We start from the raw sequence: 72,089 nt of genomic DNA on the forward strand, positions 1-72,089 counted from the left end.
TAGTACCGCATTCAATTTGGCCAAATGATATTCAATATTGTTCTACAGTTTTCAAATGGAGGATTCAAATCTACCTAGTCGCATTTTCTCTTTTTGATCGATGGGATTTTGGAATCCCATGTATATAGATGAAGAAATTTTGATGTGGGTGATCAACTGAAGATAGAGCTTGCATATTTCAAGGGAAACATGAAGATTGATCTTTGCCTAGAATATTAGCAACATATGTGCTTCAACATCTGGAACCAAACCAACTTAAGCTAAATCTATTTCGAGTGAAAAACCTTCCAAGTATGTTATGCTCTATATCTTCCATCTCCAAGCTCAAATAGATTTTGGCCGCCAACAAATTCAGATTGCACGAGAGGTTATTGCATTCTATAGAGCTCAAGTGGCTGAGTATGAGTTGATGTTGAAAGTTGGTGTTCATTCATTTGCTGAACAAAATAGGAGAGTAAAAGTAGAAGCTCCTGCTAATGCAAAAATGGATGAGTCTGATGTTGATCTGATGATCATGATCAAGATACTGTTGGAGATGCTCCGTAGTTTGTTTTATTTTTCTATTTATATGTTTTTAGTTTTGTTTGATTAGTTGTCATGTTCTGTTATGATATTTCTGAGTGTTCTGGTATGCGTGTTACAAAACCTATTTGAAAACATTGCATTAACGGGAGATAACTATCTAACTCATGGAGAGTTATTATACAGGCGGAGATAATGCATAAGATAATACTATTTTTGGAGGTCTTGTCCATAAAAACAAAAATGAAGAGATTTAAAGGAATATTATTACTTAGTTAATTTTTCCTAGTTGATAATATTGTGAAATTAACATATGACAGTCCTCCCAGCGAAGTTCTTCAACAGGGTGAAAACAAACCAACTCAAACTCAGTTGAATTTTATTTAGTGCTTTCAATATGTAATGCTTGTTACCTTTTTTTCTTTTCAGAGTTCATTACGGGTTACAACTGCTTTAGTGTTGGTGTCATGGTATGTAATGAATCCTTCAATTATTGTTCTTCTGATTTTCCTACATTTCTTGCCAAGTATTCATTGGCGTGGACATCCTTAGGTGTGCAATTTCTCTTTTTCACTCCAGCTCCTCAAATTAGAGTCGGTAGTACTTGATGAAACACATTACTTGTATTCCTATGTATACAACTAACAGTAGATTTCTATCTATATGCCAAGTTTTGGATGATGGATTTGCATAGACAGGGGATTTAAAAGGGAATTTAAACGCACCAACAAATGATATAAAAGTAGTGAATTTGAACGATAAAAGTTTAAAATTTTGAATTTTATTCTTGTTGCCAAAAATACACCATAGATTTGGACGAAAGATTTTAAATCTGAATATGTAAATTCCATCAATCTAAATGCATACATATGAACTCTTTTTACACTACAAATCAAGGCTAATTAAACGAAAGCATGAGAGAAGACAGGTGTGAGGAAGGGAAATCATATTATCTAAGTCAAATTTAACATTAAACCGATAAATATCAAACGTGTCTACTAACATACATCTGAAAAAAAAAATTATTTTGGTAAACACAGTTGGTAAAAACACACCAAAAGACAAACTTGGTTGACAAATTAAACTGACCAAAAAACTATGTTTCTTGAAAACATCATCGGATGCTATTCCTAACAATTTATCAAAGAAGCGTTTTAATTTTACAGAACTCACCCGATTCATAAAAGCTCTACAGCCACAAAGACACCGCCTCTGCTTCTCCCCTTTCCTGCTGAGATTGACGAGATTAAACGGACCATAAGGGATGTCGAATTCAATTGGAAAGACAGATAACGAGTTTGTGCGTGAATCTAACACCTAAACACCGAATCACCCGGAAATCGGCAGCTGAATTCCAAATCCCACATGTTGGAGATATGTGTTAAGGAACTTAATTAGATTCGCGCACAAACTCGAAATGCGCCTTTCCCCCGCATCTCCCATCTTCCGTTCACCGCTAACGAAAACAGCAGGATAAAATGGCAAGATATGTCCATGTCCGCAAGCTATTGCCCAAACTTCGCCGAACCCTATCTATTATGAATAAGAAAAGATTCGTGGACATGGTATAATAATAAAATGTCTGTTTGCCATCATAAGGTAATTGTAGCTCACATCTAAGTACAAATTTTTTGTAGTTTAGTCACAATTGTGGTATACTTTTACATAATACAAAACAAATTATATAAATACTTAATGTGTGGCAAAAATAATTAAGTATTTATATATACTAATAAATACATGAATGGTGAAGCTAAGGATGTAAATAATCCAATCAAGTCAAACAGTCTTAGACTTGAGCTAGGTTCGTTTGAGATTGATATCGGCTCGAGCCCGATTCGAGCTTTTACCATCATGCTCGAGTTCGAATTATCTTTAAATTACTAAGCTCGCAAAAAGCTCGTGCTCAATTCGTTAAAACCTCGTTTATCATATTAATCACGAACATATTTGCAAGCTCGCGAGTCGAATATCTTTAGGCTTGAGCTTGGTTTGATAAAATTATCGAGTTTGAGCTTGGCTTGATATGATTTAACAAACGAACTGAAACGAGCTTTTTATCGAGCCGAGCTCCGAGTAGCTTATGAACGGTTTGGTCGTTTACATCCCTAGATGAACGCCAGCCTAGAAAATACTGAAGCACGTAGAGATGTAGGATTAGGGGTGGGCACGGGTCGGGTTTTTCGGGTCTCGGGTAGTTCGGGTCGGGTACCCGGTTTTGTGTCTAACAAATAATATATGACGAGAAAATAGACTTATAAAAATAATATTGTTTCGTAAATGTGTACAAAAGTTACACAACAAATATTTATCTCAAAATTTAGAATGAGTATTATAATTAACAAATCTTTAAATCGAACATAAACTATTGAAATCCAACTTTGATCTTCACAAAAAAAAAAAAAATCAGAATCAACATCTTGTTTGACTTTCAAATTATCATCTGGAATGTTTCATCACCTACATAAAAATGTAAATTTATTAACAAAAAAAATAAACATCATAAAAAACAATAAAGTGTACCAACAATTCATGTTTTTCATCAATGCAGGAAACAAAATCCATAATATAAATAATAATAAGTTTCACATGCATAAACTTTCAACCTTTAATTGATTACATTTTTTTTCACCTTTACCATTGAATTAGTTATGACAATCAAACATCAATAATAGATGTATCAACACCCAATTTTGTCAACTCTGCAAAATAAACAAAGAAAATAAAATGTTAGTACTTCGAAATGTTGAAAGAAACTCGAGAAGAGTTCATCAAATGTTGAAAGAAACTTAAACGAGTAGTCAGAACGTGCAAGGGACGAAAATCGAAGACAAAAAAATAAAATAAATAAATTTTACGTATCCGACGCGCACCCGCGCGCGGGTGAGCGCGCTTGCCTTCTGCCAGTGGCAGGCACGCACCCGCGCGCATGTCTGCAAGCGGGTGCGAGCTCTCCCAAGCGCGAGCGGGCGCCCCTGCAGGTCTTCGTGTCCCTTCGAATTTTTCATGTATTTTTTCATTTCTTTGGCATTGTTTGATGATTGTGGTCAGTTACAAGGGACAAGGGACACCCCTATGAATGAAAGATCATGTCTTTTAACATGAAAAACATTAAATGATTGATTATTAAAAATCAAATACACATTACATCATATCATCTTTCGCATCTTCTTCCTTCTTCAACAATAGAAAGTTTCTTCATTTCTTTGTGATAGAACTTGAATATTTGAGTGTTCATTATTCAAGTGTTATAGTTGTATCTTGGGAGAAGATTGCCACAACCTCTAGCACATTGTGAGGGGCAAATTCTAATTGATGAATATACTTTGGTAATATTCATAATTTATAAATTTTTAATTTTTTTTAAAATATTTGATAAGGTAAAACTGGTCCAATTGATAAACTTTTGAATTTTCTATAATCTCACTATCTCAGTTTGATAACCGTTCTAAGTAGAAGTCTCGCGAGGTGCTTTGGGTTTGGCCTTTGGAATGGATTTTGGAATTCTGAAACGTAGAATTATAAGCTTGGCCTTTGGACTTTGGTCTTTCCAATTTATTAAAATGGACCGGTCATTAGAAGCCCATATGTTTTTTATTTTAAAAAAATCGGGTACCCGATCGGGTAATTCGGGTACCAACTCTATACCCGAACCCGATCTGACTAAAAAATATTGGGGTTCGGGTGACTATTTACCCTATTTTACCCGAAAATTGCACCCGATCGGGTTCGGGTCAGGTAGAACCCGAAAAACCCGACCCGATTGCCCACCCCTATGTAGGATAGACTCTTTTCGATTGCCTTTCAGCCCTTCAACTGATAAAATATGCTAAATGGTAGCCTCAAATTTAAGAAGTCTACCACAATCCACGTTGCACCCTTTTTATGCATCAGTTAACATGTATTATAATCTGTTTCATGTTTAACATTAACAAATAAATTGATCACATCTACAATTTATTCAATGATAAATTTTCGATAAAAAAAAAAAAAAAAAAAAAGTAGGATGAGAGATTGAAGAATATTCCGTTCTTATCACAACTTAACTTTTAGAAGCCACTGCCATCATCTGAAACAAAATATGCCGCTGAAAAATGGCCACAAATGATATTCCTCCGCCACTGTTGTGCCAGCTATGAAAAACATTTTTCGTGGAACAAAAACATATAACTTCTGATCCCATATTTAACCTTCTCTTTGAAAAGTTTTTTTTTTTACAAAAATATTAAGATTCCATCTTTTCTTATAAAAATAATTTTTTTTTCAAAGAAGAAGTCAATAAAATAATTTTTTCTAAGTTATAACTGGTGTATCGAAATTCAAAACATACACAAGACTTCTTCATATGGAGGAGCCATAAATATTTTGTTGGCAAAGTAACAACCAATAGTAACAATCCTATCCACATCACATTGTTGTGTCGATAAATTCTAGGTGCTGCTACACCAATTTAACCTCGTGTTGGAGTACCGTTTTTTTCGACTCAAAATGTAGCAGAAGTTTTAAACTTTTGTTTTGACGTTCAAAACCTTCTTGGGAGTCGTATGATTTAAAATCATTCATAAGACATTTAGATTTGATTTACCTTTACGTATTTAACGCTGACTCCAATTATACCCGTGTTAGCGATTCTTATAAATCCCTAAGAACTTTATTCAATCTTCTAATCGAACCAAGATCGGATATTTTGTTCTTCTTCTAGATTTCACTAGAAAACTAGGAAATATTTGTCGAGATCATCGCTGAAATTTTCAAAAATCGGAGGCGATGTGGTGGCTTGACAGTGGCGCATAGTTGTGGAAGGGAGGAGCTCGGCCGAAATTATTTAAGTGAAAGGAAGAGAGAGTCTTCTTGTGTTGTTAAATTTTGTGTGGACAAAAATTATGAATAAAAGACTTGTGTATGTTATCCACTTTTAATAGCATGTATTTAATAAACATGATGTTTACATTCAATCAGGATTTTCCTTGAATTAAGATTCTATATTTTAATTATTTAAAAATTTCTTATATGGTATTTTCCATTTTTAAAATACTATGCATAATCAACTCTTGATAATACATGATATATATATATATATATATATACAACTAATTTATTATTTAATTAATATTCTAAATTCTTTAAATAAATAATTTTGAACTTATTATAAGTGAGGCTCGTTATTATAATCATTATTAATTATCAAACAATAATGATTAAATTTAAATATGCAACGGAAAAATAGTTTAAAATACTTAAAAAGTGACCTCAGAGCCAGAAAATTTTGGTATGACCATCCCATAAAAAGAACATACCAAAAATTTAAAATATCTGCAAAAGAAAAATGACTCAAGAACGACGATGTTGTTTCATAAACAATCACACATAAGTGCCAACGGAACAAATCAACAATACACATGCAGCATTTCAAATAAAGCCGGCAAGGCTCACGATAACATAAATTAAGTCCAAACTAACCATAACAACTCCAAATAATCATACAAATACACATGACATCTCTCCGGTAATTAGACTCTAACATAAAACTGACCAAACTCTATTGTAATAAAAATGGACTAACAGAGAAACTTCAACTCTGACAACCCATTAATCATATCTCAATCACGAGCTCCACTATCAGACCTTCCGTCTGGTGCTGCAAAACTATTCGGGTTACCTACCATGATGCCCAACAACAACCACAACAACCCCTAGTATAAAATACTGAGGTTAGAATTTTGATATGAAGCAGTTAAACAACGATAGCAATAATTATAAATCATGCCTAAAAATATAATAAAATGAAATATGGAATGAATGAACAACAATAAAAATAGGAGAATATGAACCAATAAATGGTATGATAACAACATGAAAAATGCTCGAGTGACAACACACTTGGGAGATACATCACCATGTAGCTAAACCACCCTGCCAAGAATGCGAGGTATGTCGTGTTGTGTCCAATAAACACCCATAACTCAGCCTCCATACAGCCAATAACGATACAACTGGAAGGCAAAATAACAAAAAAAAAACATATGATGTCAAGATTTCAAGAACATATCACACAGAAAATGCATCAAGAAATAGACAATCATAATTTCGGTATCAGCGATAACTCAACTCAAAAGTCATCAGCTAATTCCGAAATAACCATCTAATGTGCCAGAATACAATACTGATGTGAATCCTTTAGATTGAGATATTTCTCAATGTCACCATTAATAATTTTGTCTTCACATTCATCTGTCATATATCATAGTCATACCGTGCTATTATGGCTAGCAGTATCCTAATGAACTTTAGCATCATGATTGGAGAAAAGGTTTTTTCATGGTCAATACATTGCCTTTGAATATATTTTTTTTGTTATTATTCTAGCCTTGAAGGTCATTAACTTCCCAACTGCACCAAGCTTCTTTTTGTAAATCCATTTGCAACCTATAGAAATAATTTCCTCAGGTGGATCTACTAAAGACCATACTTGATTCGAATACATGGAGTCAATCTCAGTCTGCATGTCTTCGAATCATTTGGATGAATCGACATCTGATGATACTTCATTGAAGTTTCTTGGATCACATCTAGGAATGAGCTCATCTTGGCTTCTTCAAAAAGCATGTTTATTTTCTTAGGTGGCCTTAAAACCCTTTCAAATCTCTTAGGAGCTTTTGTCTCTTCAACTTGCTATTGGGATATGGGTTCTACTATTTTAGGATCGGTGTTTGTAAGGTCCAAAATGCGATAATGTAATCCAATTGCATGCAAATCTAGGGAAAATGGAAAATGAATAATTAAATGGGTTTAATTGCATAAATTAGATATAGTGTACATGTTTACATGTTTGAAATGTACTTTTCTACATGAATGCGTAAAAAATGTGTTTTAAAAATTATTCAAGACGCGATCGAGGAACGAAGACCGGAGACCATATGAGAAAAATATTTTTATTAAATAATTATTTTTAATTGCTTAATTGGTGGCGTATTTTAATTGAATTTTTGAAAATAAGGTGTTTTTACACGCAGAGTCGTATTTTAAACCGATAATAAATTTTCGATGAAAATAGAGACTTTTTGAGAACTAGGCTAATATTTCACAAACTTTCATTAACAAAATATTTTAAATATTATATAATGGGCCTATTATACTAAGTTAATGGGCATAAGCTTGCACTATGTGTTTTAATTAAAATAATAGCCCTAAAACCCTACCCACACACACATCAAATACACGCCCCTCACCCTAGAATTGCTAGGACTCTTCATCAGCACACACCACATGAAATTTTTGAAGGAAATTCACTCAAGTTTTGAAGAAAAACACAGCAAGATTTCATACCCCATCTCTACGCCAACGTCCCTCGCATCGCAAATTGATTTTCGTGCGTAATGTACGCAAAAGCAAGCCTTAATCTTCTTTCAAATATCTTTCACACCATATTATGTGTGTTTAATTATCCTTACATGAAAAATATGATGCACTTCTTGTATTTCATTTTTATGGCTATATATACACAAAACTAGTGTTTTCTATTTTTTAAAACTCTTGCTAATGATGCAAAAAGGGGCTTCCTTGGTAGGGTTTCTTGAAGGGACGTTTTTCCAACATTTTAAGGGTACATAGATGCTTAGATAAGGGCTGCACCAATAGGGACGAAGACTTGAACAAAAATTGGATTATATGTGAGTTATGGGTTTGGCTAGGGTTTCCTTAGAGAGGCACGACCTTAGATGCTGTTAAGGCATGACCAACAGACCTAAGGGGGTGGTATGATGGTTCTATGGTGCTGCACTGTGGCTGGTGCTAAGGCAAGGGGCTGGGACGCAAGCATGAAGTCGTGCATGGCTTCTTTGTCACGGCTTGAGGGCTACGACTTCTAGGCATGATAAGTTCCATCCAACATCTTGTTATGGGTTTGGTTTGAGTCCTAGGGGGGCTGGTTAGGGGCTGGATACAACGGTTAGGGTCGAAGGGAACCATGGTCCATGGGACTAGGGTTTCCGAATTATGTGGTATAAAATTCAGTAGGTGCCCTAGGATTGTTCAAGGGTTTTAGTTGGCTTGAATTTGGTTGTATATGGTATAGTTAGGTGTTATTAAGCTGTGATTCAAGTTTGGTAAAGTTCTGTTAAGTTCCAAGTGAATTCGGGTTAAAACCGGGATGTACGTCTAAGCTTTAAATACGAATTAGGAATTTAGTCAAGGAGCTTAATTTTACATCTAAGAAATATTTATGAGTGTATTTTAAGGTGTCATGTTAAGTTTGGATGGATTTGGGTCGTCGTTTTAAGGTATAAGGATAAATTGAGAAAGTTAGGTTTTCAAGGGCCAAACGATCATTTTACACCTGAAAAATGTTAGACGTCCTGACAGTAAATAAATGTTAAAATGTTTATTTTAAATGTTTATGAAATTTTATGATGAAACGTTAATGCTAAAAGATATGTTGCATGATTGGTTTAAAAGAAAAATGATTTTTATATGCATGAAATTTTTATAAGTGATGGAAATATGAATTGTTGAAGGAGGTGAATTGATTGTGACTAATACGATGATACGATTATATGTAAGGCCAAAGCTTAGTTGATGGGTGAGAGTGTCGCTATGTCCCCGCCGTCCCGGTGCCGTGGTTATACGTAGATGGATCTATCGATCTACAGCTAATACGAAAGTCGCAATTGAGTATCTGAATTCAATAAAAAGGGAAACATATACGTATATGATGAAAGAAAAAAGTATATGATGAAAGAAAAATTTTTAAAGTTTACGTTCATGAAATGATATTTTCTTAAAAGTATTTTCATTGTTGAATGTGAATGTATATATATTACTTGGTATCATGATTAAGGTTTGATGAGTCAATAGACTTAGTAGGTGTGATCGATACAAGTGAGCATGATTTTGATGGAGGACTCGATGGTTGATCTAGCTGGACTGAAGGTGCACACAACGCGAGGACCGTCGCTAGTTTTCCGCAAAAATTAAGTTTATGATTTAAGTTACTTTAATGATTTTATGACGTTTATGACTTTTATGCTTTTGAGAAATTAGGATATTTATGTTTTTTTTTTTGAAAAATATTTAATTTAGATTTGGTTGACGATTTACGATTTCATGTTTTGAATGATTTTTTTTAAATTTTCAAATAATTAGTTGGTGAGTTTATTTAAATGATGTCAAATATATATATGCCACTGCCAATTCCGGAAAGCTCAGCCGTCAAGCCTCAAATCTGTAATATAATTGATTTACATGATTTTTATGATGGTACCTGCACGTTTACATGGTTTATACGTTTACGCTACATGTTTAAAAGCTTTCTAAAATTAAATGATATATATGCTTAAAGTTGCTCAAAAAGGGATTATTATTTCTGCATGATTAGAAACTTAGATTTAAATTCATGTTGGTTATGTTGAGAAGTTTGAAAACGTTCAGATATAATGCCTCCTAGATGCGCACCTAGTACCGATGAGCAAGCTGACAGTAATAAAGATTGTCAAGGGAATGCACCCCCACCTCCTAATGGGGATGTTGCTGCCCGTGTTCTAGAGGGCATGACACATTTCTTTGAGTAGCAGACTAAGCATGCTCCAAGGAAACAACACGAAATGTATGATCAGTTCCAGAGGCTGGGGGGTCCGAAGGAATTTTCTGACACCACCGACCCATTTGCTGCTGAGGGTTGAATTCAATCTCTTCAGGTGCATTTCCGTTATCTGAATATGGGAGATGATGACCGAGTTAGGTGTGCTATATATATGCTACTAAACGACACTTATCTTTGGTGGGCAGGAGCTGAGCATGGAGTAGATTTAGCTACCCTCACTTGGGTGCAATTCAAGAACATTTTCTACGAGAAGTATTTTACTGCTGACGTCCTTAGGCTTAGATTGAAAGGGTGAATGATTAAGTTAATGAATTTTCGTGATTTTCCACATACAAAGGGCACCCGGACCCCGACACGGAGTCCGCGTCCTTTTTCCTTCAAAATAAGAAATTCCAGTACCTACCCGAACCCCTACACGGGGTCCGTGTACCCCTTATTAAAAAAAAGTTTTTTTTTTATTTTTTTTGGATTTGCTTCGGGGTTCTATATCATGGTTTAGCACCATGGTTAAAATTTATTTATGTAAAAAAATAGGATTTGTTTTGGGGTTTTATGTCATAGTTTAGTACGATGATTAAACGAGGTCAAGTCCGGAGCGAACTAGAATGTCAGAAGTTTGAGGATACCAGCTCGAAGCTTTTCACGAACAAGATGACAATCCAATTCATTATGTTTTGTACGCTCATGAAAAATCGGATTGGATGCGATGTGAATAGCAGCTTGGCTATCACAATACAGAGTAGCTGGTCTATTGATGCAAATTCCCAAGTCCTGGAGAAGGGAAATAATCCAGATAGCTTCACACGTAGCATTTGCAATGGAACGGTACTCTGCTTCGGCAGAGGAGCGGGAAACAACATGTTGTTTCTTAGCCTTCCAGGAAAACATTGAAGATCCAAGAAAAACTTTGTTTGGTGGGTGGTGGACTAGGAGTATTTAGATGATCTTGAGAAATAAGAGCTTTATGAGTAGGCAACATTTGGTCCGAAAAAAAAACTTGAATCATTGGAAAAAGGTGAATCATCTTTACAGGGAAATATATGCTCATAAAAAACAACATCCCTAGATATATAAATGTTGTTAGTATCAAGATCTAAGAGTTTATATCCTTCGTAACCATTGGGGATAACCAAGAAACACAGACCGAATCGCCCGAGGAAAAAACTTATTTGTACGATGAGTGAGGAGGGTTGACCTATAGCATAAACACCCAAAGACCTTTAAGTGAGAATAAGAAGGAGCTTTGTGATAAAGACACTCAAATTGGGTCCTGTGAGAAAGAATAGGGGAAGGGGTCCAATTGATCAAATAAATGGCTGTGAGAATGCAATCTCCCCAATATAATAAAGAGACATGAGACTGAAAATAAAGTGCTCTTGCGACGTTCAAGATGTGTTGATGTTTGCGTTCAACCACTGAATTTTGTTCGGGTAGTTGAACACATGAATGGAAATGGACAATGCCTTTGGTCTGAAAAAATGTGGAGAAGTTTAACTCCGGGGCATTATCTGAACGTACCGCTTTAATAGGCTTATTGAATTGAGTATGAATAAGTTCATAGAAAGTGGGAAAAGCTGTAACAGCTTCAGACTTAGTTTTTAAAAGGTAAATCCAAGTAAAAACGACTATGATCATCAACAATAGTTAAGAAATCGAAAACCTTCTACACTAACAGGAGAAAAAGGTCCCCAAACATCTATGTGAACCAAATCAAAAGGATTATCATAAATGGAACCAGTAGATGTAAAAGGCAATAGCTTTTGCTTGGACATATGGCAAATAGAACAGTGTGATACATCATTGACTATGGGATGAAAATGTAATTCATGACCTACAACAGATAGTTATGTAAGAGATGGATGTCCCATTCTAGAACGCCAAAGGTCAGTTTTATTGGAAGAAACTTTACAAATTGTTGGTGTGGATATAGCTGTTGAATCAGTGAGGACATATAGATTGCCAATAATGCGTCTACCCATCCCAATCACTCTCTTGGTTGCTGGGTCTTTTATAGAACAAGAATCAGAAACAAAGGAGACTAAGAAAGAAGTTTGGGCAGTAAGTGAACTGATAGACAAAAGATTAAGGTGAAATTGAGGGACTAGCAAGACATCTTGAAAGACAAGAACAGAGGACAAACAAACCACACCAATGTGGGTGGCCTGGACTGAGGCACCGTTTGGTAATCTAACTGATATAGTACAAGGTTTACAGGATTTAAATGAAGACTAATGCGCAACAAATATGATGAGTAGCCCCTGTGTCTAGGATCCACTCTGAACCCACGGTATGAAAGTGTGGAGAAGAAGGAAGTGTACCATGGAAGCATGACACAGAAGGTTCTTCTTGCTGCTGAGCCTGAGCAGAGACAGAGCCAAGGCAAAGTTGTGCAGTAAGGAAAGTAAGGAGTTGCTGGCATTGGTACGGAATTAAGCTATCACCCAACTGAGATGTAGATTGGCTATATGTATCAGCACATGGAACATTAACACCATCGTGAGGAGCATTGACAGCATTAACGTAACCACGTGATTGTTGTTGCTGAAACCTTGGATGACCTGGAGGAAATCCATGAAGCTTGTAACACTTATCCACGGTATGACCTGTGTAATGACAATGAGAACAAATGAGTTTATCATTCCTACTTTGTTTGCCAAATTTACCGCCCTTCGGATTAAAAGAACTTGAACTCTTTGTCGCAGTTGCATTTGAAGAGTGAACTACTGTGATTTGAAACAGATTCTGATGTATAGAGCGTTGACGTTCTTCTTGTATAACCAGGGAGAACACTTTGGAAATTACAGATAGTGGCTCCATCATAAGAATCTGTGCACGGATTTGAGTATATGAATCATTGAGTCCCATCAGAAATTGAAGTACACACTTCTGATTTTGGAAATTCACCAGCTGTCTCATGGATCCACAATGACAAGGGGCTACAGGTTGAAAATCTCTTAGCTCATCCCAAAGAGTACGCAGACGAGTGTAGTAAGCACTAATAGTCATTGAACCTTGATGAAGATCCGTGAGTAGCCTTTTAATTTGGAAAAAACGAGGAGCGTTGCTCTGAAGAAATCGATCTTTGAGATCAATCCACATTTCCGATGCTGTAGGAATATACATCAGACTATCCGCAATTTCGCGTGAAACCGAATTGAGTATCCAAGAGATGACCATACTATTGCAGTGTAGCCACGCACCATACAACAAATCATCAGGTGGTGGTTGTGCGATTGTTCGATCAACAAAACCTAGCTTGTTCTTCACGGTTAACGCCATAATCATAGCTCGATTCCAGGTATTAAAATTGTTACCATTGAGTTGTTGAGACACCAAAACCAGACCTGGATGATCACCATTCTGAAGATAGAAGGGACTACCGGAGTCTTCAACATGATTTCGAGACACCGCAGTAGAAGATCGAGCTGCTTGATTATTGGCTTGATTCCCCTTCGCCATGGAAGAGGACGCTAGAAAGCAGAAAGATTAATCGCACAAATTCTAGTGCTCTGATACCATATTGCAAGTGAAGAGTGATCAAAATGATCGCAAATACCAACTGCTTCATTCAACAAATAAGTCCCCATTATATACCGTACAAGAGACCCATCTATTCTAGAGTGTGTTGGTATTATTTATGTGCCACGTGTGTTAACATCAAATTAAAATCAATATTTTTTAAAAAAATATTGATTTTAATTTGATCTCAATATTCAATCCAAGTTAATTCAATTTCGATATTGAATTAGATTATATTTCTAATCTGATAAATTCGAAACCGATCTAATCCAATATCATATATGATTTATTTGGTTCAATCATTCGATTATTCGGAACCGATCCGATAACATACTTAAAAACAATAAAAAAAAACATATATTCTAAAATTTTCTCATCAGAATCATTGCGTATCAAGATTATTAAATCAGAAATTTATAGAGTAAGTTTTTTATAAGACGGTCTCACGGATCTTTATTCGTGAGACGAATCAATCTTGTCCATATTTACAATAAAAATTAATATAATTGACATAAAAAGTAATACTTTTTCATGGACGATCCATATAGAATATTTGTTTCACAAAATTGACCTATGAGACAGCCACATGAGTTTTTGTGAAATTTATATTGTGATCTTGTTTCTTGGGAGTTTTCCTTTTTCATCCTTGTTTTTTTATGCACCAAAATAGCTTTTAGACCAACGTATTTCAAATTCTTTACATAGTATTTGAATTGATGGATTTCAAATATATTTTTGTAATTTAAAAAAAAAAGATCATAAATTTCAAATTTATCCGATATTAGAAACAAACATTTGAAATGCACTTAATTTGTGAAAATAATATATAAATAAATAAAATATGATTTTATGATTTCATATATTATTTCATTGTTAATGATAAAAATATAATCAAAATTTATAAATTTTTAAATTCATCCATCAAATAAAACGTAAGATATTTCTAAATTAGTGGATTTCAAATTTTTTACTGTACAAAAATCAAATCTATTTCGATTATCGAACCACCGACTCTAGTAACTCGATAAAATGAGAAACCACAAAAAAGCCAAAACTTCAATCATCGGACCCAAAATAATAATACTAATAATCATAATTAAAAGTAACCATTTTTCGTAGGAAAATCAATTTATAAAAAAAAAAGGAAAGGGGGAGTTGGGGTTCAGTACCCATTTGACCAAAAACTTTCATTCAACTCCCTCCTATCTATCAATTACCTAAATTACCCCTCAATCCTTATATTTAAATAATTTGATTTTCTTTTTAAATAATGGCCCATCATGCTTCCGTAAAATAAAATTAAATATTTTACCTCTTTGACCTGAAGTACCACCGGGTTATATCCACCGTATTTTACAGACTGCTCCTCACAGCCCAACCACGCGATCGCAACCGATGGTTACCGACGCAGATTCCTTCAGCAATACTCGGCACAACTCTAATTCGTTTCCTACCTTAGAGTGTATAATAAAATATAAAATTTTGAAAATAATACATGAGAGGGGCTGAGAGCAAAGATCTCTTTTATTCAAACACAAACATTTATTTATTACATAGTAACCTCCAGTAGAGGAGGAGAAACTTGTTTAGCTACTCACAGTAGCTGAACTCCCTACACACATCAACTTGAAAGAAAATATTACAACCTTATATGAAAGAAATGAGGAAAATGTTCGATGATCTCCACTTCCTTCTTCCTGCCTTATTTATAGAAGGCTCCATCGGATTTGAACTTCGGATTTCAAATCTTCATAAGCCTTTACAGCTTGCATTGGGGACCATTTGGTGGTTGAGGGGTCCCTGTCTAGATTATCAATCTTGACATCAATTTCTCATCCTCTTTTATCTCTTTCAGATACCATTGACGATGAGTTTCCAATATATCGGCAGTAATTTCATCTCCTTTATATTCTCGGAAATGATTTACTAACCATTTAAGAGCTTCTGCCTCTTTTCTCTTGTATGTTAATCTTCTCTTCAAAACTTTCAAATATACCCTATACATTTTTAAGTTTTGATTCTGGTTTGTTAACTGGTTTCCATTATGTCCTTATTTATAGATAAATTTTCGGGACCAGTTATTTTACTTTTTATTCATTGGATTCCTTTTGTGGTATCCAATGTGTCATCCACCATCTATTATTGGTGGTCCATTTGTCCTTTACCACTAATTAGTGGTTGTCTTGTTTCTACCACTCATATGGTAGTGGTCCTGCTTTTGTAATGGAGGGTCACATGTCCCTTTTAATTTTGTCGAGGAATCTTAGGCTTTTTGTTTCCTCGAGGAAAATGTGAATGTGGTCCTTCCCCACTTGTCCTTGCTTCGGAAAAATGTTTCCGATCAGATCTCGGTTTGAAACCTTTACCGAACTCTGGTTCTTTCTGAATTTGGCATTCAGGGCAGATGTTCTCCGACCATCTTCCTATGTGTGCCATATTACAGAACTTTCGGCGAGTCTCTTTGCTTGCCGGTAGCTTGCTGTTCCACAAGAGATTTCTTTTCTTTTCAAATAGATCTTCTGCGAAACTTGTTGTTTTTCCTGTCATTGTATTCCACAGGAATGATCCGTTCACTGAATGATTGTAAAATTTGAACGGAAACTTGACTTTGTCCATCTCAGTAAGACAGACCCATAAACCCCAAGCTCTTCTGGTAGAAATGTCATCTTCAGAAATTGAAGACACCAGGGGTGTTTCTTCTGTCGGAGGGTCCTTGATAAATTTCTGGACATTTGAATCTGGCCTCCTTAGCTTGATGAAATGAAAGGCTTCATGTGTGCCTTTTCCTGCTGGTTCTGGTGCTGCACTGAAAAATACAATTCCAGAATATCTCCTCTGGACAAATAATCATTATTTGCCCAAGTTTCATGAACCGCTTCCTGGATCCATTTTGGTAAACATGAAATCTCCGGAAAGCTGGGTGATGTAGTATAAACTGAGGCAAGAGCCCCGAATTCATACCATGTCTTGACCTCCTTGGGATATGAATTTTGTTTCATCCATACCCTTGGATATTTTCCTGATACATCAACCCTATTGGTAGCTGGGTTAATGCCAATTCTTGTTTTTAATTTCTCCCAGTTCTGTTGGTAAACCTGAAATGGAGAAATTATACTTTCATTAGTACCAACCTTAGCTTTGCCTTTGTCAATACGAGGCCTAAGGTTGATCTCTTCCTCTTCAATCCCCGAGGTGAAGGGTTGACTTGAGGACTCAAGATAAGGATCAGGAGTCTCAATTTTTGTTTTGGCCGACTCATCTGGTGATGATCCCGACTTAACACTTGTGCAAGGGGTATTTGAATCCCCCGCTACAGGTATAGAGTCCTGTACTCGAAAACTCTCCATTTGGGAAACCAATGGCTTCTCAATGCCTTGGAGGATAGGCCGTTGTGTTACAGACCATAACTGAGTGTATGCCTGTAAGCATCCTGTAATGCGATCAGAGACAACTCTCTTATCTGCTTGTTGTAGTCTTCCCGCAACTTCTGCGTTTAAGACCAACCTGTTGAACTCGTTTTGAAGCATTTCAAGGTGTTCCCTCAAATGCCTCTGCATCTTGATAATAGCATCTATGTCAATGCTGTCCATCTCTTGTTAAAAAATCTGCAAGAATATTTTCATGAGATTTAATTATCACAATATCAAAAATATAATTCTGACATAGTGCTTGCCAGCGTAATAATCTAGCCTTCTCAGGTTTAGACGCAATTTTATTCCTTAAAAAAGCTTTAACTTGTGTGTTATCAACTTTCAAAGTAAATTTCTTTGCAAGTAGAAATAATGGCCATTTTTCAAAAGCCCTCTTTACTGCATAAAATTCCCTTTCGTTGATATGCCATCTTATGGCTTCTGCATCTGAGAATAACCCACTACAATATCTGCATGGTTGTTCTCCATCTGGAGTGAGCTTAGTAAGAACTGCTGCCCACCAATGATCACTGGCATCAGTATATAATACCAGATCATCTTCATCTTGAGGAATAGACATTTTTGGAAGATTTTTGCAAACCTCCTTTAAATGGATAAGTCCTTTTGTGTGTTCGTCTGTCCATATAAATCTAGCATCTTTCTTCAACAATGGACTGAACACCTTCCTGTGTTTTGCTAGGTTTTTGATAAACATCCCAGCAAAATTAACAACTCCTAAAAAACTTTGAAGTTGCTTCTTGTCTTTGAGATTCTCTGGAAAATTCTGCACCTTTTCTACTATGTGTTCTTGCAGAATTATTCCTGACTCATCGATTTCAATTCCGAGGAATTCAATCTTTCTTGTAGCAATGACTGCTTTCTTTTCAGATAAAACCAGTCCTTCTTTCTTGCAAACCTTAGAGAAAATCTCCAAATGTTTAACATGTTCATTCATATCTTTAGATGCTATTAAAACATCGTCGATGTAAACAAACATAAACTTAAAATAATCTTTGAAAAGATTATCCATCTTTCTTTGAAATATCTGTGGTGAATTAGCCAATCCCATTGGTAATACCTCCCAGATATAATGTCCTTGTGGTGTGGAGAAAGCTGTGAATTTCTTGCTTTCTTCCTGCATCCGAATCTGATAGAATTCGGACTTGCAATCAAACTTAGAGAATATCTTGGCGTTGCGTATGCAACTAATCAAGTGTTCTCTACTAGGTATAAAATACCCATCAAACTCCAGAATTTTATTGATTTCTTGATAATTAATAACTAATCTGGGTTTTCCTCGTTTAATCTCACCATGGTTTCTTACCAGAAAACCTGGACTGCTATATGGTGACATACCTGCTTTGATCAAACCAAGGTTCAAATGTTCCTTGATTATAATCTGCATATCCCTTTGATCAATTATGTTCATTGGGATAGGTTTACAACGGACAAATTCATACTCTTTGCCTTCCTTGATCTTAAGGCAAGCCCTGAGTTGATTTCTGTCCCACCATGCCAAGGGATCTTCATTGTAATTCTCTTTGATCCTCTTCTTGACATCTTCCAATGATACCTTTGATTCAAACTCTACTTCATTTGTTTGTAGAGTTATCTTAAGGCATTCTATATCATCTGATTGGAGTTTTTTATCGGCTCTCAACTGGAGCATTGTTTCTCCAAACCGTCTAGAATCCTTCATTTTTGGGTTCAGAAGTTGTCTTGTCCTGAATCACCACGCTTGCTGCGAAACTGGATCGGCAATTTTCTGTAAAATGCCTCCCGAAGTCTCTGGACTATGATTTTGTGAGCACATGGTGTTGTGAACACTAATCTTCTAGTCTCATTTTCTTGTGTATAGGACTTGAACATTTGTAGGAAATTATTTCCTAACAATATGTCAGCTCCTGTATCATGAAAATAAATTGGTGGGGTCTTTACCTTGTACCAAGGTGTTTGACCAGCACCGCCAATCATGATTTCAGTCATCTTAATCCCTTCACATAAGATTAAGATTCTTCTGGAAAAATCTCTTCCAGCAATCTTGGGTAATTCTTCTTCCAAATTATTTGGAAAAACTCCTTGTTTTGCTGTACAGATTCCAGCACCTGAATCAATATAAGCAGCAAAGTATTCTGCCTTATATTGTTCATATAACATTCCTATCGGAATGTATATGGAGAATGGACTTGTGGTCATTGGATTTTCCACATTTTATCCTCTGCCATAAACTCCATTCCAAACTCTAGACGTTTCCAAGGTTTGTGTTCCTCGAGAAACTCTAATCCAAGAATCAGTCTATCTGATTCTTTTCCTGGAATCCCTTGGATATGGACTTCCAATTCTCCGATATTAATCAGTCTTTGGTAAGTTCCTATCGTAGGTTGTTCCAAATAGTATATTGAATTACAAGGAAATTGATTCCTTTGTTTTGTAATATCAAATACTATTTCTATCTCCTTCCAACCTTCTGGGCATCTGAGCTTTCCTATTGTAAGAAAACTTTTCAGCTCCTGTTGGGTTTCTATGACAGGCTTTTTATCCCATCTATAACTTGTAATTCTATCTCCTTGAAAAGATAGTCTTCTTGATTCCAATCTAAAACTTTGATTCCTCTGTAGAATCGGTTTGTCTTGGATTTGGATATCTGTTTCCTGTATTAAAGGAAACTCGACTCTTTCTGGATAAATTGCCTGTGCAACTTTTCCGAATATCTCAGGGATTTCAATAAACTCATTTCTAATAAACAATTCAGAATGATGTGTATTAGATAGAGCATATGATATTTGATAAGTAATAGAGTAGGGTCTATTACCTTCTTTCATCAACCTTTTTTCCTTGAAGTTCTGATGCAATGTCAAGGCTCGGCTGAAATCCCGATCTGCCAGGTTGTAGGCTATCCTTGGATAGATTACTCCTACAATCTTTCCTGCACAGAGGTTTCCTGAGATGGTTCCCAGTACTGAATCTTGTAGATTCCCCATTCTTTTATCACATATAGCAATATCGATTGGTGAATCTATCCCTTCTTTGAAAGTAGCCTTTATCATAATTTGGATTGCCCCGATATGAATCCAGGACATGGTCCTTGCTACTTCTATCTTGAGTTTTTGTAATTCCTCCTTGATTTCTTCGGAAAGAATTAACTGCATCTCCATTCTATTTCCTGTAAGTTCCATCGGGATTGCCATTTCCCTTCGAGAAACTTTATAGATTAGATGATGCTTTCTATTTCTTAGGCCAAGACTTCTTAAGAACTTTTCTACCTGTCCTGCAGAGAAACCTTGATATCTCTGTAGACTTGGATTTTCTCTCATGATTCTTTGAACCATGTTATGAGATATAGTTGTCTGGCTGAAAAACCCAGACAAATCTTCATGTGTTTCGTGTCGAAACACCTCGTCTTCAGTCTGATTCCGATTCTGTTCCATCGGATTCTTCCTGACTTAAGACTTCCTCTTCTTCAAATATACTTTCATCTGAGGCAATGTCCTCAAATCTGTATACTTGAATAAGATTTTGGTAATAAACTGCTTCTTCAATATCTGGAGTAGGATCGAAGCGTTTAATACCTCTTCTTTCATTTTCTGGACAATTAGTCGAGATATGACCTCTTGCTCCACATGTCCAGCAATTACAGTCTTTGAAACTTTCATTAGCCCGAGTATGAGCTCTTATGAAAGTTTTCTTTGTAGGTGTTCTTCCCGTGCTTCGAGATGTACTCGATGCTTGGGATGATATCCTACTCCTCGATGGTCCGCTTCTTTGTCCAGATTTATAAGATCTGGCTTTCTGTCTAGACCATACAGTTCTTGGTTTCCAAGAATTTCTCCCACTTCGTTCATAAGGATGAGTCCTAAAACTTTTCCTCTTATGCTTCTGTGTTTTATTTCCAATAATTGTTGGAAGATCATTTTCCTTACAACACAAAGGAGTTCTTTTGTTGATACCCCTTAAGCGTTTGTAATTCTTTTGTAATGCTGCCATGTGACACCATTCTGCCAATTTTCCTTTGAGGAAAGAGGCTCTTCTTGCCAATGTATCTGGATTACCAGGTACGTACTCCCTTATGAGCATTTCTCTCCAAGGACTTGGCATTTTTGCGAAGAAAAGCTGCATAGCTATATCTTCTTCAACTCCTGAATTCCATCTATATTTGGTGAATAACATAATGTATTCATCTACCAAACATATATCATGTAATTCAAGACTATACAGAGCTTGAGTATATTTTTTCTTTTTCTCTGTATCTTGACTATTGAAATAGTCTACCCCTATAAAGTGTGCTTTGAATAGGGTAGCCATATTTCCAGCGATCTCACTAAGAGATTCCCCAACTAGGACTGACTCTTTCATGTCTGATGAAGTCATATCCCAAGCAATTTTCACTGATCCCATAAGACTCATTTCCAAAAGTTTAATGAATCCTTCTTTGTTGAGATCAAGTGTTCCTGCTGCAATCCTCATAGCAGATGTCCAATCGTCTATGAGATCTTCTCTGTTTTTGAAGTCCAATACATCAAGGTTAAGCATAACCCCGTAAGGATGTATAGGATCTAAAATAGTCTTTCCATAGGGTGTTTGGTGCAAAGGTATTTGAGTTCTCCTTGCCCTTGTTCCCGCTGGGTGTGATCCTCCACCAATATGGAAATCAGTCTGAGATTCTCTCATATTTACATCATGAGATCCCATACTTTCCCTTGGTGGTTCCTGAGAAGATGACCAGGTTATTGCAGGTGGTGTTTCACCTACTGCTGTGTTCATCTTTAGATCTACTACTTTGAGATTTGCGAAAGATTCCGCAAGCTCTTGTAGATCCTCTAAACCAATCCTTTCTAAAGTTGTCATCAGATGAATTTTTTTTCTGAGACAGACTTTATTAGATTGATCATCTTTTCTTCTTCAGTTAAAGGTTTTGACACCACTCTGGCCTTCCCTTGTTGATGTAACAAAGGTTCGGTACCAAATGAGGGTGGTAACCATCCTCCTGAAGTTCGTCTACTAGAACTTGGTTGTTGTTCTAGTTTCTGAATTCTTGTTTGAATATCCTTTAGGGTCACAAGAATTTCTTCTTGTTTTTCTAGGATTTTCTCAACTCGTTGTGGTACATAATATAGCAAGGTGCCATAAGTTTGTACCGTTTTCTGGATCTCTCTAAGATCTGACGAGAGCTTAGAGGAATCGGGTACTATTTCCAGAAACTTATTGTTCTGAATCATAACTTTACCTGATATTTTACCTGAGGGTGCTGATGCTTCCCTTCCGGCTTCTGAGATCTAACAATAGTTAGATACACTTGTTTATATTCCAAAATTTTGGAATATTCCTTGTAAATTATTATCCTTGAACTGAAGTTCGGATTCATAATTTTTTCGAAATTCTCCTCCTCTAACATTTAGTTACTATTATAATAATAAATATTGTGTTTGAAATAAATCAGCCATGCTCTGATACCATTTTCGAAGCGCGAGGATCATTTTAAATAAAATAGGGAATAAGGGTAATATGGGTATTAGGATAAGCCTTTTCTCTCTCCAGGGAGTTGAGACTAAAATGGGTTTGATTGGGGACTGTCCTCCAATTCTCCCAAAGAATAATCGGCAGAGCAGACAACTGACGTAAAAAGATTATTGGAACTCGTAGAAGAAGGAACACGGCAGAATCACAACCGGGGAGACCGATTGCGTCATTGCGAGAAGCAGGCCAATTTCAGGAAGAATGGAAATCAAAAAAGAAATAAACAAAAATGAGAAATGGTGCATACGATTTGAGTAAAATTCTGTTTCTTAGGATATTACCCAACCACGTATGTAAATGTGATATTTAATAATACACTAGCTACTCAGCACACGCGGTGCGTGTGTGTACAATTTTTTTTTATAATTATTTATGGACTAAAATGAAATTTGACAAATTATCGAGGTACTAAAGTGCTATTTGAATAATTGTAATAAAAAAAATAAAAACAAAAATGTTTTTTGATTAAAAAAAAACAAAAATGTAATTTTGATATCAAATAGGGGCAAAATAGGGAAACCAAAAAACAGACCAAAGACACCAAAAACAGTTATTCTAATATGCTTAAACTTAATAAATAGTAAAAGATGTCCGATCCACTAGCAAACCAATGGACATCGTATATATTGATAAATGTTTATCACGTAGACTCTAATTTCTAGCTTTTTTTTCTTAACATACTTACCATCATTTATTAACTTTTCTCAAATCACGAGTTACTACTTTATGCAAAAAACAGAGGGAGACTTCCAGAAAATCAAATTTCCAGCTACATCCGAAATAATAGGGATTAAACTAGGGAACCTAAAAAATACTAACCAAATTAGATATTAACCTGATAAAAGAACCATGTGGGGTTCAAATATTACAAGAGTATTATGTCGGAGTATTGTTTTCTCCTAATCAGGAACAACGAAGTTTAAAAATTTTAGTTGCGACGTTCAAAACGTTTTTTGGATTCTTATGATTTATAATATTCATAAAGTGTTTTAATTTATTTATATTTACATATTTAATATCTGCTCTGACTATTCTAGTGTTTAAGCGGATATAGCACTTCTTATGATTCCCTACGAACGGATCTTCCTCTTTTGATCGTCTAATCAGGTCCACGATCAGAAACTGAATTCTTGTTTAGATCGCACTAGAGATATTAAACAATTTTGGTTCGAGACTGGATCACCAGAGTTTTAAATATCCTGCGGTGATGTGGCCGTGGAAGTGACCGTGAAATTTTTCTTGTGAAAAATTGGCTAAGGGAGGAGAGAGAAAAAAACTGGTATGAAAATTTTTTGTGTGAAATTGTCTTGTTTCATATAACCCTTAATAAAATATTTATAGAATTTGATTCTTGACCACATCAAAAATCCTTTTCCTATGAGGATTCATAATCCCATTAAGATGTCTATTTTCATTAATTAATTAAAATTCTCATGTATCATGCAAAATCAAAATTTGATAATATTTGATTTATACACACACATCTACGCATACATATATATGTATAGAAATATATGTAAAATTAATAATTATTATTTAATTTAAATTAATTAATCAATACTAGACAATTTTAAAATTGAAATGTCTCTTACTTTTAACTTTAAAATTTAAATATATACTAGGAAATTTTTTTAAAAACATTTTCTTCTAACTTCAAAACGATCCAACATAAAAACTAATTTTTAAAAATCTTAAATACATATCAATCCATAAATCGTCAACCATAAAATGGTACGTCAATTTTAAAATAATGCAAAAACTAAACTTCAAAATAAAGCATAAAATTTTTAATAAAATAATATTCAAAATATTTACTTTAAATCTTAAATCTTAAGCTAATGTGGAAAATAAAAATCTAACGAGAGTGTACTATCGGACCCGATCCACTCAAGCGTCAGTGCCTCCCTCAAAATCATCATCGGCTGCAACCATTCAAACTTAGTGAGTCTAATGACTCAACACGTTCTAAACATACATAACAAATAATACATATATTGGCACATACAACTTTAAAATAAGTCTTGTAATAAATAAGATGACGTAAAAGCTCGTAATCATATCTAAATCATAAATCATTAAATCATAAAACTTTTCATCATCGTATATCATTTTGAGTGAAATTTGATCCTTGAAAGTGAATATCATATATCATATCATCAGATCAGTCTAGCTATACCAATTAGTACCTGGTGGCGAGCGTCAACAACTCTTGTCACTAGGCCATGGCCAAATTTGAAAATACGATCGCCGAACTTTTTCTGGGGGCCTTTTCCAGTAAATGGGATCCCTCGAGGGCTTTTTCCCTCACGATATATCCAATCATATCTTTGGTGTCACATTCGATTCGCATCACTCTAAATATTTTTCCTTTAATTATATTATAAAATATTGTGTCATTCAAAAATAACATTTTTCGAGAAAAATCATACGACATTTGTATATATCATAAAAATATTATATTTTCATCATAAACATTTTAAAATATCATTTAGCCTGTATCATGATTCTTCAAGACACTGCAAGACCTTTCGAACTACCCGAGACGTAAAATGACCATTTTAACCCTGGATCTCGAACTTCCAATTTCGACTTTTTCTTAATTTTATTAACTCGAGCCTATCTCATAGCATCATATAAACTTAAATTTGACTTCAAATATTTTCTAAATGTAAACCCGAGCCTTTCGATTTATCGATTTAATAGCTAAACTGTTAAGCGTTTGAAACCCGGATTAATTCCAAACTTAATATTATCTTCCCAAACTTTAAACATAAGCTTTCATCCCTAAAATACGCCCATGAACCACGATTCGACCCCCCATAAACCACAGTTCGACCTATTGCCCCTAGCCTAAGCAATAACTGAAGCTCTTTCTTCCCAAAACTGATCGCCTCACCCAAACTGTTAGAACTTTTCAAGTTCACAATCTTGATTTTGATGTTAACAAAACTTGTTATCTTGTTACTAATAATTTACCTTAGTGCGCAAACAGTTAAGACTGAAATAATCAGTTTACGAAGTTGTTATCAGAGATGCCAATTGATTGAACCAACTGATTACGGAAAACTTAATCAGTCAAACTGGTTTATCAACAAGCAGTTCAGTTGACTGTCCAACTTATAAGTGATTCACCAGGAAGACCTCAGAAGCCTGGCCAGCCGATGCTATGTCCAACTGTCAAAGAGCCCAACTGACCAGTTCAACTGACGAGTCAACTGATTTCACTAGACCAACTGAAGATCAGTCAAGATGACCAGTTCGCAGCATCAGTCAGAATCTTCAAGTTGCAGATCAAGACAAGCTTATTCAAAGTGGATTCCAGCTGTGCGTGAGGGTACAAAGCCAGTGTCCAGTCAAATGATAATAATGGACGTTGCATCAGAGCATTAAAGACAAAATTCTTCAGAAGGCAGTCGAAAAGTCGAGACACAAAGTCCAAGAAACCGATTCAAATTGCAACGGATACAATAAATGAGTCTCACTGTACGATCAGTTTTCCCGCCTATAAAGAGAAGATCAGTGAAAACTCAACAGATAATGAGAAGAAGCTGAAGAAAAAGAACGATAAACAAAACTAAAAGCTTCTTCAAGAGAGAAAAGAAAGGGCACGCATATTGCATATCAGCTTTCAGAAGCAATCAGCCCAGAGGGATACCAAAGATATATCAGCTTAGAATAGAAGCCATTTTCCCTCAGTGTGTGAGAACATCCTTATTCAGTTCTCACACACAAACTCTCTCAACCACTCATATACCATCTTGCACAAAGACGTTAAACTTGTGTATGTAGTCTTTGACACATAGACGTTAAAAAAGTGTTGGCTGGAAGGTGCTGCCTTCAGTCGTATCTAGGAGTTCAGTTTAGGCAGTAGTGTAAGTCGTAGCTGAGTAGGTCTGTACAAAGAATTGTATAAATCAAAGTCTTCTAGTGGATTCTACCCGAGGCGGTAGAAATGGTGAGGTAGGATCAATTGAAATCTTCGAACATCCATAAATATATCTTGTGTATTTAACTGATTAACTGTTGTTTTTAAACTGTTTGATTAGTTGGAGTATTCATCAGTTCAGTTGTCATCATAACTGAACTGATGAATGCAAAAACCAATCTACCCTTTTTCGGTTATTCAGTTTACATAAAGTAAAATGTTTTCTAATATAACAGTTTGCTTCACGAAATATTACTTCGAGTTTCTTCCGCTTAGTTTTTAACCAAACTCGATTTAATTCATTAATGTTAATATTCTTATAACACGAGCTATTGCAGCTCATTGGAGAATATAGTGTTCGAAATTCCTTCGAAAGCATAAGCACACTCGATCCTTCAATTGGTATCAGAGCAGGTTGTTGATCAGAATTCTTCTGCTCCTCCACTACTTCAACAAGAAATATGAAGATGTTTCAGAAATGGTAACACTTGAAACAGACACAACTGATAGAACTCTGGTCTTATTTCAACAAGTAAACAGGGAAGAGATACCGGAATCCTCTGGAGCCATGTCTCCCGGTATATCAAATACTGAAGCCCTGTTGGATGAAATCCAGAATGTTCAGCACAATCTAGTCAGTATGATGAATGCCATTTGTGACATCCAGTCTACCCAACCTGCGCACACCTTAAAGCTTAACTCGTCAAATGAATTTAATACGGGACATCTTCAGCAAATTCAAAAGGATGTGATTTCACTATACTTCCAGATGGAAGAACTTCGAAAAGACAGAGTGTCGACTGAAGCTCACTTTTAAACACAAGCCTTAGTTGGAAGACGCTTTGATTTTTTGCAAACGACAGTTGCAAAAAAGATAGATTTGCAGCAAGAGATTGTGATGAATGTTGTTTCAACCATCGCCTCAGAAGTTCGTACTTTAACCAAGAAGGTTGATGAGTTTGAAAAAAAGGGAAAAAGATTGATCAGAAGAATGTTGACGATGAAGATTATGGTAGATTTTTCTTGAAGATTATTTATTTCATTCTTTGTACGAATCTGTATATAGAACAAAAATTATTTTATCTACTAAGGAATTCGAGTTCAGTTGATTAGTTCTCATATTACAAGTTTTGTCAAACACGAAAAAATGGAAGTTTTTCATTTTTCTCTCAAACTGAAATTATTGTCATTCAGTTTTTAAAATTCAGTTGTTGAGAAAAATTCTTTCCTTTTTATCAACTGAAGAATATTTTCTTAATTCTGATTATCTCTCTTAAAAGTCTTTCAATTCAGTTTTAAAGGGAGATTTTTTTTTTTTTCAAAAACTTCTTGAAATGCAGTTATAAATGGGGAGCTTTTAACGACGTTTGAATGTACTAACCCTTGAACTTAATATATTGTGCTTAACTGCTCAAGTTTGTGATCACTAAAAAGAGGGAGATTGTTAGAACTTTTCAAGTTCGCAATCTGGATTTTGATGTTAACAAAACTTGTTATCTTGTTGCTAATAATTTACCTTAGTGCGCAGACAGCTAAAACTGAAACAATCAGTTTACGAAGCCACAACTGAAGCTATCGGAGATGCCAAATGATTGAACCAACTTATTGCGGAAAAATGAATCAGTCAAACTGGTTTATCAACAAGCAATTCAGTTGACTGTCCAGCTGATAAGTGATTCAACAGGAAGACCTCATAAGCCTGGCCAGCCGATGCTGTGTCCAACTGTCAAAGAGCCCAAATGACAAGTTCAACTGACGAGTCAACTGATTTCACTAGCCCAACTGAAGATCAGTCAAGTTGACCAGTTCGCAGCATCAGTCAGAATCTTCCAGTTGCAGATAAAGACAAGCTTATTCAAGTTGGATTCCAGTTGTGTGTGAAGGTACAAAGCCAGTGTCCACTCAAAGGACAATAATGGACGTTGCATCAGAGCATTAAAGACAAAACGCTTCAGAAGGACAGTAGAAAAGTCAAGACACAAATTCTAAGAAGCCGGTTCAAATTCCAACAGATACAATAAATGAGTCTCGATGTACGATCAGTTTTCCTGCCTATATAAAGAGAATATCAGTGAAGACTCAACATACAATGAGAAGAAGCTGAAGAAAAATAACGATATACAAAACAAAAAGCTTCTTCAAGAGAGAAAAGAAAGGGCACGCACATTGCATATCATCTTTCAGAAGCAATCATCCCAGAGGGATACCAAAGATATATCAGCTTAGAATAGAAGCAATTTTCCCTCGGTGTGTGAGAACATCCTTGTTCAGTTCTCACACACAAACTCTCTCAACCACTCATATACCATCTTGCACAAAGACGTTAAACTTGTGTATGTAGTCTTTGACACATAGACGTTAAAGAAGTGTTGGATGGAAGATGCTGCATTCAGTTGTAGCTAGGAGTTCAGTTGAGGCAGTAGTGTAAGTCTTAGCTGAGTGGGTTTGAACAAATAATTGTATAAATCAAAGTATTCTAGTGGATCCTACCCGAGGTGTTAGAAAAGGTGACGTACGAGCAGTTGAAGTCTCCGAACATCCATAACATATCTTGTGTATTTAACTGATTAACTATTGTTTTTAAACTGTTTGGACCGGTTGGAATATTCGTCGGTTCAGTTGTCACCATAACTGATAACATGTCCCAAATAATTATTTAAGTTTACTGTTTTCATATTTTTATTTAGCTTAAATCGAGGGCTTTTAAATTAATCTTTAAATATAACATATTAATGTGTTTCAATCCCGAATCAAACCAAACTTTAATCTAAAATTCTCAAATTAAAAACTTAGACTTTTAATAATTATTTGAGCTTAAATATAATTTTTTCATAATTTTATTAAGAATAAATCTACGCGTTTCAATTAATTCTTTAATTAACGTTTCGTGAGACGATTAAATCACGGATAAATCCAAAACTCATTATTTTGATCTCAAATTTTAAACATAACATTTTTATTATTTATTCTACTCTTGTGAGCCATGAACCGCCACATGGATCCATGGTTCTAATTTTAATCTTTAAAATCTCGTTTTTGACACATGTAAGGACACACCGAGCCATCTCCTAAAATACTCGAGCCATGATCGAGTCACCTCGAGCCAAACTTGACCAACCCACCTACGAACCCTACTGATCAAGTCCAGCCCATGGAACTCGCCCTAGCTCGCTCCGAACACTTCTGCGTTCACCCCCGATTGCATGCATGTGTGTATGTGAGTCCTTAGCATATCTAGGACTCCTAACCCAACCCTGACCAGCCCCTCTATCCACCCTCCTGGACCCTTAGAACCCATAGGACCTGACCTTAACTCCAAAACCGAAGCCCTACATAAGCTGCAAGAAACAGCCGAGACCCACCTAGACTATCCTTGAACCATGTTTGTTTTTTCTCGAGCCAAACCCGAACCCTCTTGAGCCAACCTCGAGTCAGACCCCCTATGACCCTACTGGACCCTTAGAACCCTTAGTAACGTACCATAGGCTCAAACCGAAGCCACACCAGCAGGTAAAAGCAGCAGCCGAGAAAACCAATTTGACATGGACTCTACGTTTCTGTTGCTAGGACTTAGCCAACCGTCCCAGACCTTGAACTAGCCCCTTGTGCCCCTTCTTAGGATCCTAAGGACCTAACCTAGCCCAACCCAAAGCCCCTGGCCGAGCCAACAAACCCTGCACAAGCTGCTACAACCTGCGCCCGTCCTTGATAACTCTCTCAGGTGGAGTCCTAGCATAGGACTCCTCCTCAGTCTCTTGTCTCGAGTCCTAGCATGGCTAGGACTCCTTCCCTTACCCCTCACTTCATCTAGCCCAGCCCTGGTCTAGCCGAACCCAATCCAAGCAACCAAGACCCCAAAACTATGCCCCTTGATCAACCCATATCCCTTTTCGGTTCCAACTTCTGTTATGTACATGTGCAGCATGTATTGTGCGACATAGGACTCTTTAAAACATGTAGAAACCCCCCCTTAAACCTTTCCTAATCATAGCAGCCCCTTAGGATCATGTTAAACATAATTTTGGATTAACACACATGATTTAAAAACCATCCTAGATGCAAAAACGAAAATATAACCAAGTGTCCCTTGTTTTTCATGCAAAACATGTTAAATAATTACTATGGTGTGAATGATGAGTAAAAAAGAAAATATGGCGTGTCTTTGTGTGTTTAACGCACGACTAAACGTTGACGATTACAAAGGATGGTGACGATCAACCTTGGCTTGAAAACTTGCGAATTTCAAAACTTCTCCTTGCTTGATACTCTGTGTGTTGTGTTATATTTTGAGAAGAAAAGAGTCCTTATGCAATCGGGGTAGGGGGCGTTATATTTTGAGAAGAAAAGAGTCCTTGTGCAATCGGGATAGGGGGCGTGTGGTTTGCCATTCAATTGAAGAGTGATTAGCACTTTAAATAATAATTAAAATACTAATGGCAAGGTTGTAAATGGCGGGAGGCGGTGGCGGGGCGGTCGGTGACCGCCTACCGTCTCAGCCGCCCAGGCGGTGCCCAGGCAGTGCCTAGGCGGTTGAATTTTTTTAAGTAATTTTTTATGGATAATCATATATAATCACAAATAGTCATAATTTTTTTAATGTAAGATGTGTAATTAAATAATGTTTAAATATAAATAAGCTTCATACAATAAAATATCATCTAGATAATATGTAAATAAATATATAATTGCAAACTAACAAGATAATTAATAAAGATTTATCATCATATTAATGTATGCTAACAAAGTAATATAATAATTTTTACCAAAAAATTAAGTTTAAATTTCAAAGTTTCAATCTATTATGAGAACAAGTACTAGACTAAACATAATTAATCTTTCAAATCATCTACATGTGCACCATCAACTACATTCATAATCTTCTCATCATCGGACTCAAAATCAACATTTTCTTATTTCTCCTCCTCCGATGTATCTAAATCTTCGTCAAGTTCTCTAATGGAGATGTTCCTTGTACTCCTTCCTTAGTTTGATAGTAAGCAGTGAAAACCAAAAAAAAATATCACCGTTAAATTCCAAAATTTTAAAATAACCCGCCCCGGCCGCCTGGCCCTCTTGCTCGCCGCTTGGTCCGCCCGCTCGCCGCCTCCACCCGCCTCGGCCGTCTGCCCACCGCCGTATATCTTGGACTGCCTTAAACAACCGCCTCATGCGTAGGCGGGCGGTCGAGGGCCGCCTACCGCCTAGGCGGTGCCTAGACGGCCGCCTCGACCGCCATTTAGAACACTGACTAATGGTAACTAAACCCACTAACAAGATTAATTAGGCCCATTAAACCCAATAATGCTTTTAAAATTCTTTTGTTTAATAAAATTTGTGAATTTATTAGTCGAGTTGCCAATACGTTCGTGTTTTTGTTGAAAAATCGACACCGATAAAAATTACATCTCGCGTATAAAATCACCTCAAAACTCCTTATTTTCAAAAATAAGAAAAAGAATCACCCTTAATTTAAATAATTAAAAATAATTATTTAATAAAAACATTTTCCATTTTTCAGCCAGCTGTCTCCGTTCCTCGATCGCAACTCGAATAACCCTTAAAAATACATTTTAATGCAACAATGTAGAAAAATATATTTTAAACATGTCAATAAGCACAACATAATTAATTTATGCAATTAAAACAATTAATTAAAATACACAAGGAATTTAATAACTTGAATGCATGTAGTTCGCGTGGACCTTCAAATTTTCAGGCGTTACAGTAAGTCTCAAGCTCAACCGAGATTTATCCTTATTTTAGGCGGCTGATTCGAATAAGAACATGTTTAAAATATATGTTACACTTTCTTTTGAGTTCATGATCTTACGTTGAGAGGCAGACATCATGATACATTTTGCATATTCAATTATTTTATCTATGCAGCTTGCATGTGTATACAAATAAAGTAAATGTCAGAATTGAATAAAACAGTAAATATTATTAAAATAAATATATTTTTTAAATAAGTGAATAAAACACAGGTCACAAGTTGACTAGATTGACACTAACAACTTAAAATTAACTACCCACACATGTACACCCCAATACATGAACAAAACTACCCACACAGGTACACCTCTATACATGAACAAAGAGGAGACTGGAGAGCGCAGAAAACCGATCAACACCTCACCTACCCATCGGGTGTAGCACAGGCCAACGGCTGAAATCCTACATGCATTCATGGGGGATCCAATTGTCTATGCTCCACAACCTATTCCAATGGATCAGGCGGCACCAGATATAGTTCAGCAAGCAGCCAACTTCAGTCCCCCCACCGTCTTAGTAACGGGATCATATATAATTACTATTCACAACTATTCAAAATTCAAATGCCCTGGCTACGGTTAAACAGAATCTTGTAACAAAAGAAAAAAACTCAAAGCAGAACTGAAATACAAGGGCAAGCACGATAAAACTGAAATCTTGCACCCAACTCCAAATTCTACGCGATTCCAGAACGTTGCACAATAAAATGGAAGCCAAAGAACCAACATAACATATTCACCATAATAGAACACGCCTATTCCAAAAAGATTGAGCTTTCACAGAATTTTTCAGGGTATACATTGTTCATAAATGATAAGAACCAAAACTCTCAATCGGTGAAACGCAAAGGGAACTTACCTAAATCGTAGATCAAACACTTTGATTAAAAAGTTATGGAAAATAGTGATATTGTCACCCACAACAATTCGACTGATATAGAAATAAAGTGGTTCCTCGCATCCGATTATCAATCGCCGCCAGCCTTATTGTACACGTAAGTTAGTCCACACTTACCACAGTAGTGCCTGTCAAAATGATTCGCCATGAAAGTACCGGCACCGCATTCAGCGTTGGGGCACTCCTTCCTCAGCCTCTGCACCTTTCCCGAATCATCTACCTTGTAGAACTGGAGAACGGCGAGCTTGACCTTCTTCTTCTTGTGCTTGATCTTCTTCGGCTTGGTGTAGGTCTTTTTCTTGCGCTTCTTCGCACCACCACGCAGGCGGAGGACGAGGTGGAGGGTTGACTCCTTCTGGATGTTGTAGTCGGCAAGTGTGCGGCCGTCCTCGAGCTGCTTCCCGGCGAAGATGAGGCGTTGCTGGTCCGGCGGAATTCCCTCCTTGTCTTGGATCTTCGCCTTGACGTTTTCTATAGTGTCCGAGGATTCCACCTCGAGGGTTATCGTTTTCCCCGTTAGGGTTTTCACAAAGATCTGCATCTTGCCGAAAGCCTTGGGTTATGAGGCGGTGTGCGCAGGAATGTGCATCTTTTTTTGAACAGTTGTAGGGTTTCTGATAAATGTTTTGGCTTTCAGAAAATTAAAGATGTGCCCATTACGTAAACAGAGGAAAGGCAAGTCCGCTCTAAAAATTTAATTAATGTCACTAGTGCAACCAGATCAATGTTTTTATTTATATATATTCTACGTTGATCGTATTTATTTTTTACCTATCAATGAGATAATATTTATTTATTAAATATCATGAAGCATATCGTATCTAATATATGAATGTCATATAAGTGAGCATACTAAATAGACAATATATCAAAATTGTATATCGTGTTTACTTTCGTACCTATCAATGAGGTGACAATCAAATATTACATATCAAAATTGTATATCGTATTCACTTTAATACCTATCAATGAGTTGAAACTCATCTATTGGATATATATATATATATATATTATATATATATATATATATATATATATATATATATATATATATATATATATGTATATAAAAAATGAATCCGATCTCCTGCAGTTTGATCAATGGATCTTGATTAACAAACAAAATCTCACAAACAAATATTTGTTGAAATTATTTTTCAGAGCATCGCATGCAACAAAACACCGTAGAATTCTTAAATTAACGTTATTGAATATATAATAGAGGTGCAAAAGGATTGCAAACAAGCACGCTCAATTGTCTCTAATTTTTTTCTTTGATGAGGAAAATTCAAGTACTTCTTTGCGATGTTATGTTCCAGATTCAACAAGAGTATCAAATTTGATGCAGCGGATCAGTGAAAGTTGCTGGGTGTCAATATCAATAACTATTTACACTAGTTTATGTTGGATTTAAAAAAAAAAATATATATATATATATATATATATATATATATATATATATGTGTGTGTGTGTGTGTGTTTGTGTGTGTGAAAATAAAAGTGCATTATATTCATGAACTTATATTGAGTATTTATGAAAGTTTAAGAATGATTGATTAAGAAGTTCTTAAGTTTTATTGCACCAATCAGATCAAAGTAAGAGCATCTAGTAACATCAACTCATGATCTCATAAATATCACTAATAGTGTCTGCGAGAACTTTAAGTTAAGATCCATTTAACGACTCCATTGAAAGTCATCAAGTAACGAGATTTGACGCAATTTTGAAATATATAGGAGTAAATACATTGTAATCGGGATTCAACGTTTGCCTACGGATGAAGATATATTATGTGATCTGATGAGTTAATAGTGTAAGGAATCTCTGGCCAGAGTAAGACATGTGCATTTTGGAAAAGTGTTTCCTCAGTTGCACATACCTTGTCATTATTATTACTCAAAGATACATCACATCGTTATCGAATTCCTATGCAACTTTCGACATACCAATAGTTGCAGATTCGATCGGGATATATGAGTTGAAGGGACCGTGTACGCTAACCATAACTTAAGGTTCTTGCAAGAAATATTAGGGATACCTAAGAGATCATCGGCGATGCTACTAGACGCTCTTATCATGATTCAATAGGTGCAATCAGAAATGAGTTTTGAAATTCATGTTCAACGTGTCGATGAAAAGAATGAAGCTAATTAGAGTCAACCCGAATTATAATAAATTTTATTCTAAATTACATGGAGATGTGAGCTCACAACTAGTTGTACTCCTAAATTTTGAGAATCCCATAAGTATCGGACTACGTGTTCCCGTTGAGATACTCAAGTATAAGAAGTTGAATTTGATGACTTTTAGTTTGATGAAGATCAAACATAATACTTATAAAGGAGTTTATAATTTGATACCGGATGAAAGAAATGAAAGCTGAAACTACATGTTTTGATGAAAAAGTTCACAAAACTGGCAAAAAATGGATCAGTGGAAATTTGATCTTCAAAATTTTTCACTTTTTATTATATGAACAAGATTTGTATCCTCGATATATCAGCGCTGTCAGATCGTCAATCAAAATTATAATGAGTTCACAATTATTTATTTAATGAATTTAAAATTTATTAATTACATAATAGTATTAATATTAGTGACTATTAATATGTATATAATTCTCATAAAATATTCAAGAGAGGTCTAAAATTAATTAACAAATAAATTAATCAAAGAAATTTAAAAATAATTATTTAATTTTAAATAATATGTCTATGAATATAGTATATGTGCATGTATATATATTATATACTTTATATGAAGATATAAAGATGTGTATATAAATATAAAATGAATTATCAAGAGTTGATTAATACATGATATAATTATATGAAAATTAAAATAATGAAAATTAAGAGTCGTAAGAACACTAGGATTAAGGAATCCTATTAATATAGTGTTATACAAAATATATGGAATGGTACAGAGCAGAAAGCAACGTGCAAAACAAGCGAAGCAGTACGATAAACAAAACAGCAGGACAGTGCTAAAAATAAATCAAACCGGGGCCTGTACTGAAAATACAGTGTCCTTAAAACAGATTTGTCCCCTCCGATGTGTGCTGCGAGGATGAACGTGGACGTCTGTTTCCCAAGATACAACGGAAAACCAATAGTACCGTTGCACAAGGCACCACGACGGCGAACTGAAGAAGTACCTGAACTTTATCACGGGCAGAACAACGGCAGAGAAACAGCAGCTGGTTGGAACAGCAGTAGCCGAGATAACAGAGCAAACAAAGCTTCGAAAATATAAGAATGCAGGAGAGTGTGTTGAGTGTCTTGAAGGACTTGAGGCTGCCCCTATATATAGGCAATATGGACAGTTACGGTTGGCCATCTGAAACGCCAAAGGTCAGCAGCTGGAGCACCAAAAGTCAGCAGCTGGAGCACCAAAGGTCATTTCAGTTACAACACCAAGGGTCAGCTTAAATACCAAAGGTCTTGGTCCATAATTCAAATTTTCGAAAATAAAATAGCAAAATCCAGGTGAACCGTGGCGGGAAATTTTGCCTTGATCGGTCCGACATTCGACGCACCCAGGTCGCGCTCGCACGCTTGCACACAAGTCAAGCCTTTTTCCACTGCAAATCGGGCCCATGATTTGCACCCCCCTGTGCCTGTGTGTGCGAGAGAGAGCCTCTTGACCAATCATTGTTACACCTCCATAAAGTGCAACTCAATATAAGCTCACCAATGCTATGTTCATTTTCCAATGTGGGACATTTCCCATTTACCAACTATTGGGCATTACTTGTCCAATTTCCCATTCAATTGATACAAAGCCCAATAGGCCTTTTAGTCCAACAATCCCCTACATGAATGGAAATTGAAAGATATTCAACGATTTTCGTGATAAAGTTCAATAGTTGAATCTTGCATAGGATAGGTAGGTATTACCCTTTGAACCTTCCCTTGTGAAAGCATAATAATTCACTGGTTGACAGTAGACATGATGTCTTTGAACTGTACAGCCGTTTGTGTGAGTTAAGATATACTTCACACAAGACTCTTCCTAATACTATTCAGTTCTCATGATTGTGTTCGTTTTGGCCATGAACACACTACTGGTCCTGCAAGAGGATCTAGAATTGAGCCCTGCAATTCCTTCGAAGCGGCCCCACTTCTCTCACATAGGTGATTCTATATTGCTTCTTATCAGAATCATTAAAAGCCGTAAGCTTATCCTCAACATTCACTGTTTCATAATAGGAATGGATTAGGGATAACCCGCATAGTGATTCTCCAAATTAGTGCGATTATGTTTTCCCATTGAACCTAGTTCTTGGGATCTCCAGTCAGCGTAGGTTGGGTTTTCCTTCACACCAATTTATTCTATAGGCTTGAGCCCCATTCCCCTTGACATTTTCGCAACTAACTCTCTGTTTAACCCTTTGGTTAGCGGATCCGTTATATTATCCTTTGACTTTACATAGTCAACAGAGATAACTCCAGTTGAGAGTAGTTGTCTAATGGTATTATGTCTACGACGTATATGTCTAGACTTACCATTATACATATTATTTTGTGCCCTACCAATCGCAGATTGGCTGTCACAATGTATGCATATAGCCGGCACTGGTTTTTCCCATCCTGGAACATCTTCTAAAAAGTGACGCAGACATTCAGCCTCTTCACCACACTTGTCAAGAGCTATAAACTCAGATTCCATCGTGGATCTGGCTATTACAGTTTGTTTAGAAGATTTCCACCCAATTGCTGCACCTCCTAAAGTGAACACAAATCCACTTGTAGATTTTGAGTCTTTCATATCAGATATCCAATTTGCATCACTGTATCCTTCGATAACAGCAGGATATCTGGTATAGTGCAGCTCATGATCACTAGTGTACCTTAAGTATCTTAACAATCTGATAATTGCTTTCCAGTGTTCAACTCCTGGATTGCTCGTGAATCTACTCAATTTGCTTACTGCATAGGCTATGTCTGGTCTTGTACAACTCATTAAGTACCTCAGACTTCCAATGATTCGAGAGTATTCTAATTGAGACATACTCTTACCTCGATTCTTTGATAGATGCTGACTAGTGTCAATCGGGGTTCTAGCCAATGCAGAGGCATCATTATTGAATTTCTCAAGTATTTTGTTAACATAATGTGATTGACTTAGGACTATCCCTTCTGATGTTCTATGGAGTTTAATTCCAAGGATCACATCGGCTAGGCCCAAATCTTTCATGTCAAATCTTGAGTTCAATAATTTCTTTGTGGATTTAATCATCTTATCATTACTACCAATGATAAGTATGTCATCTACGTAAAGACATAAAATGACATATCCATTTTCAGTGTTTTTTATGTTACATTTGTCACATTCACTGAATTTAAATCCACTTTCCATCATGGCTTTATCAAATTTTTCGTGCCATTGCTTTGGTGCTTGTTTTAAGCCATATAGAGACTTCACCAGTTTACAAACCTTATTTTCTTGCCCAATCGCAGAAAATCCCTCAGGTTGTTCCATGTAAATTTCCTCTTCTAAATCTCCATTTAGAAAAGCCGTCTTTACGTCCATTTGATGTACTTCAAGATTCCGCAATGCGAAAATCGTAAGTATCACACGAATAGAGGTTATTCTTGATACAGGAGAATATGTGTCAAAGTAATCAAGCCCTTCACGTTGATGGTAACCTTTAATTACCAATCTGGCTTTATACTTATCTATGGTTCCATCTGATTTCATTTTCCTTTTGAAAACCCATTTACATCCTAGTGGTTTACTACCCGGAGGAAGATTTACTAATTCCCACGTATGGTTTTGTAAAATGGATTCCATTTCGGAATTGATAGCCTCTTTCCATAGAGGTCCCTCAGATGAACTAATTGCTTCCTTGAAGCTTTGGGGTTCACTTTCCATCATGAAAGTGATGAAATCCGGACCAAAGGATTTCTCAGTCCTAGCTCTCTTGCTACGTCTAGGTTCAATGTCTTGATCAAGCTCTTGTTCTTCATCAATTGTTTCATACAATCTTTTGGATGAACTTGATTCTTCCTTAGATTTGCATGGAAACATGTGTTCAAAGAACGAAGCATTTCTTGATTCCATTATCGTATTTTTGTGAATATCAGGTATTTGAGATTCATGTACAAGAAAACGATACACACTATTGTTTTGAGCATATCCAATGAAAATGCAATCCACAATTTTTGGTCTTATCTTTACTTTCTTTGGAGTGGGTACTGCTACCTTGGCAAGGCACCCCCACACTCGCAAATATTGGTAGGAAGGACTTTTACCTTTCCATAACTCATATGGACTTTTATCTTGCTTCTTTCGGGGCACCTTATTTAAAAGGTAATTTGCTGTTAGAACAGCTTCCCCCCACATGTTCTGTGGTAAACCAGAACTTAATAGCAACGCATTCATCATTTCTTTTAATGTGCGATTCTTTCTCTCTGCAATGCCATTTTGCTGAGGACAATAAGGTGTAGTTCTTTCATGTTTGATCCCATGTTGAAAACAAAACTCAGCAAATGGTGATTCATATTCACCTCCACGAACACTTCTTAGCACCTTAATTTTCTTGCTAAGTTGATTTTCAACTTCACTCTTATATTGGGCAAATTTTTCAATAGCTTCATCCTTGCTTTTGAGGAGATACACATAACAAAAATTTTGTGCTATCGTCAACAAAAGTAATGAAGTATTTATTTCCACCACGAGTTTGTACACCTTTTAAATCACATACATCACTGTGAATTATATCAAGTGGTTCACTATTTCTTTCAATAGTTCGGAAAGATGATCTCGTTAGTTTTGCCTCAACACAAGTTTCACATTTGTGTTTTTTATCAATTTGGAATGCAGGAATGCTTTTCATGTTAATTAATCTACGAATTGTATCATAATTAACGTGTCCAAGTCTACCATGCCATAAACAAGAAGACTCAAGAAAGTAAGCAAAAGTGTTAACTTTTTTCATCACGGGCTTAATAGCCATTACATTTAGTTTGAACAAACCATTACAAACATAACCTTTGCCAACAAACATTCCACTCTTAGACAAAACCACTTTATCTGACTCGAATACAATGCGGAAAACATGCTTGTTAAGAAGCGACCCGGACACCAAGTTCTTGCGGATGTCAGGTACATACAACACATTGTTCAACGTCAGTTCTTTTCCAGATGTCATCTTTAGAACAACTTTCCCTTGACCCTTGATTTCAGAGGTAGCGGAATTTCCCATGAATAGTTTTTCACCATTCTCAGATTCCTCAAGAATAGCAAACATCTCCTTGTCCGAGCAAACATGGCGAGGCACCAGTGTCGATCCACCACTCCCTTAGGTTAGAACCCACAAGATTAAACTCTGATATTACGGCACATAGATTCATATTCGAAACCTCTTGAGATATGTTCTCGACTACATTCACCTCGCGGTTTCTCCTTGGCTTCTTACACTCATACGCCTTGTGACCCATGCCATCACAATTGTAGCATTTTCCCGAGAATTTCTTCTTTGAAACGCCTCCTTTGGGTCCCATGTTCAACCTTTTGTTTGAGGAAGAAAATGTTCTCTTTTTCGAGCTTTGATCATGCTCGACAACATTTGCCTTAGCGGAAACAGGAGAAAACAATCGCCTTTCCGAACCCTTGTTGTCTTCCTCGATGCGAAGTCGAACAATGAGCTCTTCAACATTCATTTCCTTTCGCTTGTGCTTCAAGTAGTTTTTGAAATCCTTCCAAGCTGGTGGTAGCTTCTCAACAATAGCAGCCACTTGGAATGATTCACTCAAAGTCATCCCCTCACCGTGAATCTCGTGAAGAATCACTTGGAGTTCTTGAACTTGGCTGATAACCGGCTTTGAATCCACCATCTTAAAGTCCAGAAAGCGACCAACAAGAAACTTCTGGGCCCCGACATCCTCGGTTTTGTACTTTCTGTCAAGGGATTCCCACAGCTCTTTAGCCGTTTTCTTTTCGCAAAACACGTTATAGAGCGAATCTGCCAATCCGTTTAGTACATAGTTTCGGCACAAAAAATCAGAATGATTCCATTCCTCAACCGCACTAACAGATTCAACATCTCCCTCACCCTCGTTGAGTTTAGGAGCATCCTAAGTGAGGAATCTAGCCAGGTTCAGCATCGTCAAGTAAAACAGCATCTTCTGCTGCCACCTTTTGAAGTTCACACTAGTAAACTTCTTGGGTTTTTCACCGTGACTCGCTGGAACAGAAACCGCAGCAGCACGTGGGGTACCATGAGGGACAACTTGAGGAGGGATGTGGGGACCCGGACGCTAATCATCTTTTAAATCGTCATTGGGACTAATCTAATCAATTATAATACACATGGTCTAATTTTTTTTTTTTAAAATGCGGAAGGTAATGGAATCAAACTTCTATACATATCAGTATAAAAGTATAAATCTCCAACATCATACAATAATTTACATCTCAGGTTCAACACCTAACTATCAAGTGTTTAAACCATATCTCTAGTCCAAGTCCGGAATCACCACTCTTGACCCTGTACCTGTCCCACCTGTTGTCATGCACACATACAAACAAGACAACAGCCGGATAACTCCAGTGAGATATAAATATCCCGGTATAAACAATGTATCAATGCAATCATATAAAACATATATAAAAGCATAAACAATCATTAAAAACCTGTATTCAAATCTGACTACATGAATCGATACAAATCTGTACCTAAATCTAGGACTCATTTCTAATCTAGGGATCCCAATCTAAATTTAGACTTTGGTATGCTGTATCGAGTGTCTACAATAGACGTCGATCTACATCTAAAGCTCATCGATACACCGTAAGTCTAGATTCTTATCGGTTCTGAGAAAGACTCGGCGGTTCTGCCCTAGCTAGGCTGATCTGCCCTAAACTCAAACTCTGGCTCTGCTATCATTCAATAGACTAAACATATCAAATCTGATAATCTGCAAATATCAATGCAATAAAATAAAGTATGTGATTTAGGGAAACTCAAGTCAAACCTAACTCGAGTTGTGCAATCTCGAATCAACATTAATTTATACCTTTCTTGTTGTCGCTCTGATACAATCGAAGTCTTGATTCAAAGTCTGTCACTGTTCAATCTGGCAATGACAATACCAATATTTTGTATCAATATTCTAATCAAATCACGATATCTCTGTTTTATCGAATTTTGGCAGTACAATAGTACAATCCTGCGATACCGGTGATATCAAACCAATATCTACTAATTTCAATAATTTACAATCAACCATCATACAAATCTGATATAATTTCTAGTCAATTTCATTCTGAAATTCATAACAATTCCATATTCAATCTGTTTCTCAATCTGACTTCGATTCTACGCTGTCTAACATGTCAAGAAAATCATATACGAATTCCATTCAATTCTGACAATATCATAATTTCAAGACATGTCAAAACGTAGTAAAACTTACGTCCAGTTATAGCCTGCGTTGATAGGAACAGACTACCGAAGTCGGATTCAAAATCTAACGGACAGATCTTTCACAAAAGGCGTAAGGATCTTTCACTTCTTCCCCCAAAGCTTTTCTCGACTCTTTTCTCGGAAAAATGAAGGGGAAACGAAGCTGGTTACATATATATATCAATGCATGCATACAGCGAGGTGGCACAATTTTTGCAAACCACGTTGCACCGCGGGTGCGGTAGCTTCGGGACCGCGGGTGCGCTCTCTCCTGGACCGCGGTTGCGGTGATCATTCTGTAAAATAGCATACCCTACTGCCTCCTCACCGCGGGTGCGGTCTAATCAGGAGCGCGGGTGCGGTGTTGCTTCGGCAACACACTCTGAAATTCAAATAAATGACCGTACATTATCTTAAATCGTGTCTCCGTTGGCCCTTTCGTAATCATGTTAAATTATAAGTCAATAGTCTTTGATTGACAGTGATTAATTCTCGGACATTACAAGGGACAACTTGAACAGTTTCCCTTTGCACGTTAGTTTCAGTAGCTATATCTGAAACAAAGCTCGTAATAAGTAATCTGTTTTAAGATTGTTACAAAATATATGGAATGGTACAGAGCAGAAAGCAACGTGCAAAACAAGCGAAGCAGTACGATAAACAAAACAGCAGGACAGTGCTAAAAATAAATCAAACCGAGGCCTGTATGAAAATACAGTGTCCTTAAAACAGATTCGTCCCCTCCGGTGTGTGCTGCGAGGATGAACGTGGACGTTTGTTTCCCAGGATACAACGGAAAACCAGTAGTACCGTAGCACAAGGCACCACGACGGCGAACTGAAGAAGTACCTGAACTTTATCACGGGCAGAACAACGGCAGAGAAACAGCAGCTGGTTGGAACAGCAGCAGCCGAGATAACAGAGCAAACAAAGCTTCGAAAATATAAGAATGCAGGAGAGTATGTTGAGTGTCTTGAAGGACTTGAGGCTGCCCCTATATATAGGCAATATGGACAGTTACGGTTGGCTATCTGAAAGGCCAAAGATCAGCAGCTGGAGCACCAAAGGTCATTTCAGTTACAACCGTAATTTTGCCTTATTTTATATACATGTTTTCGAAAATTTCGAAAAGGTCATTTCATTCGAAAATAAAATAGCAAAAGCCAGACTTCTTATAAGATGCATGTTTTCAAAAATTTCCCGCCACGGTTCATTATATATTATATTCATTGCACCATGGTACCTATAGTATAGTCAAAAAATTGGAAATCCATAATTCCAATTTTCGAAAATCCTTATTTTAGTATAGCCTAGGTGAACCGTGGCGTCAAAAAATCCTTATTTTAGGCGGCTTAAATCTACTAAGAACATGTATATAATATATAATACGCTTCCTAATGAGTTTCATAATATTACGTTTGCATGAAAATTTATCTATAGTATAGTCAATGTAATAATTGGATAGTCAAAAAATTTATAGTATAGTCAGACCTTCATGGTACCTATAGTATAGTCAAAAATTTATCTATGCAGTTTGCATGAACGCATATAAAGATAAAGTAAATGTAATAATTGGATAAAATTGTAAAATATTATTTAAATAAAGATTTTTTTTTACATAAAAGTCAATAAAACCCAAACTACAGGTTGACTTGTTGGATACCTATTCTAACACATACATGATGTATTTTGACTCTACATTACATTCTTCCAGATAAAAATATCTAATAGTATATATATATATATATATATATATATATATATATATATATATATATATATATTTGAAGTTTAGACACACACATATAAAATATATATTATATAATATCTGGAGGTATTATATACATTAACCATAACATGCATGACACAAAAACCAAATTTCTCTTACTAAAACAAAAACACAAAACAAAATCTCTAATTTTGTTGCATGCGTGGAATTTGGATAAGCTAGTGTACAAAATATACAGTAATATCTATAAACAAATGCGTGTGCATATAATCTGAAAAGTAATTAAATTAATAACATATAATAATAATTAATAAAGAAAATTATCCATTTAATTTATTGGTAAGAAGTAATTGGGGAGTACTGTAAATTTGAGGTAAGAAATGAATAACTGAGAATCATAAGTTGTGTTGGAGCAAGAAATGTGCACTACCTTCGATTATAGACGATGTTTCCATTTGACCTTTTTGAGACCATACGTATGTAATAATGTTAGGCTCAAATTAAGGCAAGCCATGGAACATTAACACTCACACTCAAATTATCTACTTCCTATTCTATAAAAACCCAAAATTCCTCGACAATATATCCTCAATCATTACCTTTACTTATCTTCTGAAGAATAAGCATCGATCAATAAAGGGATATATATACACAGATTATATATCCCGGGCAAGCTACAGTTTGCTTGCTCGCTAGTTTCGTGTATACATAGTAATTTCTAAGAGAAAAAGAAAAATAGATAGATTATATAGGATTGGTTTATTGATTCATTAACTAGGAAAAAAAATGGGAGCTGGGAAGAAAGTAGGGATTTCAGTGGTGTCCCTGATCCTGGTGGTGGGGGCTGTCATTGGTGTCGTAGCGGTGGTGCGGAGCAGCGAAAACTCCGCTAACAATGAAAGCGGGAAGGCCCCGTCTGCCTCTATGAAGGCCATCGACTCCATCTGCGCTCCCACGAGTTACAAGGATGCTTGCACCCGCACCCTGGGACCTGTCGCCAGGAACGAGACCGCCACCCCCAAGGACTACATCATGGCAGCCATTCAGGCCACTCTGGAGGAAGTCCAGAAATCCTTCGAGGTCACCAGTAAAACTGTCGTCAACAACGAAACGGATCCCTACAATCACATGGCCGTCGAGGATTGCAAGGAGTTGCTAGATCAGGCCATCGACACTCTACAGGCATCCTATTCCATGGTGGGGGATAGTGATATGCACACGCTCCAGGATCGTGCGGACGAGCTAAGGAGCTGGATGACCTCCGTCTATGCCCTCCAGTCCTCGTGCATGGACCAAATCGAGAAGCCCGAGTACAAATCGGCAATCGAGAATGGCATGATCAATGCCACTCAACTCACTGACAATGCTATCAACATTGTTGCTGAGCTCTCCGAAGTTTTGAAGACCTTCAATGTTCCGATCAATCTCAGGCCCAACGCTCGTCGATTGATGGGATTGAACAGTTACCCAAGCTGGTTTGACACTTCTGACCGTAGGCTGTTGAGAGCACAACGGGGAGGCCACATCAGGCCAAACGTAGTTGTTGCCAAAGACGGCAGTGGACAATTCAGGACCGTTGCTAGTGCCATCAATGCATATCCCAAGAACTATAAGGGTAGATTCATCATCTATGTGAAGACCGGAATCTATGACGAATTCATTGTTATTGACAAGAGCAAGCCCAATATCTTTCTCTATGGAGATGGCCCTGGAAAGACCATTATCACTGGGAAAAGAAACTTTGGAATCATGAAGATAGGAACAATGAACACTGCCACATTCTGTAAGTTCAATGCATGCAGATACTCCAACTCATGTTTGTTATCTAGTAACCATAATCAATATTAATGTTCTCTCTGTATATATGCAGCTAACAACGCACCTGGATTCATTGCTCGGAGATTGACGTTCCGTAACACCGCTGGTCCTGATGGGCACCAGGCCGTTGCTCTCCGTATAAACGGTGACATGTCAGCAATATTTGACTGCCACATCGAGGGATACCAAGATACACTGTACTATCACACTTCCCGTCAGTTCTACCGCGACTGCGTCATCTCTGGCACCATCGACTTCATTTTCGGGATGGGCGATGCTGTGATCCAAAACAGCTTGATCGTAGTGAGGAGACCAAATGCCAATCAATTCAACACCGTCACGGCCGATGGGAAAGAGGTCGCGAGAGGCAGCAACGGGTTGGTCCTACAGAACTGCAGGATTGTTCCAGAGAAGGAACTATTCCCCGCCAGGTTCCAAATCCCCACATACCTAGGCCGCCCATGGAAGGCACAAGCTTTGACAGTGGTGATGCAGAGTGAACTGGGAGACCTGATCCGCCCCGAGGGCTGGATGCCATGGAGCACAACCGACCCCAATTACTTCTATCATAACACTTGCCAATACTACGAGTTTGCAAACCGTGGCCCTGGCGCCAACACTGCCGGAAGGAGCAGGATGTTCAAGCATTTCAAGGTCCTCAGCCCGCAGGAGGCCACCAGGTACACCGTAGCGGCGTTCCTTCAGGGTGCGCAGTGGCTAAAACAGGCTCACATACCTCACCAACTTGGCCTATAATGATCCATCCAAAATCCACACTCCTAGCTTTGCAAACTCAACCTCAAATCGGATCAATATTTGAACATTGATTACTTGAGATAGCTAGCTTGGTATTGTTCCTAGGATCATCATCTGTTATGAAACCGTTTCTTTTAAAAATATATCTGTGATGCAAAATATTATACAGTATAATTAATTTGCACCAATATATTATCCAAACTTTCAGTAGTACGTAAAAGGAATCAGTATGCTCTATCTCTACTATCTCTATCTCTATCTATATATATATATATACTTATAAAAGTAGTGGATAAAGGGCATTGTTTATTAATTATGCAATGACAAAATTAACCTTCTATACACACTTCAAGAATAAAATATAACTCTTATATTAATTTTATCAAATAACTCATCTTTATACTACATTTAAATGTTTAATCCTTTTAATTCTCTCTACATTTTTAAATGATTTTATTGTAATTTTGTAATTATATTTTTAGTTCAATTTCTAATTCAGTAATAAATTATAGTATCAAAAAAAAGATATATGAAAAAATTATAACTATATATGCAATAGTAGAATAATTAACATATTTTATGAGTTTTTTTAACAAAGAATTGAAAGCAAAGAGTTTAATTTTAATTTTAAAAGATAGTACGATTTAAAAAAAAAAGAAAAAAATTTATCTATAACAAATATATATGTTATAGGCATATTTATTTTATTAAATTGTATAACTAAAAAAATTACATGTATAGTTTGTAAAATCAATCTTCAATCAAAATTTTGAATATGTAATTCATGAAAAGAGATTTAATGAACAATAAAAAGACTCTAAGTTATTTTCTGCTGTAAAAACAGTATATGATATAATCCTTATAATAATAATCATTGATTAGCATTTGTCAAAGTATCATATCTTTTACATATGATATTTAATATCTTTAATTATTTTGAAATCAAACTAATTAATTCAATATATACAAAAATAACATTTTTTATGAAATTTTATTTCTTTTGTTCTATTTCAAATTTTAATTGTGAAAATCATACCAATATTTTAAAATCTATATTTAATAATTATTATATTTTTAAAAAAAAAAGAACTTTTACAAAATTTTGACTTTGTGGCATGAAAAGGAGACGAAGGTGGTCAATTTTGGAGAGTGGATGGGTGAAATCAAAGAAATGACGTGGCAGGTGCGCACTGCGCACGGGGACTATCGTAGATTTCCCGGACCGTTGAGATTAAGTTTTGAAAAAAAAAGAGAAATTTACACGAGCCATGCGTTCGTCTCCCGCCAGATCCGTATAGTCATATATAAGCATCACGAATTCAGCTTCTTCTGTTCCCGCTCAAATCCCCAAATTCAGACCCAGACGCGAATTTTAAACATGTTCGGAAGTGTACTCCGATGTCCTGCATCAGAATAGTGGAATGTGAAGCAGATTTACTCGGCGCTTCTCATCTCGTTATTGTAAGTTGCGAATTTATCGATGTCTCTAATCTGCGATGGATGAGCGTATATCGCTTTTTCATTCATTATATTTTCGTATTGCCGTCCTGAAATTCAAGTACTGGCAACGAATTGTGTGAAATTTTCAAAGCCCTCTCGTACATTAATGTTTCAGCGGTCAATTTATGTGTTTCTCTGTTGAAATCAACTCGTTGAAAACTCGCATTTTCATTTGAACAAGCATCAGATCCACGTATTCACCTGTAATATGCAAGAAGCATCTTGTTTATCTTTCCTAAGGTTTCAGCTGTCGAACATGACTTGTTTAGGATCATATTTATGTTACTCCGACTTATTATGAGATATTTCGCAGCTGGTTTTCAGATTCTGAGAGATTTTTCTTTGGATCCTGCTAGTTTTGCTAAGTGTCAAAAAACAAAGTGACAGACTGCCTAATTTGCGAGAGGTATGTAGTAGCTCTTACTACTTATCCAGCACATATAACATTTTCTTCTCTTATCATTCATATTTTATGCTGCTGGTGATTAAGTTTTAGACTTGCAGTATTTTGAGTAATCTGCCATAAGTAGGCTGCAACTCTATTCTGTTGGCCCAGAGGAGAGAGTTTATATTAGCTCTTAAAAAAATTGAATTCAGTTACAGATATATTTGGTTGGCTTTTCCAGAATATCATGATTTACAAACTTGCAATGCCCATGCTCTTTAGCCTTGTCACCAATGTCTGTTTTTTGTGTAGTTCATGAAAATGGCATACCTGATTGGTTTTCAAAATATTAAAATATTGTAGGAACAAATGAGTGAGTACCATAGTTTTGGCAGCAATTACCATGGCTGCAGTCAATCCAGGAAGATCTCAGTTGGGGTTCTGGTTGATTCTCCCAATGAGATGAAAGCGAAAAGCGGCAGCAAAGCAGCGAAGCAAGTAGCAGAAAATGCGATTTCTAGAAAAGAGAATTTAGTAGAAGATTGTGAAGGGCATACTCCTTTTGTAGAAAAATCTGTGCAAGATTTGCAGAAGGATGCATTCCCTTGGTTTTCTACTAAATCGTTCAATATAAAGTATCCTCTTCTGCAGCAGTTCACGATGCTAAAATCACTCAGAGTTTCCAAGTTGCCACGAGAACACTAAAGCGATCAAAGGAAGCATCGGTAGATCATCCCGTGTAACTTTTTGCCTGTAAGAGATTTGGCTTAGAATCAGACAAAGACAGACTGGATAAATTTGGTAAAGCTTCTTGTGCTATGGGGGCCAGGAATGTAAGCAATGCGGAGAATGTTGAGACTCTTTCACCAAAATCAGGATTTCTGCCAGAAAAAGATCTTGAAAAGGACAAGAACAGGAGAACTGAACCTGGGGGTAATGAAACTTTGAGAATGAAGCTCTGGGAAATTATAGGAAAGGTTTCTTCACCGAACAAGCAGTGCGCTGGTGTCCGGCCTACAAAAATTGGCTCTAAAGATCTGAATCCAAATCTAGAGAGAAATGGAAAGGATGGTTCTAATGAAAAGACAAATCCACATTCGGACACAATTGAAAGTGATTCTGTAAGGCCTGAACATATAATCAGAAAACCACTGACTCATTCTTTGACCAGGAAGAAAGCTTCCAGTAAAAAGCAGCATAACAAAATTGAAACAAAAAATTCCACTAGCCATAAAAAAGATTGCCAGGAAAAGGATACATTCCCAGTTAGAAGAGAGCGATCTAGAAGACCTTGTGAAACTGTTGATACTAGTTTTTTGCATTGTAATTCTCTAAGAGACAAGAGCGAGGGAGTGAATTTTGAAAATCCAGAGGAGAGGTGGCAGTCACGCGACAAGAGCAAATCGATACCATCTCTTTGGACATCCATGTTGCAGGGTAATAAAGCTGTAAATTGTAACAGTTCCAATGACAGAAAAAGGAATATACTCGGAGAGATAGAAAGTGATACCAAGATAAGGAATTCTGTTGTCTCGCCGAATAATGTGACCACTGAGCCGGCAAGTGATGTTGGGACGTTGAGGTTTGTTGAAACACCAAAATTTAACTATCAACGAGAAGACACGGTGAATTCTTTGTCAAAGAACAAAAGGGACCACACACATAATCCTGAGAACTGCACTTTTGAGAGAAAGTCAACAGTTGAAAGTCCTGGATGTTCACCGTTCGGGCTTCAGCTAAAAGATCATGATCTGAGTAATGCCGAGAAAAGAATCAATATGAAAAGCATCCGAAGATCGAAGATATTGATTTTTTTTAAGTCAACTGAAAACAAATCAAATGTGCAGGTGGAATTATCTGTATCCTCAATGCTTTGTTCCTGGTATTAGTTTAATGGTGATCATCCGTCCTTGTAATCTTTTCTATCTATTCAATATAAATCTGTTTCCTCTCAAAAAAAAAGTATAAAGGATGGCTGTGGAGAGATGAAAGATTATCCTCCTCTGAAACCAACCTCTGTGATGGAACAGGATGGAGAAAAAAGTATATCTGGATCATCTATGGCTGCTACAGATTCCGAGAAATCCGAAGATGATTTTCATATTAAAGGTTACAGCAAAATTTCTTGTAACATTATCACATGTTTCTTACTGATGTTCCAATCATTTGCTTTACCCTCTAGAGAAGGCACCAAATATATTACAAGTCCCTCCAAAATACAATAAATGATTATGCTCGCAAGACATATGGTGTGCTCTAGCATAATGGTTCGACAGTTCACCATTATTCTCCTTAATTTAGTTTGGTTTTACGTATGTTCTGAGTGCAGCATCACACACACACACACACACACACAAACACACACACACACACAAATGGGTATGTCATTAGTTCACAGGGTTCTGCTCTATCCAGTTTGAACAAGCACATATTCTCAGTGACAGCAGGTGCTTACTTAGGTTATTTGGCTTGGTGATAAGATGCTACAAAATCATTCAATCTTCTTTTAAGTAAATCAGGCTGCATTATCCCATGGATGTGCAGGTTGCAGGAAATTAGGGCCATTACCTCCTGAAATTGGTATTACTAGACATTGTTTACAACGCTCAAGCAGAAGGCTGTGCAACGAGAAAGGTGTGGATGTGACTGGATGTAGTCCTATTTCAGAGTCATTCAAAGGTCTACCGATGCTAATCAAATTGCTTCTCTATCTTCCTATAGTAGTCTGCTTATTTATTTCTTGATTCTTTTTTTCATCAATTGCGTAATATTCTTTTCACCTTTGCACAAGGAAACGGGAAATGATGAAATTAGCAAGCTTCAAATGTGCATGGAACAGGATCATGAGGACGGATTTGCCAGGTATCTGTAGTCTTTGTTGAATTTGATCGAAAAAAGTCTATGGGGAATGCTGCCAACCTCTTACATTTGGTTGATCAAAATTCAGTGCTGTAGCTCTGCTTACTGTGGCTTTAGATCGTGTTAAAACCAAGATGAAGTCAATGATTGGCAAAAGATCTGCTGAAATTTTGATGGAGGCTGCTGACGAAATATATTTGCATTTACATCATGCTGAATCTCAGATGAAAAAAGATGCATAAGCGCGTAGAAACTGACAGATTTACTTATTCTATGTATTGACTTCTCGAGCTTTAATCTGGTAAATTTCAGGGGAAAGCTGATAAATCATAGTAAATTAAAAAGGAGATGTCTGGATGCTAGATTTCAAGGTATGTGTTTCTAGAAGCTAAGTTTGACAACTTACCGCTTTAATCTTGTTGGACCAAACCATATAATGTTGATATTTAATGAGCTTAGCATAATGCATGCTCAGCTATGTCAAAGCCTCAATCCTTGAGGCTAGGGATGTAAATGAACCAAACTGTTTGTGAGCTATTCGAAGCTCGATTCGATAAAAGCTCGTTTGAGCTCGTTTAATGAGGCTCGTTAAGATAAACAAACCAAACTCAAGTTTTACATTATTCGGCTCTTTAGCTCGTGAATATGTTCGTTGGTAAGTTCATGAGTAATCTTTTATATGAAAAAATAATAGTTTTGATATTTGATTTATTGATTTTGCATATTATTTATGAAATATATAGAAAAATATATTAAATTATTTATTATAATAAATTTATAATAAGAATAATATATTTTTCTTTAAATATATAATTTACTTTTTAATTAATTTAATGAAAATTTGAATGTATAATTCATATTTATTAAGCTTGTTTAGGCTCGATAAAGGTTTGAATAAGCTCGTGAGCCATGCATATATTCGTTAAATAAAGCTCGAGCTTGACCCGATTATAAACGAACCAAGCTCAAACATTCAAAAGTTCGGCTCGGCTCGACTCGATTACATCCCTACTTGAGGCACTTCTATGCAAAGTCAACTCTGTTGCCTATGATTGCAAGCTAGCTCTTCAATCCGAGCTTCACAAACATGGTCACATGTTACCCGATAACTCAAGTCAAATCCATAGAATTTACTATTTCTACCCTTTGTTTTCTTCTTTTTTACTCTTTTAACTCTAAAAACAACGAGAGAAACTAAAGTTACTGATGATTAAATGATATGCATTGCCTTTTTCTGAAAAAAGTATTATATGAACATGTTTATTTTGAAACAAAATTAGGATGCCGAAGAAAGAGTGACATAATAAAAGATTTGCGTGATTCTGCTGCCTACATCCACGAACAGATATCCAAGGGGCTGTAACTATTATTAATCATATTTACTTTATGATATAATCTACAACTTTGTGTAATTGAGAAAATATCTGGTTAATTAATATCATATAATTTTTTTAACTAAGTCACAATCAAAGCATATTAAAGATTTATCTTTGTTAGCATAACAGAATTGTTAGCTAATATGGTGGATCATATTTTACATCCTCTGTTTTCACCTACATAACATCGAAGAGATTCTATCAGCTCTGCACTGAGTGTTTATCTGTATAATGTAGAAAACAATGAAATTTATATGCAAGTATTAAAATATCATAACTGATTTTAAGTGACAAATGTTTGTTAGCTGCAATTGTGCAGATCTCTGTCAGATGTAGTTTTAGTGGAACATGATTTACTCAATAAACAATTGTGGATTTCCTCTGAGTTAATGAGGCCTCTTAACCTTCCTGCGCTCTCCTAGTATTGGCTTCCTCCTGGCTAATATGTTTTTTGAACATTAGAAATGCATTTTCAGTCTGCAGTCGATCCGCTAAAATGCACAAGAACTTTTGAAGGCATCAGGAGGCCGTTATTATATTCGATGTAATATTGGCTCATGCAGCATCTATTTGGCATCTTAACTAGAGGTCATTGATCGGCATTAAGAAATAGGTGGGTATTTTTTATGCTGTCTAGTTTTGATGCTGAGTTGTGTTTCATATGTGCTTGCAGAGCAACATGAGCAGTTGGTTGGCATACATAAAAGATTTAAATTAGAGGTGGATCAGCACCTTCAAGGTTATGACCACTTAATTGAAGATCTCGAAGAGCTTGGGACTGAACTTGAAAGAAATGTGAAAAGACACGGTATGAATTGAGAATTCTAAATCATAATAATCATTTTAAAAAATTATTAGTCCCATATACATTTTCCATAAATTTGTTGTTCATTTTTCAGTTGGCGACATGCAGATGCTTGATTGGTACTCATACTTTCAGAGTCACAGCACCTAACAGAAACAAATGGTCCATTAGTTGTATATTGATCTTCTTGTGTTGCTAATCAACCCAGTCATTTCTTATACAATGAACGGCATGATTTAACAACGAAAAGTTGAAGCATGTTAAATGCATTTATTATAATGTGAAGTCGCAACACTTTGCTTCTTTAGCTACTAGGTTACAACATTGACGTATACTCGATCTCTCTGAGTTTATGGTTGATCTAACCTTGACCGTATGCTTCTAAATTTTCAGTTCTATCAACTCTGTTCTCTCTGTGCCTTCATTAAAGGAACATATCAAAGACTCTAAGGTGTATAAATAAATTTGCATTTGCTGCATTACCCTTGGTGTAAGTAAGTGATTAAGAAAAGTGATTGCACTCAACTAATTTTGTTTAAGACATAACATGAGATGCTTCTATAGCTACCAGCTTTAGCTTCTACACAACGATCTTTTTATCATTTTAACAGCTGCTTTGCTCATATGACAAATTTTTTACAGTGATTCTTTGTGGTGACTGACCCCAGTTATTTTGGAATAAATGCTTATATAGTGATTATGATTGATATATTTGTGGTATAATCTGTAGAAGCATCAAACAAGAAGTTTCTCTCCCAAGCTGAGGAAGCAGTTAATGTTGCTCGATGATGCCGAAAGAAAAATCTTGGCAGCTCAGGAAGTGAGTTTATTTAATTGTTAATAATAAGGTTTACAAAATCTTATGTCTCTTGCTTCCAGAATATTACAGTGGACATTAATGAAACCTCACATCTCAAATGATAAGGCCAATTACAAGTAATGAGAATGAATTCATTAGTGCATTTGGAGTGATTTGATTTGGTTGGAGGGATTTGGTTTAAAGAAAATATTTGAACCATAAATATCAAATGGCACGAATATCATGAATGCTTGAAAATCAATACAATTGTTGATATAATGGATTTTGAATCCCCGCATCCCCGCATCCAAACAACTTTACAGAATTGGTTTTGGTTATCTGTTCAATAAAAACCAAGCTAGAACTATGTGAACCTCATAATCTTTTAATCTCTGATCTCCACTCCACAGAAGTAAAGGGGAAAGAATGTCTATCTGGAACCGTTTCATGTATTGTTGTTGCTAATTGATAACCAAATATTTTATATCAATTTTCAAGAACAAGATTTTATGTTCGGTCGGACTTAGCTTCTTGTTCTTGGCCCTATGTTTTTTATGCACTCTAAGATACTATGCTTCGATACTTGCTGACCATGTTATTAGATCATCCCGAATATTCCATTTTTTCCTTCGAATAACTTGGAATTTGTGGTGCAATACTTGAAATGGTTTTTATTTTGCAGTTGGCTAGGGAGAAGCTGCTTCAATTGAAACTAGCGGTAGCCGAGTGCATAAAACATGGGGCTTTTGCAGAAATTTTGTAGCTGAAGAGAAGATTTTCTTTGCATGGTCCTGAATCCGGATACCAAAAGCTTATCGATCATGATTAGAGAGCTATATTTGCTAAAAAGTTATTATCTTATGGTTGAGGAGGATGGCCCCGTATGATTAAACATCTACTTTAACTCCTTTTCACCATATTAGATGAAGTTTCGAAACATTATTATTGTTCCCATAAAAAAATTATCATTGTCCTATATTTTATATTCCTAAAAAGTTTATTGGATTTGTGGATAAATGTTTCGGAATTTGAGGGGTTGTTTTTCCGAAATGTATATCCGACAATTTATATTTAATTTTACATGTGGAGTCATGATTTTTTTATGGCCTTACAAATGAGAATAAATAAGTATCATTTGATACAACTTTAACATATGTTCTAATCTAATATTAGAATTTCGAGTCTCCAGAATTGAGAACAAAACACAAACTGGATCAAGTTTTTTTTTTTTTTTAATATGTTTACCGAAATATTTATAGAACCTAATCTAAAACGCCAGTCTAAACTCGTGCTCTAAACACTACAGGGTATGCTGCTAACTGGGTCAAATAGTGAGATTCGGGCCAAACCCGATCTTAACAAACAAGTTATGCCTTCGATGTTATTAATGACATTTATATCGTAAAACAATATGACTATCTTGATGCGGAAAATTTTAATTTTAATGTATCTTATGTATCAGTAATTCAATCTATTTTTAAATGTATAAAAAAATATCTATTTTTTATATAAAAAATAAATATTATAGGTTATTGCAACTTGCAACCTTGAATTAGGGTGCTTGTGCGCACTGCCGTAGATAATTTCAAATCTACACATCTCACTCATAAATGTCATGTTCTTGACATTTTACGTCCTCTTGGAAAAAATTTAGAGGTGTAAGAGATATAAAAGGTGGAATGAGTTTAAGAAAATCCAAATTTGGTGTGCAAAATACAAAGATGTTAAAATAAGTGTCCAGCGAGCTAGCTTGTGACTTGAATTTTATTGATTCTTATGTAAAAATAATCTTTATTTTAATAATATTTTATGGTTTTATCAAATTATGATATTTACTTTATTTATATTGTTAGATTAGATGCTTGTAAGCCAACTGTTGGCTAGGGAATTTATTGACTCAATTGTAATAAACATCTTTATTTTAATATAATTTAATGTTTCATGGTTTGTTATTTCTTTATCTGTATACCCATGTGAACAACATAGATAAAGACCTTGATTATACTTTAATACAAATGAATCGTAATTCGATGTTGAAACTCATTTGTAAACACTGTATTATCTAAATCTGTTCCTAGTTGATTCAGCCGCCTAAAACATGGATAAAAGTCGCTTGAGCTCGAGACTAACATCTGTAATGTTGTGTACCGCGTTTCTTGGTAAGGCCATGGAGATGTCCAAACATACAGATAGGTAGTCATATGATGATTATACCGAACAACCCTCCCTCGGACTTTCCAAGTGGTTATCATTCATCGAGAGGATAAGTCCGTGGTTATGATTGTACACCATTAGTCCTTACGACCCGGGACAACACTGAGGCTCTATATGCTAAGGCTGAACTTTGACTCGTTTACCGGTTCCAGGAGAGTCATCAGGTGGAGAGATTGGGTACAATTGCGACACATGTATGAGCCAGTGCATTGTAGTCGGGGATTCACCGCTCACCTACGGGTGTAGATATCCTATGTGATCTGATGAAATAATAGTGCATGGAATCTCTGGCCAGAGTATGAAATGTACGTTAGAGAGGAGTTCTCCAACAGTACATGCGGTGCCACTATTTATAGTTATCACATAGTTATCGAATTAATATGCAACCCTCGATGAACCAATGGTTGCATATTCGATGGGGATATATGAGATGAAGGGACCGTACTGTACGTTAATCATAATCGACTGGTTTTTGCAGGCACTATTAGTGATACCTAGGGGATCATGGGGCGATGCTACTAGACGCTCTTACCATGATTCGATGGGTGCAATCGGAAATGAGTTCTGACATTCTTGATCAAGATATTGATGAAAAGAATGGGGCTGACTAGGGTAAGCCCGAATAAAGGATTATGTCCTGAATCACAAAGAGTTGTGAACCCACGGCTAGCTGTATCCATGAACCATTGAGGGTCACACAAGCACTGGCTTACTTGTTCCCGTTGAGATAATAAATTCAATGAGTTGAATTTATATTAAATAAGTTTGATATGATCAATCGATGAGCTTATAAATAAATTTTATAAAAGCTTATAGAAATTTTGAGAGCATGACTGTTAAAGACACTCAAAAGCAGTAAACATGTTCTATTTAGATTTTGGTGATCTCCCAAATATATATGTATTAAAAGAAAATCAAGATTGAAAGAGGTTGGCATGAATATTTAGAATCTTTAATTAATTTAATTAATTAGATTAATTAAGTTAAGAAAGGATTAGAAATAATAATGAGGGATTTTGATTCCCAATTTACGTAACATGCATCCACAAGGATTTTATTGAAATTCATTGACTTGATTAATATGATTAATTAAGGAAATGACAATCAATTATTCAAATTAATAATATATGTTGGAGGTCAACGTGAGAAATTTATTGACTTTTAATGACTTTTGTAGATTTTAAAAATTTAGAGTTATTCAATCAAGACTTTTGCATACTCTATAGAAGTCTTGTGGCTATTCAAAATAGACTTTCATGGAGTTTTAAAAAGTCAAGTGGTATTCAACATTGACTTTTATAAACTCTATAAAAGTCTACAGGTATTCAATTTTCCATGGACTTTTAATAACTCCATGGAATTCATTGACATACAAACATTAAAGCCTAAGGTACAACTACAAATTGTAAAAAATTGTATTTGGTTCACCCCAAAGATTTGAATGGATTTTTAAAACTTCTAACTCTCTCTCTGTCGCTTCACATCACATATCTTCATATCTTCTCTCCTCTCATCTATTTCTATTACTCTCTCAAATTTTCGAAGTGTATCTCTATATATATTTTCATCTTTCTTTTTCAAATTTTTCATTTTTTGGCTGATTGTTCATTTAATCATTTTTTATTTTAATAACACGAGGAAATTTTGAATTATAGAATTGATTTTGTGATTTTTAATTTATGATTTATACAAATTAATCTAATATTCAATAATAATAAAAGATGATCAAAAAAATATTGTTTAATTCTTAATAATTGAATAGTTTCGTAACAACAATGATTTTTTAAATTCATTTTCGTATTTTTAATTAATATGTAAGCTTTGATATTTTTATACAAAATTATATTCACACAATAATAAATAATATTATTTTTACATTTATATTATCAATTTAAAAATAAGATTACATGTTAATCAATTGATGTATTTTAAAAAATTTACAAACATGCATATAAACCCACATATATATACATGTAAGGATTAAACGATTTAACTTTTAAATAAGTAAATTTATTTATTAATATAAATATTAAAAATAATTTCAAATTGAATATGTTATATATGTCAATTAATTATTGGTTCAAAAAAATTAATAAAAAATCACATATTATAGTTAAGTACAAAATTTATAAAATTCTATAAAAAAAAAATCTACAAAAGTCTATAAATTTCTTGCAAAAAAGTCTACATAAATTCACATAAATCTGTTTATAAATCTGTGAGATTCCATAAAAGTCAATAAAAATTTATCAAATCCATAAAAGTCTGTCATTTAAAAAAGTCATTAAAAGTCATCAAAACTCTGAATTGAATACACCCCACTTAAAAAAGAACAAGGATTTTGATTCTTTTTGAAATAAGGCACTGACCGAAGATTTTAAAATGATGATAAGGGGAAAGTCTCCAAGAGATATTATTCTAATTCTCTTCTAAAAATCCATCGGCTCTTCAAAACTTGAAAAAAAAAAAGTTTTGCTCCAAAAAGGGTTTTTGAACCATTTTGATTTCTTGATCTCAAATACAAAATTTTCTACACTTTCTAGTGCGAGTTAGAAGAGGAACAATTATTCCAGTCGTGGACTTTATTCGAAGATCGAAGAAAGTTCGAAGGGAGTTACGACAAGAGCTACATCCGCTAATACAGGTGTAGTTGGTGCAAAGTGAATATTCACTAAAATTATATTTTAAACATCCTATGTATGTTTAATTCACGAAAACCATACGAGTGTCCAAAAGAATTATTTTGTTTTTCAAAATAAAATAAAAATTTTAAACTTCCGCTGCGTTTTGGCACGTAGAAAACCGAGATCCAACATGTATAACCATGCAATCTGAATAGATAAAGTCCTTGAATATACAATAAGGTCTGTCTTGCAACGTAAGATCATGAAACTCATTAAGAAATTTATCATATATTTTAAAAATATTCCTAGTCGATTCAGCCGTCTAAAATAAGGATAAATGTCATGAAACAACCCCACTCCCATGACAATAACATTGAAATTAAATGACATACGCGGAAGCATTTGAATTTAAAAGGGAAAGAACAATATACCATTTACATCATAACTATCTTACGCACTAATATACATAACCATTCACCATCATATCCTTCAACACATAACCAAAAGCCAACATAAAGTTTTCCTCATCATTCATTTAGCCAAATACATGACATTTTAAAACTTCACATGTTTACTAAACTCAAAACAAAAGTGACACCACCAAACAAAATCTTTCCCATTGCCTTATATATATGACTTCTCCCGTCTCGGACAATCCGCTTCAATCCTTTTTATCACCTGCATCACATGACATAACTGGAATGAGAATAAAACTCAGTAAGTAAGAAGCTGTACATAGCAATTACATATACATAGCTTTGGATTAGAACGTGGCTATGGCAATGGCGATAAAGAATGAATCATAAATCTCAAATCAATATAAAGGGTATCATATCATGAATTAAAGGAAGGAAATGACAGTACTGTGACCTGTGACCTGTGACCTGTGGCAAGTATCTTTTTGATATAAATATCAATACTGTGAGAGATACTTTAGAATCATGTGATTGGCCAATGACATGCATGAATTACTATCATTCCTTGTCTTTAATCATAGGAAATCTCATTGAGGCATTACATCAAACACTTGGTAGGAACAATGAGTTACTAGCTCCTTTGTCAATGAATTCCATAGTAATCTTTGAACAATGAATATATATAACAATATACATATCGATTATATGTCAATGGGAGGAGCTAGTTAGCAATAAAATGGCTTGATACATATATAAATCATGTGAGCACAAAGAAAAGCTTTCACTTACAACAACCCAAATGAATACTTAGATGTTCTTGAAGGAAATCCTACAACAATATCACAATCATAATCATAAATCGTCTCCAATAATCCAATGAATCATGAACCCAATTTAACCCTCAATACTTCAAACCCTTCTATACTCCAAAAACATAGAATAATTACCTTGTAGCTTGAAATCTTAGGAAGGAGCAACTAAGAAATCACTATAATCCTTGCACTTGGAGTAGAGAATTGGAGAGAAGAAAACCTTGAGAGAAAAGGGTTTGAATCGATGGAAGAGAAAGGAGGATGGTAGGAAATGTATAGAATAGTATAAAGTAACGTTTATAAGCCTCCAATTCCTTTAAAAACGTGTTTTCTATGCCATATACACGGACCCCGTGCCCCCCTCCGTGTATAGGTCCGTGTACACTCGGGAAATCACTCATTTAGCATGGCCGGACCCGGACCTCGTGTGGGGGTCCGTGTACCCTCTGCCAAGGGCCAAAACTGCATTTTTTCTTCCGAATTAGCAAAAGTCTAAACATGAAAGTTGTAGCCCTATGTGTTTTCTTGAAGCCCTCCAAATTTCAGGTCATTTGGAAGTCTGAGTAAAAATTTATGCCCATTCTCCCAACATGTGTCAGTGCAGGAACAACGAAACACACGACACACTTCGGGTCACTTTTGGCTCGTCTTCCCTAATGATTTAAACAAAACTCAAAATAAGAAAGTTATAGCCTTATATCTTATCTTTCTAATGGAAGTGGCCTCACCTCAATTGGATCAATATACAAAACATTATACTAAAAACCACAACCACTGCCACATTTGTCATACCATTTCTGCACTTCCATTTTCTATTAGGCTCAAAATCAACTTTCTATTCTACCTATTCATTCCATAATCATCACCAACTATGAACATAATACCAAAACAATAACCATTTCAATAAAGATATCCATAACCAGTAACCATTCAACATAATCTCAACCAGTAAAGCATAAAACATGATTATAACAATGATAAACCATAAGGATTAACATGATAAAAGGTTGGGCTATTACATGTCGCTTGAGCTTGAGACTAACATATACGATGTAAACGTCATGTTTCATTGGTAAGAACTTGAAGATGTTCCATTCATATAGACAGGTAATCATTTGATGATACACTGAACAAGTCACCATCGTACTTTCCATCATATATTATTTAATTAATTGAGTAATTAAATAAAAGTTATTTAATTTAAACATGAATATATTTATGTGTATATATATATATGTATATCGTATTATCAAAAGTTGATAATGATTTAATTATGCATGATATATTCAATAGTAGAAAATACATACATGATATATTTTGAATAATGGAATTACAATATTCTGATTCAAGTAGTATTCCTGATTTGATCAGAAATTAAATTTTATATGAAATAACATAACTTTTATACATAAATTTTGTCCACAAATTTTTTTCTCTATCCCTCACAAAGCAAATTTCGGCCATTCCTATTTTTGGAGGAGAAAATTTTTGGCCACTTCTTTCCACCACGCCACTGCCCCGACGCAGCTGTACCGTCGTCTGTTTTTTGAAATTCAGACGATCCAATATCGACGTAAATTTTTTTTATATCTCTGATGCGATCTATACAAAAACTCCGATCTCTTATGATGTACTTGATTAGAAGATCGAAGAAATGAGGAGATTTGTTCATAGAGATTTACAATAATAAGGGCTATATCCGCTTAAAATTAGAAATAGTCGGAGCCGCCATTATATATGCAAAAGTAAATTAAACTAAACACTCTGTGAATATTTTTAAATCATACGACACTCAAAGAAAGTTTTGAAAGTCAAAACTAATTTTTAAAACTTACGCGGCACCTTGAGTGTGAGAAAACATTACTCCAACAGAAGATACCGATTCTGATATTTCTAAGTTCATGCATAAAAAATACACATCCCAAAAAAACTTTGTTGGTATAGATAATTTTAGCTAATTGATTTTTCACAAGAACTTTCCATTTTAAATTTAAAAATATCGAAAGATTGTAAGACTAATTATTTCCAACGGATGATCATCACAAATTATATATATATATATATATATATATATATATATATATATATATATATATATATATATATATATATATATATATATATATATATATATATATAATAAATTAGTTATTTTAGAATAGCCAATTCTTTTGTCAATTTAAACCCATGCTTGGACGTGAGATATTAAATTTCCAAATTTATGTGATTTAATTTGGTCAACTTGCTCTAATATCTATTTTCTTTGGCAAATATAATGTTTATAATCAAATACGATTTGACTACTACTCCCTTCGAGATAGCCAACAAAATTTGGTATCGTCCTGGTTAAGTGGAAATAGAATGTTTGTTCGTGTCGAAAATAGTTTTTTTTTTTAAAAAAAAATTATTAATTTTAAAGCAATGGCACAACAGATTCTTGTTGTCCATTCACGGAGGAAAAATAAGTTTTTCCTGCGGAAGTCATCCTTTTCTTAGGCGTCTTGGTTATATTGTTTTCATCAATTATACATTGCGTGTTTAAACCATTTTCGTAGTCAATTTTGAAAGGTAATGTGTGTCTTGCCTGTAAAACATAAATTTCTTAATCTTTCCCAATTGATAATATTTTATTTATGAATTTTCTTTTCTAAGACTACTGATTATTTAAAAGAGTTGTTATGTTATGTTATTTTAAAAATAATTGATTTCATACTAATAGATTTCTTTCTATATTTTATAGGAAACAAACTAAGGAATCCTATCAAGGTTAAAACACCTCTCTATAAATACCTGCGAAGGATTGCTGCACGTATAGACGAAGAAGAAGAAAAAACAGTAAAAGCGCCTCATACAAGTAGAGTGAATGAAAGTTTGAAAATTATTCAAAAGACGATCGTAGTTGTTTATATTATGTTGACGTTGAGTGTTGGAGACATCTGAAGACAACACTTGTGGAAGGGTTGATTGAAGATTTTGTTTCGTTGCTCCAGTTTCCAGCACATCATTTTGCATTCTTTGGTTTCGTTTCAAGTTTGATTATTTGTGTTAGGATGCAATTTGTTTTTTCAAGTTGTTGAAGAAATTAGTTTTTCATTGAATCACTAGTATTGGTTTTGTGAATTGACTTTACGTTTTCTATTGATTATTATGTCATGGGACATCACACAAGTATTTATACTTGTGCATAATTATTTCTGAATTATTTTAATTAAGATAATTATTTGTATGTTTTATTATTCCACGGCATGTTGTCATAAAGTGTTACAACATCTATATAATGTTTTTTTATCTGATACACACAATTATTACCGTTCATGTTAAACATAATACTTTCAAGTGGTATCAAAACTATCACTTGATTTTACTAAGTGAGATTCTGGTTATTTTTGTTTAAGAGGTATATTGATGGATGTGTCACTTACAAACTTTGTACTACGACCATTTGTCTTGGATGGATCCGATTATAGTCTATGGAAGGTCAAGATTATAATATATATTATGTCCATAGATGAGAGAGCATGACAACGAATTTTCAGAGTTTGGACTCCACCGAAAAGAGTAGATGAAGATGGTGACATTCTGCAATAAATAGAAAGTGAATGGACAACTGATGATGTCCAAGTTTCAAACCACAATTCAAAGGCTTCAAACGCCATTTTCACATCAGTTAATCTAAACATGTTTGATTTGATTACTAACTACGTTTCTGTTAAAGATGCATGTGAAATCCTTCAAAAACTTTGTGAAGGATCTGAAAGTATGCGAAGAATAAAGTTGAGAATGCTAGCATCAAAATTCGAAAGTTTGAGGATGGAAAAGACTAAAACAATCACACAATATGATCGACGCATGAGAGAGATAGCCAATGAAGCATTCGGTCTTGGTGATCCAATTTCGAATGAACGATACGTTAGCAAAATCCTACGATCACTTTTTGAATGCTTCAACATCAAGATTTGTGCAATTGATGAAGAATGAAACAAATCTCAACTCTATCTGGAAGACTTGGTTAGTTCTCTTTATACTTTCGAGATGAATATGGACTTACGAAAGAAAGACAAAGGTAAGACCATTTATTTCCACGTGTCTGATGATTACTTCAATGATCTTTTTCAATCAACAAAAGAAGTCAATATGTCGGACCTCTGTGAAGACTATATCTCATAATCACGAAGAAGTTTGGAAATTATCTGAAAAAAATTAAGATAAATAGAAGACTGAACAACAATCTATGTTTTCATGTTACACTGCTCCTGAAAAATTCAAAGACCTCTACCCACTCAAGGACATTCTCGGCTAAGGATTGAAGGAAAAAACCAAAGGTTTGATTTTGTGCAATATAGAGAGTGCACGGGTGTAACGACCCTCAGTTACTACTTAAAATATGTGGAAAATAAAATTTTTATATCTAATATTAAATCCATAACTCTTAACTTCTAAACTCAATAAAAACCTATACATAATTTTCGAAAATTCCAAACATATAAATATAAAATTCGAAACTTAAAAAAATCAAATTCTAAATATTTTGAGGTATAAAAAAGAGAACCACGTCGACATCCATAAAATATTTTAAAACATCCAAAGAAATAATTTGTTTCCCAACCAAAATGCAATAAATAAATCAGAGTATTAAATCATTTTTAACATGCATATAGCTCATAAAATGCAAGGCCATCATGCGTGCATTGCCTACGGTCCGAGCCTGTTCACTGGTCATCACCTTCAGTCTCCTCTACAACGTCATCTGCATCAATCAAATCTATTGACTCTAAAAACTTAGCATAAATAAACCGTGAATAATGAATACTACATAATAAATTCATGCAATTTAAACATACTTGATACGTAAATTACCTAGGCATAAATAAATATGACATGACTTTTCTACATAAATATTTTCATAAAACATGCTTCGCTTAACATAACATAAAATTAAATATTTTTCGTAGAGTTATACTCATTCAAATGTGGCATCATAACATAATTTGTTAGATCAAACAAACACCACAGTGCTTGGCCGACAAGGATCACCACAGCTCTTGGACTAAATATCCACTACCAATCACAAGATAATTATAAGATAAGTTGGAAAGATCCCCAAACACGTTCTCCGGCTTCCAGACCCGTACATACATAATTTTACCACAAGACAATTTACATACCTCAAAATTAGTATTTTTGCACGTTATATTTATTTAATAAAGACGTGGACCTCATTGGATCGACCCTCAAGTACGCTGCCCCAACTTAAAACTTATAACTCAAAACGGCCCATAAACTCGGATCTTACCCGTACGATTCCCGAATCAAATAAAACGAACGACTTACCAAACGAGTCGGGACTCGATTCACCATTAACAAACATCCTAAAATACTGCCTAGCCCTTTAGTACCACCTCTGGAACAATCCATACCATCCCACACAAGCCATGCAACTCGAAAATCATTCTATGCTTTATTCGGCCCAATTTTGACATGCTCGGGTTATTTACGGCTCTAAACAAAACACGACTTGAACCAGCCCTTAAACAAGCCCTAGACCATCACCTTAGACCCTAACCAAGACATTGATACGACCCTTACCAACTCAGGTCGCATGCAAAAGCCTCAGCACTAGCAATCCATGACAGCGCCGTTGCGAGTTCCAAGAGTTCGGCTGCCGCTTCGTCCTTGTAGCGGCTTTCCTACCTGACCAGACCATAACCAACCAAGACCAAGATCACTGTAACACCCTAAGACATGATCCAGACCCTAGCCAAGAGCCCCAACCCTTCTCTGGCCTAGAACCCCATGGCCAAAACCAAAACAGCAGCCCCCATGCGTGTGCGGCAGCAGCTGCGCTCCTCGCTTCCTATGTGAGACCATCCAAATGATCAATAAAAAACATCTACACACATCCTAATACATCCACATATATAGCAACAACAGCACGGATGATCCACAGGAAGCCTACAAATCAAAAACTCGTGGAAACTTGTGCATAAAATTTCAGCATGTGTTTAAACGATTTTGATTCTAATATTTCATATAAGGAAACATTTTTCATGCATAGTTATCATCAAATAACAGTATATAACAAGATTGCTGCATAAAAAAAAGGTTTAGAGCATGACTTTGTGTTTAAACGTTTGAATAAAAGAATACCGGCGCGAAGGAACGTAGAGGATGGATGAAGGACGATTGCTAGACGTTTTCCTTACCAAAAACTTGTGAAAAAACCCCCAAAATATTGAAGGTATGTGTGTAGAAGTGGAAGATGCTACTTGGAGGCCAAACCCTAGCTTTTCATGTTTTTGCGTGTGTTTTAGTGTGTGTGTGTTTGTATTCTTTTTTTTAAGAAAAAAAGTTTTAAAATTAATTAAATATTAACTAAACAAATTTATTAAGTCTTAAAACAATTTAATAAAATATTAAATATCATTTCCTAGAATAAAATCTCCTATTTATAGAAATTTGTAAATATTATGATTAAAATATTTTAATTCATCTAATAATTTAAACTATACTTTAAAATGCTAAAATTCATAAATCATTTAAAATAAATAAATTTTTTGCTTAAAATTGAAAATATAACATTTAAATTTTAGCACCTTAATCATCTTCGATTTTCTATCCCCGGCCAAGCATCAAATATTCGCTTGAAAATCTTAAACTCGAGAAATATAATTAAATCTCAAGAAAATAAACATATAAATATTTAAAATAAATTAAACATGTTGAATGCATCATTCCATCCATTTAATCATTTAAATTAATTAACTTACTAAATTATGCATGCAGTTTACGTGTACTAGTTTTTGGACACTACAACGGGGTTTAGACCAATATGCCTTAATGCTACCACTGATGGAGATTTAATTATTCAAGAAACTCTGGAGGAAGATGAAGAGGAAGCCAATCTATAGAGTGTACAAAATTATATAAAGAGTTATACACTGATTGGATCAAGAGAAATAAAATGAACATCATTCTCTCAAAAGAAAATACTGAGCTAAATGGTTTTGTGGCAAAACTTGAAACAATCATAAGCAAGAAGAATTTGGAATTGTGCAAGATCAAGGGCGAACTTGAAACAACAACTCAAAACTTTAGTAATTTTAACACAAGCACAACCAAGCATGATTCCTTACTGATGATGGGAAAGAATAGAAAGGCTAGGCTAGTTTCAACAACATTGTGTTTGAAATTGGTGAATCATCTAAACCAACTATATTTGTGAAAGAAAGCAGTGATACGTCTGTAACACCTTCAGTTGCTCTTTCGACTAAGAATTTTCCATGAAAGAAGCAAGCTGCTGCTCAAAAGCCGAAGCAAAGGAAACACCATTTTGTGTGTCACTCCGATTTCAAACCAGGTCATATCAAGCCTTGTTGCTTCAAGCTTAGGGAAGACTACATGCATGTGAAAGAAAATCAGATGTTGCCCAAAGTGTCGCACAACACCTATCACAACACCTCCAACAAATGACCTAAAGTGAAGAAAAAAGTCAAAATTCATTGTCATGCTATTTATACATCATTAAAAACTAACATTGCAGGTCACTGGTACTTTGATAGTGGAAGCTCACGCCACACAACAAGTTCAAGAGAACATCTAACTGACTATGTTGAACAGAGTGGTAGACTGACCTATGGAGGTGGAGCAAAAAAGGAAAAATTATAGGAAAAAGAACATTGAATGTTGAAAGAGTGCCCAAGCTTCACAACGTGCTACATGTCAAGGGATTAAACACAAACATGATAGGAATTAGTCAATTATATGATGATGACTTGCATGTTAAATTTGATAAAAAAAATCCTATGAAGTTTTTGACAAGGCTAACACTTTCGTCATGTCAAGTAAAAGATTTGAATATAATTGCTATCAATAAGGAGAGAAACTTACATTTGAACATACAAAAATAAGTGAACTTGATTTATGTCATCAAAAGTAGGGGCAGACGAACTTCAAGACATTAAAGAACCAGAGTATGTATGATTTTGTAAGCGGTATGCCAAATTTATCCTCCGGAGTACCATACGTATGTGGAGCTTTTAAAAAAAAAGATATGCAAAATCGGGAGTCACACCCTGTGTTACAACACTTTGGCACAACAAGTTGCCTTGAACTACTTCATATGGATCTTATGGGTCCAATGAAAGTGGAAATCTATGCAGGTAAGAAGTATTTCTTTTGTTTTTGTAGATGATTTTTCAAGATTCGCATGGATAAGTTTTCTTAGAAAAAAATCAGAGACATTAGTTGCCTTTAAAACTCTACTTGCAAAGATTACAAACCTGCATAACTTGAAGGTATGGAGAATCGGCTTAGACCATGGTAAAGAGTTCGAGAACTCTCTATTTTCATCATTGTGTGACAAGAAATGTATAAATCATGAGTTATCTGCACCGAAGACTCCCCAAAAAAATGACATTGCAGAATGGAAAAATCGAACTACAAGAAATGGCTAGGGTGATGTTGAGCTCAAAGAATACCACGAAGCATTTTTTTGGGCTGAAGCCCTAACTACGAAAATTCATATATCAAACCGTGCCTATCATATGTTTAATCTAAGAACTAGGATCATTATGGAATCTTTTATTGTCGTGTTTGATGATTTTTCAGATCCCAGAAGAAAAAATGCTAAGGATGATATAGATGACCTACTGGAAATTTCCATATCATCAGAAAATCCAAGTGTTGCCTTCGATGTTACAACACTCAACATAACACGAGATCCTATAGTGATTGAACTAGAGGATGACGATAAAGTGATGAAGATGCTGGTGTGATCAATGATGGAAAGAATATACCAAACAAAATTCAGAAAAATCATTCATCGTCACAAATTATTGGATATGTGTGTGGAGACGTGAAAACCCTAAAGAAAGAAAAGGTTTATTACCACAAGATGGTTGAGCTAGTATGCATGAGTTCCATGTACTCAAGGTTAGATATTCCTATTTTATCTTTAACTTTGAACCAAAAAATGTTGATAAAGCATGGAAAAATGAGTGTTGGAACAATGCTATGCATGATGAGCTCGAACAGTTTGTCCGAAAACGATGTGTAATACTTAGTTCCACCTCTTGGCCATGGCAACATAAATGGTGCAAAATGGATTTTTAAAAATAAAACCGATGAGTCAGGAAACATCTAGGAACAAATCGAAGTTGGTTGCTCAAGGGTATACATAGATAGAGGGGTTGAATTTGATGAGACATTTGCTCTTATAGCTCGCATTGAGTTAGTCCGACTATTGCCAGCTATTGCATGTCATATGAGGATTAAACTTTGCCAAACGGATGTTAAAAGTGACTTTTTGAATGAATTTTGAGGTGGAGAAGTATATGTTAGATAACCAAAAGAATTCGAAGGTCCACATCACTTGTATTATGTTTACAAGTTAAATGAAGGCTCTTTATAGTTTGAATCAAGTTTATGTGGATGATATTATTTTCGGTGCTTCTTCTCAAAAGCATGCAGATGAATTTGTTGAATGCATGTCTTCTACTTTTGAAATGAGCGTGAAGGTGAGTTAAATTTCTTTCTTTGATTGAAAATAAGCAAATGGATGATGGTATTTCTCTGTGTAAAAGAAAATATGATAAGAATTTGGGTAAGAAATTTGAAAATGAAAACATTAAACATATGAAAACACCTATAGGTTCAAATGAAAAACTATGCAAGGATGATGTTTCCGAAGGTGTTGACAACACCCTCTACTGCAACATCATTGGTAGCCTTTTGTATTTTACTACAAGTCGTCCCGATATCATGTTTAGTGTTTGTTTGTGTTCTAGGTACTAAGAAAATCCTAATATATCGTACTTGGGTTCAAAACGCCTGGAATGAAGTGGTCTAGGGGCTAGTAGGGAGTGATTATGTTGTGGCAAGTTTGGAAAGATTTAGTTAAGTTTCGGGTTGATTCGGGTTAAAACCGGGACTCCGGTCCAAGTTTTAAAACGAATCGAATAAGTTCTGTAACATGCTCGAGTTTACGTCTAGGAATTGATTGTAAATATGTTTTGAGGTGTTTTTAGTAGTTTGGTTGGCTTCGGGTCGAAATTTTGAGGTCCGGGAGTAAAATAGTCAATTAGGGTTTCCAGGGGCAAAATGGTCATTTTTCTCCCAGGTCGAGTTAGCAGTCCTGGCAGCGATTTGATCACAAAATTACACGTTTTTAATGCATATGCTATCATGAACATGACCTTTTTGGAATTATGAAAAATATGTTGCATGATTGTTTTTAAGAAAAAATTACGTATATGCATGATTTTTATAAGTGATGAGTATGATGACATGTTTTGAAAGATGAGAGTTGGTTGTGACTAATATGGATACGATAATACAATGACATGTAAGGCCAAGGCTCAGTGGATGGTAATACTGTCGTTGATCTCCCCGCCGCCGGGTACCACAGTTATACGTAGATGGATACATCGACTAATACAATTATACGAAAGTCACAACTAATGAACAAAATTCAATTAAAGAAAATGAATATGTATATGCTAATATGTTGATATATGTTTTGGACACGTTACGCTTTGACACGATATGTTTAAGTTCATGCTTTTAATATCATGAAATGTATGTTGATCATAGTACTTTTCACTGTTGCATGTTATGTATATGTACTTTTTACAACGATTATGGTGTGTTGAGTATTTAGACTAACTAGGTGTGAATGATGCAGGTGATCATATTGATGACGAGACTGGAGGCGCCGAAGACTGAGTAGGCGAGGCTGAACGTGCGCACGATAACCCGATGACTATATTTTTCCGTACATTACGTTTATGAAATAGGAGTAACAATGGATATTTTTATACACTTTTCTTTTTACATGTTGGTTCGACATGATTTTTGGCATATTTTTAACTGCTACAATTTTACAAGTATGAGAATCCTTTTATTTTAAAATGTGTGTTTTACAATAGTTATTGAGTGCATGCATTTAAATTCATTTTCGATATTTAGCTTACAAAAAAAAAATTCTAACAGCATTATAAGTAGTAGACGTTTCAAAAGTAATATCCACGAATGTGTTTTCTTAAAAATTATTATTTGGCATTCTTTGTATATATGCATACAAACTCAAAAGAGTGCAAGTGAGATTCAACTCAAAGAAAACGAATCCAAGTAGAAACTTAAACTCTTGATTGATGAAGTTCCAAGCTGAACCACAAAGCAAACATTGAACACACAATCCTCATTCAAAAAAAAATATCAAACACCTTTAGTGCATAAGCATGAGAAATTCCAAAGTATTTTTGTTATGAAGAATGAGAAAAAATATCGACTCCTTCAAATGGTGTGACTTGATGTGAAAGAGGTTGAAGCTGACGATTTTCATAAACTTGGATTGCATCACAAAGATGATGTACTAGGTGGTGATACTGGACACAAGATCTCCGTGAGCGGCCGATTGGTTGTCCAAA

General features: G+C 35.4%; 4 protein-coding genes and 1 pseudogene across 4 annotated transcripts; 2 read left to right on the forward strand and 3 right to left on the reverse strand.

Moving 5' to 3' along the window:
• Positions 1-10,720: 10,720 nt before the first annotated feature.
• Positions 10,721-13,579, reverse strand: LOC140810358 (uncharacterized). The gene is made up of 5 exons (XM_073168229.1): positions 12,439-13,579; positions 12,030-12,311; positions 11,781-11,924; positions 11,639-11,694; positions 10,721-10,993 (listed from the first exon to the last, which is right to left on the reverse strand). Exons 1-5 carry the CDS (start codon positions 13,577-13,579, stop codon positions 10,721-10,723), a joined length of 1,896 nt encoding a protein of 631 aa, XP_073024330.1.
• Positions 13,580-32,904: 19,325 nt separating this feature from the next.
• LOC140809421 (ubiquitin-ribosomal protein eS31 fusion protein-like) lies at positions 32,905-33,776 on the reverse strand. Its single transcript, XM_073167038.1, has one exon. The coding sequence runs from the start codon at positions 33,696-33,698 to the stop codon at positions 33,228-33,230; it is 471 nt and encodes a 156-aa protein (XP_073023139.1). The 5' UTR covers positions 33,699-33,776; the 3' UTR covers positions 32,905-33,227.
• Positions 33,777-40,396: 6,620 nt separating this feature from the next.
• Positions 40,397-41,385, reverse strand: LOC140810359 (uncharacterized). Its single transcript, XM_073168230.1, has 2 exons — positions 41,341-41,385; positions 40,397-41,239 (listed from the first exon to the last, which is right to left on the reverse strand). The coding sequence occupies exons 1-2, from the start codon at positions 41,383-41,385 to the stop codon at positions 40,397-40,399; spliced, it is 888 nt and encodes a 295-aa protein (XP_073024331.1).
• Positions 41,386-44,887: 3,502 nt separating this feature from the next.
• On the forward strand, positions 44,888-47,078 carry LOC140810843 (pectinesterase 4-like). Its single transcript, XM_073168742.1, has 2 exons — positions 44,888-46,082; positions 46,170-47,078. The coding sequence occupies exons 1-2, from the start codon at positions 45,086-45,088 to the stop codon at positions 46,871-46,873; spliced, it is 1,701 nt and encodes a 566-aa protein (XP_073024843.1). The 5' UTR covers positions 44,888-45,085; the 3' UTR covers positions 46,874-47,078.
• A 938-nt stretch (positions 47,079-48,016) lies between these two features.
• On the forward strand, positions 48,017-55,637 carry LOC140810360 (meiosis-specific protein ASY3-like; annotated as a pseudogene).
• The last annotated feature ends 16,452 nt before the right edge of the window (positions 55,638-72,089 follow it).

This window comes from Primulina eburnea, chromosome 13 (genome assembly GCF_022965805.1).
Source record: "Primulina eburnea isolate SZY01 chromosome 13, ASM2296580v1, whole genome shotgun sequence".
In the NCBI taxonomy this organism is placed as follows: Eukaryota; Viridiplantae; Streptophyta; class Magnoliopsida; order Lamiales; family Gesneriaceae; genus Primulina; species Primulina eburnea.

Coding starts and splice junctions, on each gene's coding strand:
- LOC140810843 (XM_073168742.1), top strand. CDS start 45,086: ATGGGAGCTGGGAAGAAAGTAGGGATTTCAGTGGTGTCCCTGATCCTG. Junction 46,083..46,169: donor AATGAACACTGCCACATTCT/GTAAGTTCAATG, acceptor GTATATATGCAG/CTAACAACGCACCTGGATTC.
- LOC140810359 (XM_073168230.1), bottom strand. CDS start 41,385: ATGGTACCCCACGTGCTGCTGCGGTTTCTGTTCCAGCGAGTCACG. Junction 41,240..41,340: donor TTCTGTTCCAGCGAGTCACG/GTGAAAAACCCA, acceptor TTCCTCACTTAG/GATGCTCCTAAACTCAACGA.
- LOC140809421 (XM_073167038.1), bottom strand. CDS start 33,698: ATGCAGATCTTTGTGAAAACCCTAACGGGGAAAACGATAACCCTCGAG.
- LOC140810358 (XM_073168229.1), bottom strand. CDS start 13,579: ATGGCGAAGGGGAATCAAGCCAATAATCAAGCAGCTCGATCTTCTACT. Junction 12,312..12,438: donor TTCTGTGTCATGCTTCCATG/GTACACTTCCTT, acceptor GTACTATATCAG/TTAGATTACCAAACGGTGCC. Junction 10,994..11,638: donor TCAATAAGCCTATTAAAGCG/GTACGTTCAGAT, acceptor TTTTCCTGGAAG/GCTAAGAAACAACATGTTGT.